The 71144-nt window shown below is 37.4% G+C and overlaps 3 protein-coding genes, 1 long non-coding RNA gene and 1 other non-coding gene across 5 annotated transcripts in view; 2 read left to right on the top strand and 3 right to left on the bottom strand.

Annotated features, from left to right (window-relative positions):
* The first annotated feature begins 10671 nt into the window (after nucleotides 1-10671).
* Nucleotides 10672-23318, top strand: LOC145779083 (uncharacterized). Its single transcript, XM_082590656.1, has 7 exons — nucleotides 10672-11056; nucleotides 15031-15186; nucleotides 16027-16148; nucleotides 17066-17250; nucleotides 18967-19101; nucleotides 19464-19632; nucleotides 22551-23318. Exons 1-7 carry the CDS (start codon nucleotides 10789-10791, stop codon nucleotides 23019-23021), a joined length of 1506 nt encoding a protein of 501 aa, XP_082446782.1. The 5' UTR covers nucleotides 10672-10788; the 3' UTR covers nucleotides 23022-23318.
* A 6194-nt stretch (nucleotides 23319-29512) lies between these two features.
* Nucleotides 29513-31272, bottom strand: LOC145770202 (COP9 signalosome complex subunit 9-like). Its single transcript, XM_082581795.1, has 2 exons — nucleotides 30256-31272; nucleotides 29513-29701 (listed from the first exon to the last, which is right to left on the bottom strand). The coding sequence occupies exons 1-2, from the start codon at nucleotides 30389-30391 to the stop codon at nucleotides 29664-29666; spliced, it is 174 nt and encodes a 57-aa protein (XP_082437921.1). The 5' UTR covers nucleotides 30392-31272; the 3' UTR covers nucleotides 29513-29663.
* A 32299-nt stretch (nucleotides 31273-63571) lies between these two features.
* LOC145778252 (uncharacterized) lies at nucleotides 63572-66201 on the top strand. The gene is made up of 4 exons (XR_014290430.1): nucleotides 63572-63710; nucleotides 63951-64011; nucleotides 65008-65121; nucleotides 65862-66201. It is a non-coding gene; the product is annotated as an uncharacterized LOC145778252 (long non-coding RNA).
* Nucleotides 66202-70297: 4096 nt separating this feature from the next.
* Nucleotides 70298-70403, bottom strand: LOC145785226 (U6 spliceosomal RNA). Its single transcript, XR_014291146.1, has one exon. It is a non-coding gene; the product is annotated as a U6 spliceosomal RNA (small nuclear RNA).
* Nucleotides 70404-71109: 706 nt separating this feature from the next.
* Nucleotides 71110-71144, bottom strand: part of LOC145777424 (uncharacterized) — a 12872-nt gene continuing 12837 nt past the window's right edge. The window contains exon 8 of the mRNA XM_082588795.1: nucleotides 71110-71144. This exon is cut by the window's right edge and continues 1456 nt beyond it. The gene's annotated coding sequence lies outside the window, so the exon portion shown is untranslated.

Raw genomic sequence — 71144 nt, 5'->3', positions numbered from 1 at the left:
ATTGATTGGTTTAATGGGGATTCGTAGTCCCATTGCTTTCATTTTGAGTGATCATACTGATTTTCAATTTATTCCTACAAGACGTTACGTAATGAAAAAATACATAACTAAGGTTGGAAGACATTACGTCATGTCTTTTCAATTCAAAATGAAGTTTAAAATTTATTCTTTTGTTTATAGTCGCAATCCTCCTTCAAAGCCGGATTACAAAGAACAATTTTCGATAAGGGGGGCATCAAGAATATGTTGACATGACTTTTAAGGTTTACGTCAGCTCCGGAGATCAGTAAAATATAAGGTTCTCATTATATCGTAATTGTAAGCCGCGGGAAATTTTTTCTCTAAAAAACAGATTCCCGGGAAGCTAAACATTTTTTCCAGCCCTGGTAGAAAACAAGAGAAATTAAATAATATACCTCTGTCTTGCATGTCTTGCACCAGTGGCGTATAGCCAAGAGAGGGGGGTTTGGGGGTTTCAACCTTTCAAATTGAATTTACGGATGTTAATACATTGTTTACAAGAAAATTTTTAGCCTATGATGTAATTTCTCGTCAAACTGTGCAAGGATGCAAGCCATCTGCAACTGCTGAGATCGCTTGTTCAATCTAGATTAACATCTAAACAGCTATTCGTTATATGATGATGATTATATTATGGGTAGCGGCATGGGTATGCGGCATGGGTATGCTATACTGTCCTGTGGATTACCCATGGAGGATGGTGTAAGACGCTCCTCCCTTCCGCAGTCTGGGGTCGTACCATGGGCACGTATGAGAAACCCCTTGCCCCCCGATCAGGGACACGGAAGTCATGGTAAGCAGGTGACGGATGAGGAGTAAAGGCAGCTGATATGGTTTCAGAACTGGTTTTATTTCTCACGGTGCTAGGCAGAAGATACCGAATAAGGTACAATGGCTAGGACCCTCGTCCTGTAAGGACACTGCCCACACAGAAGGCAACTGCAAACCACTGTGTGCTATCTTTGCAAAGAAAATTATGGTCAGACAAATAAAATTCGTTATATACAAAACTTGAATATATCAGAAATAGCTTAAAGTAACTTCATTGTCTCAAAGCTTTTTGTTTGACACTCATCAAGATGTATGACCTGATTGACCTCTATGACGTTACATTTTCTAAACTTTGGGTTGACTTCAGAGCATAAAAGTTAGTGACTTACCGGAATAAGATCGTTTTTTGAATCAACCAAGGAGAAAATTGATAAATAATAAAACTGTAATAATCTCGCAAAAAAAGCAATCAACCTATGTCTCTAAAACAAAGTTTGCTTAATTTTAAACGAAACTGCATTAAAAGAGCGAGTTTTGCCAATACCAAACATTCAAATATCCCAGTCTGGAATTAGCAACAAGAAAACATAGAGACTTAGCTTTATTTCCGAAAAATGTCGAAGAAAACATAATCTTATCCTTTTGCTATGCCACCGGACAGCACCATTTTAAAGAAATATTCACACCCACAATTTTGTTGAAAATGCTCTCAGAATGCACCAAACTGAAAGTAATTTTTCAAATTTTTCTGGGGGAGGCCCCCCAGACCCCCCGCCACTAAGTGTCACCTTCGGCGAAGTCAACAACCCCTCTTTCACAATTTTTGACTACGCTACTGTCTTGCACTGTCAATATTTTGCCCCCCCAATGTTGAAGGTCTGGCGGCGTCACTGCTTTCACTACCAGGGGCGCCGGAAGCGGGGGGGGCAGGGGGGCGGATGCCCCCCTGCCCTCAATTTTTGTGCAGATGGAGGGGCAGGGGGCAATGGTGCCCTTTTAAAGTCATGTAAGCTACTGCACACTTTGCAATATAACAATTTCTACTATTCGCTTTTAGCCTATAATTACAATCTTTCATTTTTGCCTCAATATAATATATACGGCACAAAATTTTGCAACACAGTACAGGCCTTAAAACTCGTTGTTTTTTTCGGGCAGTTATCGTGGCCTACCGAGAGCTCCTTCTCGGCGGCCAAATCTGCGTGCTTGGAGGCCAAAATAAGGTAAGGTAAGTCTCATACTTGAATCCAAGCATCGGGAGATGAGAATATAAGGTTCTCATTATACTAAACTATCGGCACTAATGAGAGTAGGGTGGCCAGTTCCTTTTTTTTCGGCCGCCTTTACTTTGGCAAATACGCCTAACCAATTTATTACACCCTGGGTAAAGGTGAGCCGTGTTTGTCAACAACCAACATAAGCTGGGAGTCGAACCAGGATTGCATAATTGGAAAGCGAGCGCCTTACCCACTGCACTGTCCCACCGAGCCCAAATTACAAAATAAAAATAACGATAGCATTAGTAAATAGAATTAAACTTGCAATAATGCTAAAATGATCACTTAGCGTTGTTGAAGTCTGGGCCTTGGCGACGTCCTACAATAGAATCGTTGCACCACGCAATAACTGCTTTATCGGGATTGTAATCCAGTACTGCGGACCATCTAACGACACTCGCACGAGTGTCTCCAATGTGGCTGATTTTAAAGAAGTTCGCCACTCCCCTATAATTCTGTTTAGCAACGAAAAACAACGTTCGACATGTGTTGACGATGACGACAAGGTAATAAAATAAGTATTTCAATGATGTGAAGGACATTACTAAAAGAAGCATAATTTTTGCAAAATATGATAAAAAAATGATTTCCCCTTGGATGTCAACTAATCTAGTTCTCCTTTTTGACAACGATTCAATGTCCGACAACATCGAATCGACATAAAAACGACAATATTGCCAGCCAATGTAATTTAGCACTTCGGATTAAGACTTTGTTAACATTACCGCCGGGAATTACAAACAAGACTTACAGCGCTGGTGATCGCAGATGGAGATATTCTTTCGCCATGATTCTATCAATAACAAATATTCCCGCACAATGCAACAGTGGCGATTATGACGCGCTGACCTAATTTGGCGTCACTCTTTGATACTACATATTTTCGACAGTTAATCCACGATCATTCTATTGCGAAATTAAACAACTGGCTAGAAGAGACCGGCGGCCAAACTTGGCCAATTGAGGAGGTAGCACCGGCGGTCATTCAAGCACTACTTAGCGGCCATGGCCGCAGACTGCTTTAAGGCTTGCCGCTTGACAGTAGGTTACATCATTATAACATAGCATGATGCCCTTCTTTGTATACCGGACACTTGTAGACTATCATTACTCAATACATAGTGAGCTGATAGATTAGCATTGTCGCTATATCTTATCTTAAAACTTGAAAAAAAAAGGCCATTTAGTAAACAAAAGTGCCCTTTTTTCGTAATCTTGCCCCCCAGTCAAAAATCGTTCCGGCGCCTCTGTTCACTACCAAAGGTATTTTTAGAAATGAATAAAAACTACACCAGACACCGAAGGACTATCATTTTTCAGATTACTTATGATATTGAAAGCAGGAAAAAATGCACTGTAAGTTTTTACAGTTTGTTTTTATCGTTACACACAAAGTGTTCCCTTGATGACTGATTTATTTTCATTGTTTATGAGAAAATTTTTCCAGTCTTGAATCATTCTTTAGGACTATGCTGGACTATAGAATGAAAATTAAAAACCGTTGTCATTAGCACATTGTGACCGTTCAATCAAGATTTCTGTTGTGGCAACTTCAACAAGTTTTCTTGTCAAGATATTTCAATGTATTTTTGTGTCAAATATTCATGGATGTGTTTAACCTTAGTTTTGAAATACTCAGACCACAGTCATGGTACGGTAGGCCACATCTAGTCGCGCATCGTCAATTTGATCCTCTTGATCTAGATTCTAGAGTTTCCTGGTACAAGACAAAAGAGCGTGTACATAACATAAAGCAGCACCACAATGCATCAGATTAGTGATGCAGTAATTTGCGTCTTTGCAACTAGTATTGCTAAGCCGTGGTTCTTATTTAAGTAAGATACTATCACAGACTTTTTAGTTCATACTCACAATGGTAGGCTACTGGAGTGCTGGTGGTGCTCTTTCATAATGTTTATTGAAAGTCGAGATTATAAAGTGATAATGGTATAATTATGATAAAAATGGAAAAACGTTCACTCGCTGAAACACGTTGATAGTGATGTAACGACAAAATAAACAGTATCATCATTAGCAAATAACTTATCAGAATCATAACTTTAAAAGTAGACTGAGTTTTCAGTACACTTATATTGTTTGTTTAGTAACTTGTAGTTAGTAGTTGCAAGTAGCACAAGCTAGATGTGAGGAAGCAGACAATGCAGTAAAACGGCTGAATTCGTCAGTTTCAAACATTCTTATTTACAGACAACACCCATGAGAAACTAACCAATCAACGAACGCAGAGTTGCCGCAACACTCCCCAAACTTCATCGTCGTTGCTCTGAAGTGTTTCTCCGAGTTGGTGTCTTCACTTACAGCGTCTGCGGCTGCAGCTAGAAATTGTTTTCCGGGAAGTACTTTGAAACTTACATCCTGCAGCAGAACGTTTTTTTAACTTGTTCATCAGAAAAGCTCATTTTTTTCTTTTCTTTAATTTGAATAATTGGATAACACTTTGATAAACAAGTAATTCCTGCCACGTAACAACAATAACACACGTATAGCCTACTATGGACTTGAATATCCAGCAGCTCTTGATAAAATTAAGCTTAATTGCATGTTTGCACAGTCATGGCACAATCGAATTGCAAACAAATACAATCTTATGAAAGAACGTGTTAATAATCTGCAGGATGGAAAACTTTATTTTTTTTGTCATCTTTTCAGCATGACAAGGCATTACTTTGTCATGTCATTGTCATTACATTGTCATGCGTTACTTTGGTGCATTTTTGAAAGCAACGACAGTGTGCTGTTTCTATGACTCGGAATTACTTGTTCTGATATAAATAATTAATTAACAAGAATGAACTAGTTGAGTAGATAGTTCCATGGCATTGCCACTAAGTAAGATGTCATTTTTGGAAATGTAGCTGAGACCTTTTTATGCTAACATAATATGTAACAGCTTATGAAATCGTCCTTTTAACCCATATAAGACATGAAAAATAAAGGTGCTTAAAAATTCGTGAAAGTCACATATCATCTTTAATAGTGTGTAAAGGGATGATAATTGCCAAAAAAAATTTTAAGTTTTGTTGATTTATTGAAATATTTGCAAAAATCGAACGTTGCGAAAACGCATCGTTTGTCACCCCGTCGGCAGTAGATGTTGCGAAAACGCAACGTTTGTCACCACGCATGCTATTGCTGTTGTCGCAATTGACTCGTACAGACTTAAAACTTATATGTAGGCTATGTCTGTCTAATCTCTTGATCTTCCTAGCTATTATCTTCATCCGTTTAGTTGTATGCATATCAGTTTGTGATCTGTCTGCAGTGTTTTTTCTGAAATATTGTAATAATTAGTACACTAAGTCAGCTTGGCAGTTTGCAAGATTTATTGCTGGAAAAACGATTACATTATCATGTACTCACTTACGTAAAAACGTATTCACTCTTTGTGGTAATGTTGAGAGCATTTCAAATGTAAAGGAACATCGCATTTCTTGCAGACGTATACTGTTTGGCTCTGACATTGTCTGCATCTTCGGCGGCTTTTGGGTTCACTTGGAACGATATCATGAGCAATTTGATCAAACCGCATCTCTGCATTGATCGCATTTGTTAGCGATCGTTGTCTTCCTGTTTTTTGCAGAGGGACTCCATATTTTTTAAGCCAGGTTTGTACCAGTGATCTGGTGAAGGTCAGCAAGTCTTGGCTGTAACCACCTTCTCTCGCAAACAGCCAAGCGTTGTTCACACATACATTCAACATGTAGGAGAGGATTGAAAAGTACCATTTCTTGCCTCGAATATTTATCCTGTATTGTGAGACATTTTGATCCACACGATCGACGCCACCCATAAATCGATTGTACAATGTACATGCTAATAAGCTTTGGCATGTTTACGGTTATTTTCTTTTTTTCTGCAGCTGAGTATCGCTCTACTCGATTCATGGGTTGCATTCCATGCTCATTAGAAGCGATCGAAACAATCCCGTTATCGTTCCATCTTGCAACTAGAATATTTGCGTCTTTTTCTAAAAAGTGTTCTTCAGCACCACGAGGCATTTTTCCAAAGACTTTGATGTTGGAAAATGGGCATTTTTCCGTCCTGTTGACAACGGATTGTTCCAGTTGCTTTGTGTCTTCTAGATTCGATTTCTTCCATCAGTCGCAGAGACGTAAAAAAGTTGTCGAAATACAACGAAAACTTTATGTTCGGATTTTTTGACACGATAACATCCATTAGGTCCAAAACAACTTCTCCCCCTAATCCAAAGGAGTTCCTGTATTCGGTCGGTACTGCTCGAAATTTTCCTTGGTATAAATTCAAAGAAAAATAGATCAGCCGTAAGCTGATCACGCGGTAAATTTCCCAGCTGCACATTTCCTTTGTCACCTGAATCTTCATCAGTGATATTTCCATTATCCGGTGGAGCGATAAACACTCTAATTTCCTCAGACGTTTGAACGACAGTGATATCATCATTATCTTCTTCAGAACTTTCTTTGTCAGAGAATCTTTCAAGTTCTTCCAACACTTCATCCAATCTCTTTTTCTTAACAATGGAGACAAAAATAATTATCTACACGTTTGGGAAAACTAGAGTTAGAAAAGTAGAACAACAATGTAATTTGCTTTCGACGACAATCACTAAATAAGGCCAATGGTTAGCACAAAAGATTTCCTGTAACACTGAAAAATTGCTATGATATGGAAGATAAGTCGGGCTTGTGGGGTATTACTTGAAAACCTTCAACAGATCGCTGAAGCACATTGTAGAATTTTAATAATTAATATATAATTCTTAATTTACAAATGAATTCTAACTTGCATAGCGGTTAAATATTTTTGCATGAGGTTTTTGTTATACTGTAATTATGTACGAAACTAATGTAATATGTTATAAAACATTCAAAGACAGATAGCAGATGGATTGAGTTGGGTCAAATTATAGTTTGTAAAGAAAACTTTATTTACAGATTAGCATATTTCATTATCAACAGCAATCAATCCATAATAAAATGCAGAGCGGTCGCACATCGAAAGCTCACGGTATGACAAACGTTGCGAAAACGCATCGTGCAGCGCATCTGTGATGACAAACGTTGCGAAAACGCGACAAAAGTTGCCACTCATTTTGAACACAAAAACACTTCTACGTAAAATACAGCTAGATTTTATATGAGTGAACCAAGCAATACCTAATACATTAAATTAAGATACACACTAAAAAAAATTGTAAATTCGTTATATAAAAATACAACTTACCTAATATTTCTTGCATCCATCATATTCTAAAAATTTGTCGAAATTCAGAACTATGTTAAAACTTCAGTATGGCTAATAAACAGATAAGCTAACTTGTTTCTCACTCTTACAGCACTAAACTAACTAATGAAACTGGACTGAACGCAAAATCTCAAGCAGTTCGACCTAGAAATAGAACAAAGCGTGACCTACTTGTCTGTTGCAAAAACGCAACGTTTGTCTTATATGGGTTAAGGTGAATACATTAGTTCGATTCCTTGGAAGAGTGAATGATCACTTTGTTGAAAGAAACTCATTTTTTTGGGGAAAAATGTAACTTACAACAAACTGTAGCCTTCCACGTAAAAACACTCGTGCGATTGCCGCTAAATAATCAATAATATTAATGTTAATTAATAATTTAATTGCTGAACTATTTTGCTGTGATTACTGTGTTGTAGCTTGTTATTTATTAGTTATAGATCAACCTTCTTAAACCAACAAAGAGCCAAAACCAACACCAACAGACACCTAATACACACAGCAAACAACAGAGAATCTTGAAAACTTTTCATGCAAAAGGTAGTCAATGCTTGGAATCAAATGCGACAATAGAAGAAACTTGTTACTGTTATTTTTTTTTAAATGCATTACAAACGATCAGTCATTTTAAAAATGTGCGATAGTAAAATTTATTTTAGGACTAGTTACTATAAACAGACTTGTAAACTATTCAGGTTTGGGATATTTGGGAATGCAGAAAAAAAATTTGAAGTCTGGGTTGACGTGGTACGTACCTTATGGTTTTTTAGAACAATTTACAATCTGTTAGAAGTCGTTTCTACATTTGTGGAGTAAACAAGGATCATGTTACTGAACACAAAATCAACCTATTACGTATCAAAGTGTTTTTAATCCGATCTGACCAAAACATATAATAAGTAAACAAAATCAGTCAGGTTCGTAAACTTGTATAATTTATTGATAAATCTTTCGCCACCGTAAAATAGGCTTCTTCAGCATCTTATTCAAATATTTGTTCTATTTGAATAAGATACTGAAGAAGCCGCCTCTCCGGTGGCGAAAGCTTTGTCAATAAATTATACAAGTTTCCCAGCCTGACTGATTTTGTTTACATATTATATGTTTTTGTTTGGTTGCATTCTAAATGAAGGATCCTTGTATAACTTTTCAACATCAATAACATCGAGGAACCTGAACAGAGGTTGAGAGATTTCAGCATCTATTTCTTTAATGACCAAAAAAAGTTGGTAGTTTTCCAATATTTCTGAAACTCGTCTTGAGAAAAAGTTTTTTGCTTTGTTCTTTGTGAACACAAAGGTTCGCTAAGCCGTCAAAAAGCTAACAGTTTCTGATTATTCAAGACGCAATGTTTACTTCCAGCTCAGGTATCGTTTCTCTTCATTTACAGCGTCGTTGTGAATTGTAAGTTTCGTTTTTTCATTGCTTCAACATTATCAGCGATAGTTGCTACATAAATGACGTAGTAAACAAAGGGTTCATTCTCAAACAAACAAAAAAAGCGAAAAAAGGAAGTATGGATAGCTTTGTCACAAAAACAAATTCAATCGCAAGGTATCACACCAGTTTAGCAGATATTGATAGAAATAGTTTGTTCAAGACAAAACACATAAACTTTGGTCAAAGATCGTACTGTGGCTAGTAAAAACGTTGGCTGCAGATGTGTTGCAAAATGTGGTAGAACACTAAATTTTCAAACAAAGGTATTGCAGAGCCAGCTTAACAAAGTGCAGATTGCAGAACTGAATCTCAAAAGGAACACTCTAACTTGAATATTTGTTGAATGCATTAACTGTAGTTGATACAACTTGCTAGAAAGCTTTTAATCTATAGCATTCTTTAATAGTTAAAGATTGAAAGAAAATAATTTCATTTAAGCTTATTTGAACCAATATGTGATTTCTTTCACGTCTGACGGTGCGTCTGTAACAATGGCGGATTCAGCTGGAAAGAGGAGGGAGGGCGATTGCCCCTTAAAACACAGAAATTTAGGCCTATTTACAAGGTTGGATAAATTTAGACCCTCACTTCAATTGTGTTTTGTTAGTCGTACCCTCCCCTCTTAAAACTACTTCTTGACTCGCTTTTGGTTTGTAATGCTGGTAAACATCGAGAGCGGAGTAGGTTTCAATATGAAAGAAGTGGGCGACTATTTCCGATCATAATTTGTAGCATTGTTTTGTTTGAAACACCGGTTAAAATTAACAGTATCTGGTGCAATGCACTCTACACACGGATTTTATCACTAAGGCATTTTTGTGACAAAATTTGCAGTAGTTAGGCCTACTCGAGATCCCCGTATAGTTGCATTGGGAACTGAGCAGCATTGCAATGACCAGCAAAGTTATGAAAAATTCGATTAGTTCATCAATTCACTGACGTTACAATGAATATTAAGACGTAAGTAGTTTTCGATGTCGAGTTTAGAAAATTAGGTGATATTTTCAGTGTGCGTTAGTTTGCGTCCTCACATTGTGCTGTTAATGCTCTGTAGAATAGTTTCCCAGTACGCTATTGTATAAAAATTTTACAACCTTTGCATACAGGAAAAATATTAGAGAAAGAGATCGGGCTATGTTCAGAGGTCTCTGCATCAACATGACCACAAAGAAATTCGTAGTAGATCTGGCGCTTTTAAATGATTATTTTCGGCAGTCAGCGCTTTTGTCAGAAGCTCTCCAGCCCGAGAGTATATAGTTTAGTTCGTAGGCCTAGTAGAAAATCGTTACATTAAGCGGACCCGTAATTCTCTATTTCAACTAAAAATGCTGTTCAAATACGAAAGTAGCTGTTTCAAGAAGGTAACTTGAGTCCAGGATGTGAAAAAAATACTTCTTCAGAAGCGTTCCGTTGAACCAGTTCTAAGCTCGACATAGAGACTATGCTACTTTTGAACGTATTCGGTTTATTCAAGTTCTGATCGACAGCATCGGAAATAGAATGATGGACACAAAAAACAAAATTCTGTCAAGAATTTAGAAATTTTTGTACCAAAGTTATAGCCTGCTGCAATCGAAGTTCTATGGCAAGAAGGGGAGCAGAGCAAAGATTACGAGAAACAAGGGGAGATGTCATGTTAAGGCTTCTATTTTCGATTGTACATTGCCTGTCTAATTGTACCGTCCACTGGCCTACTCCAATAACTTGTAGCCTATATACTTTGCCTATAACAACACAGCTAAGTTTTGATAGGCCCCCAATTTTTTTAGGTAAACACCCCTGGATAAAAGGGTATGTTTACAAAATATGTTTTTTTTTAATTCTACACCACATTGAAACAAAAGTCATACTTTCAATCCCGAAATCTTTTTTTTTTACATTTGTTTTGATAATAATGATAAATTCTTCTGTTAAAAACTAATTTATTTGCAGAAAAAATTCCTGTAGGTATACATTATACTTAAGAAAAAAATGAATAAAAACGTAAGCCGGCTAAAAATGTGACAAAGGTTGTTACTGATGAAATGTTAACATCATGAAAAGGGTTCTCTTTCTGGCTACAATACTTAGCTTCTGGTTACCAACCAACAGTGCACAATGCAAGCCAAACCCCACAAATCCTCTATACTCAAAGAACAACTGTTACGACTACTCCGTTACAGCTACTCCATCTTCTAAAAACCCCGGAAAAAGAGAACACTGTAGATTTTCTCATGAAAACTTCCAGAACTTTCCTTTGAATTGCAAGTCGGACACGCTGCATATTTTTATGTTTGAATGCTGTCTGGAGAAACTGAGTAACAGTAAGACAATTTATCACCATACAAGTTTTATAAAATATTATTGACGTACGATTATCATTTGTAAATCGGCAATCAGGCACGCATGTACACACACCATAACTAAAAAATAAATGAATGCAATATTACATCAAAGTTACTATTCGCAAAAAAACTCAACAGACCATTTCATCCTTTTTGAAATTCAGAAGATACTTATTGAAACAGACTTTATTTATAAGTAATACCAATATACTGTATAATAAATATAACATTAAATATTTATAAATACTAAACTTTCCGATAATCTCAATACGGATGAAACGGCAAGCCTTTTTAGTGAAGAGTAACTTTAATTGATGTAATTCCCTTTCCTTGGCTTTGTGCTTAGCAATTAACACGTTTTTAGTATAGATAATAGCCTATTTATTGCTTGAATGGCAATATTATATTGCAGACAATTTAAAAAAAGATTCTAAAGTCTGTTACACTCTAAGCAGTGGTTTAACTTAGGGTGCACCCTGGAAGGCTTGATGAACTTTCAAAGGCTGGCAAAACATCTTAATTATCATACAATTTTAATTTTAATCTATTTTATCAACATACTGTATGCTACAGTGACGTAGGCTACACAAGGAGAGGAAGAGGGAAGTCGAGGATTAATCCTCTCTTCCACATTGAGCTTGATATTTGAAATTGAGTGTGGTTTTACTACTTATTATGGCTTCATTTAAACGCGTCATCCTCTATATTTTTCTTAGTTTTTATGTAAATCGAATTTAGTTCACACGTACCTGTGTTATGATACAGCAATTATAGCCAAGAAATTATCCGTGACGAAACAAAACAGTAAAAAAAATTGTAGCTGGCTTCAAAATTCTAATTTTTTTGCTTGCTCTTTGTTGTTTATAAGTTTAGTACAGCTGCTTGAAGCAAAGCTGTAGGCTGTTGCGGACCCAGCGTTACCACCAGCTTGAATACCCGGCCTGTTTTTTGCTGGTGGCTAGTCTATTTTTAGTAGGCAACAGTTTCCACCGTTTGATGGGATCGCTTCTAGCATGACTAACTTTAATGTTACTTTGAAATGTTTTTAAAGCAAAGTATTGTTCATTTTATGAAAAAATTATTTTATATATTATATTGTATTGAGATTTTAGCAATTTGGTTTTATATGCGCTGCAAAGAAATTTGAAATGCCAATGCATGAAATAAATTATAAGCCTATAAGGAAGAAAACGCCAAGAAAAAAATACGTAAGATTGCGAAAAAAGAGTTTGTTTTAAAATAAACTGACTGCTTTCACTCAGGGGTATTAGATTTTATATCATTATAGGGGTATAAAGATTTTTATCATCTTTGACCCACCTTTTTCTGTTGCAAAGTAAAAGCGAAGCATGCCAATGAGTATTTAGAATGCCTTTTGCTACAAAATGCAATCCGTAACAAAAATGAAAAACGTCTTCGCACTCCACAGGAATGATCGGCCAAATCCTGAATGAACAGTGACATGCATTCATGATTTACATTGCATTACTCACTTTTCGACAAATTTGTAACAAAACAAAAACGTACCTTAATGTTCATAAAGCTTTCTCGGCCATCTTCTAGCCCTAATCATGAGCACAATTACAAGTCTATGTTTTGTGCTCTGCACAGGCCTACTTTCGTTTTTACCGTAAACTAAATGGTTACGTTTAAAATGGTCTCATGATTTTTGTTTCAAAATTCTCCCAATGAACATTTTTTTGCGTACCGTAAACCGGGGCTACATTAAACGCTTTTTGACTTCAAAATGAAGTGCATCAGCGGTTTCTTAACCTATCCGCACTAAATTGCATTATGTTAGGGGGACCAACTAGGTCTCTAAATAGCACAAACAACATTCAGTTTTAATCTCAATCTTAACCGCTTTTTTTGAAAAATTGTCGGTGTTCAAAGTATCCCCGTACTCGGGGTTACTTTGAACAGACGTTGTTAACGTTTGTTCAAATTTGGCTGTACATGAGGTTACTTTAAACACATTGAAAGTTTTTAAAAAACCTTTTTGATATCGGTACTGTAGTATATTGACAATAAGCAACATATTTCACTGAAGAGAACATATTTACACGAACTGGTACACGAATTGGCAATAGCAATTATGATGCTACAGGAAAACAAGAAATATGGCTCAAAACAGTTCATATCAGCATCGGTTTTGTAACTACTTGCCCCACATGTATTCTAAGTCAGGAAATTGAAGAATATTTCTGTTATTGAGAGGAATAGCTTTGGGATGTACTTCAACAACATCATTCCACTCATAGAGCATCTCATCTTTGGTTTGGGGCCATCTCCATCCGTTTCGATTGCACTTTGTCAATGTCGATACCACCGCTCCTTCGCTCTCAACACTTGTCACTTTACCGGGGAAATGTTGCCCTTCGTATTCAACAATTAGCCTATGTACTCTCCAGTTGCAATATCTTTTTTATTAGATCTTTCTGCTTCATTTTCTTCAATATCACCATCAGAAACCGTATCATCATCTGATGAAGCACCATCTTCTATGCTTTCGTCCTCATACGACTCATCGCTTTCCGATTCATCTTCACTGTCCGTACCGGTAACTGCAGTTGCACTTTTAGATGTGCCTGCAAAAATATTTATTCAGAGCAGCAGTGCAACGAAATCGTAGCTTTTTGCAAATGGTAATAAAGTTGTTAATGATGTGCTTCATAGCAGAAATATTTTAGACACCAATACCAGTAGGCCTACTGGTACATAAAATTAAGTTATTTAACCTTTGCAATAAAACTAAAAAAACAGAGGGTTCTAGAAATAAAAGAATGGTTACCAGCAGTATGTGCTCTGGTATGCTCACCTGCTTCTGCTATCTCATCACATGTGATGCTTTTTCCTGGAATGACATTGATCTTCTTTCTTCTCTTCTTTGGTTTGTCCTCATCCACACCTACATCATTCTGAGCACTCCAAGAACTGCATCTGACACTCTGCGAGCTGTGTCGGTACCGATACTGGCATCGCCATTTTCATTCAAATCATAGTCTGGAAGTCGTTCCAACACTTTTTGCGGATAGAAAGGAAGAATACCGCATTTTCGAAATCCACTTTTGATGTTCAAAGTAGCCCCAGAATACTGTTCAAAGTAACCCCATCTAGCATATGACCCAAGCTTTCCAAAACTATTACAAAAAAACTCGATGTGCATATTGATATAACTTGCTTATGACTTACCCTGCAATTGATAAGAAGGTCTTGCCCAAAAGCGTTAAAACCACTCAGACACACAATAAAGTATTCTTACCATGCCAAAACTGATTATTTCCCTCAAAATCGAGGCTGAAAGCAAAATAGTCTCAAAGCAGCAATCTTCTTCTTTTTCGAACAGAAAGGGTTTTCAGAAATAGTTTACCAGACACTATTTACAAATTGACTGCTAAACAGAAAAATAAAATAAGCAAAGATACGTTTTTAGGTAAACATACAATGAACAAACAAAATATAAAAAAATGTTCAAAGTTACCCTGGCGTTCAAAGCAGCCCCGGTTTACGGTACACCAGTGGTATGCTATGTACAAGTAGTAGTGTTGATAATGGTTTCCAAAGGGTAATTTAAAATAGATATTGGCCTGGAATGATTTTAGATGCTCAACAATTTTCCAGGAATCAAGAAACGTGAAGGAATCACTGCAAATTATTCAGAAATAATACATTTGCATTAAATCTTTTTGAAAGACAATCCATACGTTCTGAGAAAATGTGGATTGTTTCTTTCTTCGATGATTTACCTGTAGCCTACATTGTGTTTTTCATTTAACTTTATTTGTACTTAAAGTATTTCTTCTTTTAACAGGTCAAGCTATGGACGTTCTTGTTTGAGGGGACAGAAGTTCTCAATTATACCTGGCTAAATTATCGCTTTCGCTGTACTGTGTACTAGTGTTCACATACAAAATTACTGATTTTTACTTGTTTTTTTTTTTCATAATTGGAAGGAACTTTAACAAACTACCGAGCTATAGAATGCCTGGGTTTGCCTTATAACAAGATTACTACTCTACAAAATCGAACCTTTGCGGGCAATAGTAATCTCAAAAAAATTTACCTTTCAAACAACAAGATTGAAAGAATTGAAACGGAGAGCTTCTATGGTAATTTTATAAGATGCTTTCATGTTGATTTTAGCTTCTTTGTTACTAGTTCTTAGTAATAAAGCTTTTTACTGTCCACGGCAATCGAGTGTAGGCCTACAAGGACAATGGACATGTACATGGACACCTAAACCTTGTTTCGCTCCCTCATCCATCTCGCATCGCATTTGCCGTAGAATCTTTTACCACCACTTATTGTGTACCAAGCCTGTAGATTCGGTCTAATAAGTTTGTAGAGTATAACAGTACCATATAATTTGGGTGGAGAAGTAACTTACATATAGAGAGGTAAGTATACACATCAATATACAAACAACCTGAGTGTTATTATTCTCCTTTTGTATTTTATTTTTATAAATTACTAACTTATTTTTGTATAATTCTCTCGATTGTTTACGATTACATTCTACGATTTATAAGCTTTACGATTGTGGTTACTGTCGTTGATGATACTGTGGTTTGCTGTTACTATTCTAGTAGCAGCACCACACTCAGTAGACTACTGTGGTATACATAAACTTTTGTCATACTGACATATAGTATACACGTTGTTGTAAGAAAATAGATGAATCTCAAGCATATTAGTGTTTTTTTTTACATTGATTCAACGTCTGTAGACGTTGAATCATTGTATAAAACGACTGGTATGCTTTCATTCTGTATAAAACGACAAATACAGTATGCCGGAGAGCTGCACTTGCAGAGAAAGATGTTTTACCCATTTGCTTTTCAACCACGAGACAAAAATTAAAATAAAGTAAGCAGGTTTTAGTTTTAAGTAGAAATGATTTCAAGCTAAAAATGAAACGTTTCAAGTGGCACTAAATAATGAATTTTCAGGCCTAGCATCTTTGACGCATCTTGACTTGAGTCATAACAAACTTACTTCAATCAACGAGCAAGTGTTTAGTCATTGTCCAAACTTGGAGGTTCTTCGTCTTGATGGCAACCACTTGACTTCGGTAAGATAAGCAAACGTATCGTAGCTTTAGATTCTTTGTAGTTGGGATTCTTGTAGTTTTTTTTATACCGAGTACTCCATATATCCGCTTAAATAAGCCTACCACTACTGCAAATATTAATAAGTACAAAGCCTATTTTCTATAAGAAACCTCAAGTCTGGAGTTTAAACGTCGCTAGCTCAGTTGTCACTTGCTCAGTTGTCCCTTGCTCAGTTCACAACTGCTGGCTTGTAAGAAGTCAATTTCTATTGGGTCGATGTAAGCTTTAGGACAAAGTAACGATATCGAAAAAAACGAGGCAATTGTTTGATTTGATTTTTACAAATTTTATTATGAATTTAATTATGAAATATTTGAATGAGCATAAACTACATGGACTACCGTAACTGATCCTACACAGCCTACTGATGCAATATTTCTTTTAATCAATTAAGCTAAGATTTATGAAAAACCCCAGAGACGCTAATCTTTCAAGTAGAACAATAAAGGTTTGTGCCAGAGGGTTCACATAGCTAAAATGACCTGCTGACGGACTTTGGTTCAAGTACAACGCTTTTGACGGAAAATGTGCGCACAAATGGTGTCTTGTTTTTATATGCAACATGCCGAAAAATGGTTCGGCCTCAGCAGTCACGTTTACCTGAATGGTATCGGGCTTCCCTCAATTAATCTGCGGTACTAGCATTTTTTTTGTGGGGAGGGGGGGGCAACACACAAAATGTATTCTTTCGACTGTGTTAAGCAATGGTTAGTTGAGACTTTCGTTTGTATAATTTAACATAAACCGATATATCAAAATCTATTGATAGAATCCAATATGTTTTTCGGCAGCCGATTTGTAGCAAGAATTGACAGCGATATATAATTAATTTCTTCACAAGAATCCCATATATTAACTCACAGAACTCAAAATTCAGGTGCAAAGTTTGTTTTCTCTGCAACATGCTAGCATCTTCTCGTCACTTGAAGATTTGTCGTTGTCAAATAATTTGATACATTCCTGGCCCCTTACCAAGCTAATTAGGCTCACTGACTTAAACTTGAGTCAAAATCGACTTACAAGATGGACGAAGAAAAATTCGAAAACAATGCCAGCAATAAAGTAAGAAATAATAGGCTATTGTTTAAAATAAAGTACCGGTATCTAAAAATCTTTAAGCATGAATAAAAAAATTGATTAAGTGTTAAGGCTGACAAAAATTACCATTTTTCGTCGTATCCAATCGTCTACCGGGCAGCCAAAGGTCTTGATTGTGTTCAAGAATATGCAGAATCCTCACGATGACTTCAGTCAGGGTATTATATGCTTTCATTTAACACATTATTTTAGGTTTACATCAAATATATTTACTATTTTCTAAACCTCTACAACCTCTTTCACCCTGAAAGGGAGATCATCAGAAGGTTCTAATTCCAAAACAATTAAAATTCATATATTTAATATTCAAATAGATTCTATTTGAATAGGAACGTTCTGATGATCTCCCTTTTAGGGTTAAACAGGCTGTAGAGTTTTTAAAAAGTAATACGTTAAATAACTATATTTGATGTAATTTGCTCTGCTTTAGCATTAAGCACTTTTTGTAGTAATAATAGTCTTTATGGCTTTACGTTTAAGTGCCTTACCAGGACACACTCGTCTATTTGTACTTAGTAGTCGTTGAAGCCAAAACCGACGCGCGTATCTCATCTGGTTCTACCACTCTACCTTGAATTGCTTTAAAGTAATGTATTAAAATTAGGTTTTAAAAACATCTATCCAAATCAGACAGCGATTTGTGTAGTAAGTGCAAGTCTTCGTATAGTCTCATTGTCCAATGCGACTCAAAAATATCTGAGGTATTTTAAGTTGTTAGTTTCAAACTGCATAGGCTACGACTTCAATGTAGAAAGCCCACTTACAGCTTCAGTTTGATTAAATCCACCATTGTTTGTTGTTTGTCGTATCCAGGCTTGCGCCCGGTGAGATTTAGATAAAGTAGACGGGAAGGCAAGAAGCCAATCTTCGTGACCACCTTCAGGCATGGTGTCTTGCCAAAGACACAGTCGCATGTTTTAGAGCGGTGTCGAACCGGCGCCGTTTCGAACGTCGTTTCAGGGCTCTCAACAGTCGGCAATTGCGTAGCTTTGCTTTTTTTAAAACTATTAGACATCTTTTATTTATATAAATGATGTTAAGTACCGAGACTACATAAGTCATGAACATGAGTAAAAAAATTCCAAATTGACTTTTTTATCGGCTTAGGTTATGCACTATACTGTAGCTTACGGTTCAGTTCAGTTATTTTGTTTTTGACCATCACAGCAAAATCAATACACGTCCAAAGTTCGTGAAAAAGGTAGAAGCGACAAAACGCGAACGTAAAACGTGCTTGTGACCGAAGTAGCCTAAGTCATTAAATTGAAAAAAAAAGATTGTCACGGTCGCAACACCTTCAGAAAAATTTGAGATAGAAAGGGGAAAAAAATAATGAAATGTTGCATCAAAAATAAAATGTTACAGATATGAAAAGTTTGTGTTACTTACTTAGATTACAAAACATGTGATGTACACCTTCACTTGTACTTGAGTGCATGCTTAGAATTGTACTTGGCCAATAAAAAAAAAATCTAATTTTTATGTAAATTTATATGTTCTTTGCATTGGGTAATGCTGTCGTTAGTTTGGTATGTTTTTCAAGACAATATGATTACTTTGATGAAAGAATTCCATTTGAGCTGCGACGTAGTACTGGCATGGTTACTCGGCCATCGTAATTAGCCTATACGCAATAGGATACATTACCATTGTAAGCACAAGCTACTTTAATATTTTTAGGAGATTGAACTTGGCAAATAATAGCCTTACTGAAATAGAAAGAAATTCGTTTGAAAGTAACAGATGTCTTATCAAACTGGATTTAAGTGATAATGACTTACGGAGTTTGGAAAAAGATTTTGTCGAAAACTTGTGGTAAGATGTATAAAGTTTTCACTTCTTTTTAATTTCCTCTTGTATTTTTTCCACGGTTATAGAGATCTATTCATCTTATGAATGCAGTATTATTACATATATCATTATAATACTATAGCACTAAAAAAATATTTTTTTGATTGATGGCTTTGTAGATTTTTTTTTCATTGAAAATGTCAGACTGCTAAGCCGAAAGCGTGGCAATCATTTTTTGAGGCATCTTTTGAGGCATTTTTTGAGGCATCTTTTTGTTGGGAATAAGCTTGATTACGTTTGATCTTAATTTATGTCTCATCATTAAACCTATACTGAATAGTTTTAATCGAGTGAATTCAAATGCATTCTGCTGTATATTTTTCCAGCTCTTTAACCAGCATCAACTTGAGTGGAAATCAATTACATGAAGCTCACCCAGAATGGTTTGCGGCTATTGCGAGAAACTTTAAATGTCGAAAAGAAGATCTTGCTGATCTGGATATCTCGTTGGAAAGGAACTTTTGGAAATGTGACTGTAACTTTAAAAGAATGAAGGTTTGTTTTAATTTAATTAGTTCAAGGGTGGCACAGGTCATATTTAATGTCTGGCGATGGTTTCGACAGATTTTGGTTTCACTGTAGGTAGTGATGGAACAACTTTCGGTTCCGGCCAAACTCCGACCACGTTTGTCAACTCCAGCTCAGGCCGGAGGTGACCAGCCTCGAGCAGGATGTGTATGTGCAAGCTGTGAGTGTGGCTGTGGTCAAGTTCATTTCTTTTAATAAATATGTTTTTTATAATTGCGGTACTGTAGCAATACAAGAATAGGCTACACATGTTGCTTGTAACATTGGTCAACCCGTAGCTCTTAAGAAAAAAAAATTGTTATAATTTTTGTTCAAAAATGATGCAACCTAGCATAACTAACACAAATTATTTCCCAGTACAGCGTGTTGGAAATTTGCAACATTGAGCTATAAAGGGTCACTTAAAAGTATTTTTTTATTTCGTTTTCTTTAAAAATATTCATTCTTCTCTCCCAAAGTCATGTTGGCGTACTTCACAAAAGTCCTTGTTGCATACATGCAACATAGAGCGCTATGGGAACGTAAAACTGAAAACGGGATCAAAGAAGTCAATCAAAAATCTTCAATATCTTAAATACAATTCTACATTGGGCGGATAGAAAACACAGCCACATTTGAAGCCTGGCCAAAAGTTAATTTCTGAATGGATCCTTTCAAAGGACCCTAAACCGTTGCAATGAGGCACTTTTTAGAGCGCTTGGTAAGAATGGAAAACAACCGCTCAGGTTGAAACATTGAATGAAGTAAATATTACCAAAGGCCGAAGGTTTCAGCCTCCTGCCGGAGTTGCAATTCTTTGGTCGGAACATCCTGCCTCTGGCCAAGATCTTGCATCCGGTGCATCAGTAACTGTAGGTTAGTGAAGGTAAAGCCTACTAGTTGTTTTTATGCAAAACAGTGACCATAACTTTGAGCAATAAGAAGCATCCCAGACAACCACTTCATCTGGTCCAGATCTTTACCAGATCGGGTACGGATCTGACCAGATCTCTACCAGATCTGGTCCAGATAAAGTGGCTGTCTGGGATGCCATTCAAATATTTTACGCTGAAACATTAAAAAGCAAATATTCGCCAAAAAACGTTTCTAATTTAGGCCTATCGTACTCATGAGGTTGACCAGCTTAGTAGATGTTCTGTAGGCCTACAACTAAAAATAGGCCAACGGTAAGAGAAGGTAGGTGGGACAAACACTTTCCCGTATTTTTCTGTTGACGTCAAGATAGGAAAAAAATAAACATTTTTATTTTTTGACATAGAATCTACAGTATTTATAACATTTATAAATATATTTATAACATTTAAATATATTTATAACATTTATAACACTGAAGATGAAGACAGTATAGTTTTCGAAACGTTTGTTTGCTGAACATGAGTTTGGTATCTACATTTTGGGCTTTTTATTTTTTGATTATAATCACATACTTTTTGCACAATTGTGTTACCGTACAAATAAGCATGACTAGATCCCATAAACATAAACGAGAACCATATTGCCTTGATGTGAAACAATAAAGGAAGCAATTCGAAAAGTCTTGAAATAAAGATCAGTCTTTGATCTGTGTTGCATTGCAATAAACGTTCTACACTTTTTGGTTATGTTGAACGTATCTTGAAAATGACGACTTCTAAAAACGGAGTCATAACCTAAAATAGTTTTATTTAATTAATTGGTAATTTTTTCGTTGTAATACTTTTTTTAATTGCTTCATTTGAATACAATGCAATTATTTTGAATGCATAAAAACCTGTTTGAAGTTACACCACTAATGGAATGACCTCGGACACATGACATACTCGAGTATTTGTTCATATAAAACTTGTTACAAAAACTGCAGTTATTTTAATTTGCTACCCTTTTTACCCAATAATTTAGAAAATTATGAAAACTAAAGTTTATTTCCACATTCTATATTTTTCATGTAGCAAATAGATTTCAAAAATATGTCCAAAGTACCACCTTGCTTTATCTGTAGCATAAAAAAAGATAGAATCTAAATGTTTTCCCACTGAATAGTCAGTTTTTAGAATATTCATTTTGCCTCTAATGCTTATAATTTGATGTAGTCTACCGTACTTAAAATTACAGTAGCCTTGCAAACAATAAACAGCAGCCTACCGTATGTTATACTTTCATTCCTTCAAGGGTTTCGCTCACCCCACCTAGCATATGCTTTTTCTCAAATAGCCTACAATGATGTAGCCCACAATGGATTAGAACAGTGGTTTTCAACCAGGGTTACGCCAGTAAGTCTATAGGTTCCGCAAGTTTACATTCAAATCCGAAAGTCTATTTTATTATTATATGCATATTGTTTAAATATAATCAAATATTGATTAGGTTTGCTATTATTAATAAATTTTCTACACTTTAACACGTTCCCCGCGATCCTGAATTTTCGTTGTTTTCTTGTGGTGCAATTACCTTTAACTTTCTGCTTTCCCACCAAATTTCGTTGACATGTATTCTTCGTTTCAAGGAGTTCTTTCAGACAGTTTATTCGTTTGTGCACCGGTGGGTCAAATCACCGTGAACGTGTTAGAGATCATTTTGTTTTGCCAGTATTAGGTTTTTTACAGTTTGTATTTTTATTGTACATAAATAAATCTGAACATGAGTATTTTAATTTAATTAGTCAAACAATGTTTTTTGCATAAGGCAATTAAATTATTGAACAGGGGTTCCTCGAGCTTTTGGAATGTTTGATTGAGTTCTGTTCCACCAAAATGGTTGAAAACCACTGGATTAGAACATAAGCTTTATCTGTTTTACAATTAAAGACTCTCATTTTTATCCTTTTATCTTTAGTTTCGTGCGCTGGTCTTCTGTACGATTTTTTGTTGGTGATAAAAAGGTGGATTAATTTTGTTTAACATTTTTAGGAGTTTTTTAAATATCTTAAAACAAGACCCGATTATCAATCTAAAGACTGGGAGCATCACATCAAGTTCAAATGCATTTCTCATGAAGGGGATCAGGAAATAGAGTTACACAAAGTCGATTTAAACTACTGTCCTAATGAAACCAAAGCACCATATTTGTCAGGAAGATGCAGAGAAAGCAGTGATCCATCTCCATTATCTTCAATTTCACACGAGTCTTCTTCTTTGACTATGATTTTTATTGCTGCAGCTTTTGTTGTATTCTCAATTGTAGCGGTATTCTTTTGCCACCACATCTCTAAACAAAAGCCAAAGGAGGATGCACACGGTATTCATGAAAACATTCCATTGGCCCAACAAAACCGTCTCGATGGTCATCCACAAAGACAACCTATACACTTAAACAGACAATTACCTCCTCTACCTCCAGACGTTGAGGTAGAGGTGATTCAAGGTTATATGAATGCTTGAAGACCTCCCAGTTCATGATGTCTCTATTGAAAAGAAGACTGCTTTCAGCCAAGGGGTAAAGGAAAAATCTTGGGTGATGAATCCAGTTTGCATAAATGCTTGCAGATCTACCAGTAGGCCTACATGATTTCTGTACCGGAAAAAAGACTAAAGTAGGTTATACTTACCGGAAGTAAACGTATTATCTATGCATACAAGGCATGCCTTACTAATCTAATGAAGTCAGAAATGTTTAACCAACAGCGAATTTATGCGTAGAAATTGAAAATGTTAATAACAGAGCCTCTACGCTCTCTTAGTTTCAATATTCGAAACCAGTTAGTCCGCCCCGTTAGCTCAGTGGTTACGCGTCGGGCTCAAGATCACGCGGCGCTGGTTCGACTCTAGGGGTGTGCGCTTGAGCAACGCATTTCAGGACTGCTCTCCATTCAGCGGCACCTAGTGAATGGAATAATTCCCCGTCAACAACACTTCAACAATCGGAAAACTTCACTCTGCCAATCTCGGTAACCGGCCCTGCGTCAAGAGCCTCTACAAGTATGCGAAACTATCAGGAATAACCTATCAAGGCTTTGTCAGTCCGAGGATAAAGATTCAAAACCAAACCAAACCAAACCACTGTTCGTTATCAAAATTTGGCAACTCTGCTGAGGCTCTCAGAGAAGAGCTCAGCATACGTTGATAATACAATTTGCCTATTCGCCGCTCTTTTACAATACTGTGGCGTAAATGGGACCAAGCTGTCCGCCCCGATCGCTCAGTTGGTTATTGCGTGACTTCTGGAACGAAGAAGCTTCAAGATCAAGCGGCGCTGGTTCGACTCTAGAGGTGTGCGCTTGAGCAACGCACGATAAGGACTGCTCTCCATTCAGCGGCATCTAATGGCCCGAATAATTCCCCGGCAAAAACACTTCAACAATCGGAAACTTCACTCTGTCAATCTTGGTGACCGAAACTGCATCAATGATTTCAAAACCTCTACAAGTAGCCTATATGAATACTGCCAGCATTAAGCTCAGCAAAAAGCTTTCTTAGTACGGCACGAAGATAAAGATTCAATCAATCAATCAATCAAGGCATGCGGATTTAAAATTGCATGCAAAACAAAAAACTCTATCTGGGGATATTCCCATTATGAAAGATATAAGCTATTACTGACACTAGTAACGTGTTTGTTCCTTTAGTTTAAACAATGAGTTTTGTCAGACAAATCCACATGTGACACGTAGCCTAATTCTAAATAACTTTCCTTTTTTTCCATAGCGTTGTCAATTTTTACGGTGATGAATTGTTTTATTTGAATCGACAACGTAGCCTACGAGTACAAAATAATTGACAAGGCGAGAACACAATAAACATAGCCAGGTCAAAGACTTTGAACAGGCCTGCCACGTCCACAGCGGCGGGGAGCGGCGTAATTTTGCGATGGCGATGCACTCGGGAGTGATGTCCACCATCTCAGGTCGCGTGGGCTAGGCTAGGGAGTCTAGGTACCTGTGGAAGGAGAGTGTAGATCAAAATTTCTATGTGACCCGTCCGCAACATTTGGAATGACGAAGAGAGACAGGCTTAACTTTCCACAACGCAAAAAGTTAGGCTAACGGAGACCCGTCGTGTGAGGTGAACACAAGTACGTTTAACTCCTATATACGTTCTGCCATAAGCAAAGCGGTTATAGCTTGAGGTCTTCCACGAGGAAGAAAAACTGAGTTATTTAAGGAAAAGTTGGTTCTCGTGAGAGACAAAATTTAAATAAAATCTGGAGCGAAGGCTCAATTAACTGGTGTAAAAAATGGTAAGTTATATAGAAATATATTTTATACTTTACCTTCAGGAGATGTGCAGACGAGCACCGGTGCACTGGCCAGTCACGCCCAGCTGAGACGGGGGAACTAGCGATCGAAACGGAAACATGAAATGACTATAGGCTACGTTAACACATGGCCACCTAAAGATACGGCCTGATTTGTCACATTTTGCAAAAATTTCCAGGTTTTTCTAACTTTGGGCGAACGTTTAAATGAATTTTTCCAAAAATTAGATTTCTACGCTTTCTTTACTCTTTTCCCCAGATGACACAATAAGTTTTAACATCATCACATGTTGAAAAACAAAGAAAATTTGATTTCGAAGATTTTAGTCAGACTGTTAATATTTCAATAACAGTCTGATTTTGCGTTTTTCAACTTACGTTTTCTCATTTACTACTGCTTCCCCAAGGCAACAAAAAAGCTTTATGTCATTAGGAAACCGCAAAAAGTAAAAACATCTCAAAAATGTCAGTTAAACACTAACAGTAGCTGTAATCAAAATCTGCAAAATGTGACAAATCAGGCCGCATCTCCAGGTGGTCATGGTTAACATATGAAAGATAGAATAGTGGGATAAAACATTAGAGGTTGCATCGATTTGATCAGTGGATCGTGTTTATCGATGTGTAAAAAGCAACGAGAGATTGATCCGAGCGGGCAAGAGCAGCATATCAAGACAAGGCAGTGTGTGATATGCCAAAATATTGATTGATGAGAATACAGATCCAGTGCTGGTAATGATAATACGTAATTGATAGATGAAAGCCTATGAGTCCATTCCGCAATATGTAGAGCTAACAAATACTTATTTCATTCACCTTTTCATTTTATTTTTTTATTGTTGATAATATTTTTTTTATTGGGCTGCAGCTTGCTGATAGATTGAAAGTAGCCTACTGTGACGTCACATAATAAATGGCAGGGTTGTAAATTTTGCGGTTTTGCGCGCTCGGATACTTGGTGCAAAGCTTCTGCTATATGGGGGAATTGAGCTCTGATTGCTGGATTCATCTTTTCTATGACGTGCCCCTCCAAGGGTGAGCCCGGCGTCCCAAGCTTTCCAGACACGGAAGGAACTTTCAATTGAGAGGGAATCCACCTATGTTACCCCACAAGCGGAATCGCCCAAGGCGTCAGAGCGCGAGAGTTCGACGGGACATATAGCTCTCCAAGGAGCCTACGACAAACGGGTGTAACAGGACGTCTCTGCAAGGGCGCTTCCTGTCTTCCTTTATGTTTACACATAACTCGTCATGATTCCTATCGGCGGCTCGAAGGGAGTCCGCGCCGTATAGTCGAACGGGCAAGTGACGTCAAGTGACGGGTCAAGTGACGTCACATACGATCATGAGTCCGTTGAAGGACAATGTTAGGAAACTTTAGTCAGCACAAAGCAACATACAAGAACTAGGTGAAAAATATGGAAAGCTTTTTAACTGCAGGCAGTGGCACACCGTTACGACTTTCCTTTTTTTATTACAAACAGTTCCCGAATCAAACCAAACCTGTTTTGGCCGGCAACATCGAAATTTCGTTTAAACGAATTAGCAAAAGCTGCCGATTGGTTTTATTCCCATGAACTATTGGTAACTTTATTATTGCTGTTGTTTTCCAACAAAGAAAAATAAATTGAATTGTCAAATCTTCAGTCTGACCGAAGCCGTCAACCTGTTAATTCTTTCCCAAACCGACATCGCACATCATTTCAGACGCCCAGACCCAACGTTCCCCAAAGACAACAAACAACTTGCTTTTATCATCAAAGGTTTGGCCACGCCACCTTTAAGTGTCAATGGCCTGCATGCTCATGGAACACAGCACGTCCTATCAATCCCCATTCGGTGCAAAATAACAAACAGAAACAATAAAACGAGGTGTCGGCCCTAAGGTAGGTAGCCTACAGCAGAATTCGCCTATAACGTCACCTCTAGGAGATTGCAAAAACTGACGTTTTAGCCGAATTGGCGTTATAGATGAACTACCGCAAACTACTCGTCGTGACTTCGGAAGTATCGGTCTAGTTGTCTGATTGACTTCAAGGCTTCTACTGGGGTTGAAACGGCTTCTACAGGATCGTCGCCATCACCATCGGCCTCCTCTTGTACGACTGAGAAGCCTCATCGCTTCTAGAACATCAACCTTGAAGCCTTTTTTTTTCTTCGAATGCTAAGAGACGCAGTTTTGCAAGCAGGAGCGATAACTGGATTAAAAGACTGACCGTTCGTGGTGAAGGTGATGGCTTAAAGCGACGTTATAAACGAACAAAAGACGTCTGGGGACCTATAAAGGGTGCTGTTACATGCGAATTGACGTTATAGGCAATGCTGTTGTAGCCGAACTACAATGTACGTAAAAATAGGAATTCTGCCGGGACCGAGCGAAATGTGACGTAATAGGCGAAACGACGTTATAAACGAAGCCGTTATAGGCGAATTCTACTTTATATCACACTTAGGGGCAAGTTTCTAAAACAACATGCTTTTTCTTGAAGATCTAAATTCCCAAAGGCTATTTCTTTGCGATACTGGTGCTGCGTTCAACCTACCAAACTCGATTAGACCAAGAGTTAAAGCTAATGGGTGAATATGGTTTACGTAACAAGCGTGAGGTATGGACAGTAAAGTATACTCTGGCCAAAATTCGAAAAGCTGCCAGAGAATTGCTTACCTTAGATGGAAAAAAACAAAATCTTTAGAAGATGATGTATGGGTTAAAATGGTTCACTTGTTAGGAAGGAAAACTTGTTTGACGCAATAATGAATTGCTACACCGTACATGATGAAACATTATTTATACCGCGATAGAATTCATTGTTCATCTATATGATCAAGTGTCGGTGAACATACCCGTATGACATCTATGTTAAACGGGGTTTCTTGCAGTTTCATCATTATAATTCTGTTGGACATAGGCCAATATCCAATCATTGCAGATGCTACACATGTCTTCATTAGATTAAGCTACCACTCCATACACGTGTTGACATACACCTGAATAAATTATCACAAAACCACAACCTTCAATTTTACCATCATTATTCCAGCGTTTTTCACTAATTCCCATGATGTTAATAAGCTACCTATTTCTGACAAAATTTGTTTGGTCTTGAATCTTTATCCTCGGACTGACAAAGCCTTGACAGGTTATTCCTGGTAGTTTTGCATACTGGACGGGTTTTTGAGGCAGGGCCTGTCACCGAGTGAAATTTCCGATTGTTGCCGGGGAATTATTCCATCCATTAGATGCCACTGAATGGAGAGCAGTCCTTAACGTGCGTTGCTCAAGCGCATACCCCGAGAGTCGAACCACCGCCGCTTGATCTTGAAGCTTCTTCGTTCCAGAAGTCACGAGCAAAATTCAAAAATTCTGGATGCTTTTACAAAGAATGACCCTTTCAACAAGGTGGATTTGCTTTTCTGACAGGCACACTGTTAATTTATAGTTTGCGCAAAGCTGTCTATATTAGCCTATATCTTTGGGGAAGAAAGTCTTAGTAACGTTTCTTACAACAGAGGATAAAGTCTTTCAAACAATGTACTGTATATTGAACAGTAATTTGTAGAAATTCAAGCACTAAATTCCAGTAAAAATTTTCAAAGTAAAACCTCATAAGCAGCGCCGTTGAGTGGATATTTTGGACCCGGTACGAATCAGATTCTTGGACCCCAAATGAAGACATTTATCAGAAAAACTAAAGACACTGTATGTATCCAAATACGTTGTGGTCATGTATCCGTACGCCCTAATATTAGCTCGGAGCCGGGTCCAAAAGTACCCTTGTCAACGCTACTGCTCATGAGCATAACATGTAGCCTATGTAAGCCACCATTTCAGCAGCTTGCAATTTTGCAAGCGACTAAATTTACTTAGCCTAAGATTTAGCGCGGCCTGACCAAAAACATTCCAAAATAAGTTTGGCAGTCAAAGTGTAAAAACGGGCAGACTAACTTCGCATCGTTATGGAAGGTGGGATTTCAGGAATACCTGGCAGTGGAAGTTATTATTTTTGACCAGCGAAACAATAAAACACGGATTGTTACGTTAAATCAATTATATCTGACACAAAAGACAGTTTCCATTGCAATTTACGCCTGTAGCAACATTCAAATGCCCCGACTTTACAACGCAAAATAAACCATATTCACAAAGTAAATTAAAAATCGAACAGTTATACAAACAAGCCACAAAATGCGCTTAATCAATCGACAACCGGGCACCTTTGTTAGCCAGGTCATGAGCAACTTTAATGCAAGGTGTTTTGGAAACATGCTTTAGTTTCACTGATACAGGTGTTGAAAGGACATCTTTAATAAAGGGCTTCCACAAGTCTACGTTTTTCACACTTCTACCACAAGGCCTTTGCCATTTAGAACTACACCATTTCATCAGCCACTTATCAAACGCATTTACAACATAAAGTGAGTCTGTGCAAATTAGCAGATCAGTTAGTTGTAGCTCTTTCGCAATTTGTAGGGAAACATGAACAGCAAGGATTTCAGCTCTGTTGCTGGTAATCGGCTTATCAATCAAACGGGAGCTTACATTTAACGGATGGTGAGAGCCCCAGTTGATTCCTATCCCTGCAGAGCGCGGGCCTCCAGGTTCATGTTGGTTCAGACAACACCCGTCAGTATACACCAAAATTCTTTTTTCCTCACCTTCACTAAAAGTCGATTTAGAAATATTCACAGACGTTAGCCATTTTTTCATTGCGGTTATATCAGCAAGGGGAGTTGCTACACACATGGGAAACGTAGAAGAAGAAGATAATCTATTAATTAAAAGTCTGCACTTTAAGTTGAAATGCGAAGTCGTTGAACTGAACATTGTGCTAGTCCAAGTCTTCATCATCACACAAATCTTCAAATTCTGAAATGAAAAACAAGTTCAAAGTTAAGTGAGTTTGGCAACGCCTTAGGAAACCGCAAGGTTATTCGGTGCTGCTAGTCCTTACTGCATTATACAGTACATAAAAAACATCTTTTCCTCTCCATTGGCACTATTAGGCTAACATTAGGAGGGGGTCATTTTAATTTCCTTCTTACCCCTGATTTTAGGATAAAACAAGCTAAGATATTTTTTAATTTTCATCCAAAAACTTTCCCCTGCTCCCAAATTAGACAATAATTTAAAAAAATACCAAAGGTCTTAGAATACCCTTAATCAGGGCAAAAGTTAAATTTAAAAAAATTATGTACCCTACTGATACAGAGGTGCAATGGAAGTTTTATAATCTTGGATGGACAAACAACAACTTCTATTGAAAAATATACATACATTTGAGTGGTTGAAACGAAAGCTTTTAGTTATTTTGAAATGATCACCTTTACAAATAAAGTTCATTGTATAGTATATATATATAATTATATATGATGATTAAATTGCATGAAAAGTAATGCCACATAATTGAGGATATTACTTACTGTTATAAAAATCAGCATGAACTGCTTTTTCATTTGCAGTTAGATCCATCATTTGTGCAGATGAAGATGTTCCCACAGAAGCTTCATCTCCATCATAGTTCCCGTCAGGAAACATTTCATCAGCTACCGGCTTCATGATTTGCTAACATAAGTTTCATAAATTACATTTTATAAAACTGCAATGTAAAGATATTACTTGATAATTGAACACAAAACAGATATCCTACTCTGAATGGACATAAAAAGCATGCTAAGAGATAAAAAGTAGAAATGAATTGGTGGAACAGGTAGTGATGCACAAACTAAACATCATCAATTAAACATTTTGCTAGCCATCTTTCATGGTTTCAGTTATGGCATGTTAAAAATAGGTATATTTGACTCCCACTTTTCTGAAGTATATTGTGCAGGAACTGGTCTAGATAAACACACAAATATACATATTTATGGAATGGAAACAAATTTAGTAATTTCTTGTTATAGCCAACTACTAGTGAAAATGCAAAAACTTGTGATTTTACCAATAGTTTCTGAGCAAAAACACAATGCAATAATATGCATGAGTTTGAACTTCAGGTCAGTTGATTGAAACAAAGTTGTACAAAACACAAATAAATTCGCACAAGGATGGCAACAAAAGACCAAGGAAATACACATTTCAAACTCTATCCCAAGTGAAGGATGGCAACAAAAGACCAAGGAAATAAACATTTCACACTCTACCCCAAGTGAAGGTGAATCACCTCCTTCCATTGATATGCCATCTCATAGGAAAGGAAACTGCTTCAAATGTAGGGAATGGCTGTCCATCTAAACCCAAAATTATACTGAAATCCGGATTGACAAGGTCCAAATGTATAGTCAAAACTCAAGGGAATTTACTATATTATTCTGCAAATATGACACAGAATCACGTAAAATTGGATGATTTTATAGTAAATTTGTCAACCTTTTTTATGCAGTAAACCGATGTATTTATTGTATATGGTTATTCGAATAACTTTATCTGAGGGTTTCGGATTTATAAATCCTATAGAACAGTATACAATGATTCATGCATTTAACTAGGTAGTGTGTGACCAACTAATATTGTCAGTTTTAATGATGCTTTTGGATCTGAAATTAAATTGGTCTATTTCTAAAGTAGTGCATTTTTTCAAAAATTAGTTAAACAACAAATTATGAATTGATTTTTATGATTACCGTAAGTTGTCAACTTATTTGACTGCAATGAAAGTAATGAGAGATTGAATGTAAAAGCAATGGGTTTTAGGTACGGTAGTAATAATATTGCTATTAAAACAATATACAGTTTATGAACATCATATGCTTGTAATATTTGCAGTAGCAATAGTTACCATAAAGGTAGCCATGATCAGCGTCGATTACATGAGACAGGAGCCCCCTCAGGTCTGGCACAGAAGTGGGCTAGATATGTCTGGCCAACTTGGTTTTATTGAAACATAGTGGCTATTCTTACCCTATATTGTAAATACTGTATAGCCTCTTACTAACTGCCCTGTTTCAGTATCAAGCACATTGTAACGTTCATGTTTAGTCGAATTCTACCTTTAGACCTTTGCTGTGTGGCAAATATTTTTTCATTGTGATGGACAGAAACAAACAAGCAAACTGAACTGAGAAATCATTTCAGAAGTTTGAATTTGAACTCAAAACTGTTCAAGCGCAGAATCAGGAGAGTGTGAACCTATCATCAATAATTAATTATGTTACAAGAGATCCAATTCAAAAACTGGCAAAGGAGGCGAACGTGGCCTATGGAACCATGTTCACAGTTCTCAAGAAGGATTTGAAGATGAGCGAGCCCATTCAAACAAATGAAGAAACAGTTGCTAAATGCCAATACCATTGAAAAATGTCTCTCCAGAATTCTGTTCTCATACATTGAAGGAGGAGGCACGCTGCCAAACCTTGTGTTCAGTGATGAAAAGAAATTTGATGTCCAGCATCATTTTAACAGTCAGAATCATCGTGTTTGGTCACGAGATGGTGACGTGGAAGCCCGGGTTGTCACTCAGAGACAAGGGGCGGCATCAGTGATGATGTGGGCCGCAGTCAACAAAGCAGGAAGGAGTCCATTGGTTTTTGTGGACCAAGGAGTGAAATTGAAACAAGAAAACTACCGAAATGATATCCCTGAGAGTCCATTGTTGCCTTGGATGAAGAAACACTTAAAAAAACGTAATTGGTCATTCCAACAAGATTCTGTCCTTTCACATGGAGCTAAGAAAACGCAAAACTGGCTTTCAGCCAATGTGCCATTCTTCATTTCCAAGGAAGAATGGCCTCCTTCACCCCCAGACTTAAACCCTCTAGAGATTGGCATCTGGTCTTACTTGAAGAACAAGGTTTAGACTAAACACAACCAAAGTTTGGAAGCGCAGTCTTCATTTCCAAGGAAGAATGGCCTCCTTCATCCCCAGACTTAAACCCTCTAGACATTGGCATCTGGTCTTACATGAAGAACAAGGTTTCGACTAAACACAACCAAAGTTTGGAAGCGCAGAAGGATAATCTGATAAAAGAAGTACGGTAGCCAAAATACCTCAGAGGTATTCGTGACTCTTGCAAGTCCTTTTCGAAGCGTCTCCGACTTGTTATCGACGCAAATGACAAACCCAATTCAGTAAAACTTGTTTTTCCTTAATATTTATTTATTTGACAATAATATTATATGTTTATTACTCAAAAATTGTCTACCATTTGTTAAATACAGTTGTTTGAAGTTATAACGTTAATTATTGATGACCCTGTACAATGTATGGTACAGTGTAGCCTACATGTACAAGCAAAAAAAACTTTAAGAAAAGCACACTGTTCATTCATTCATTCTATTTACCCTATTTTTTGTGGTGACATTGTTGCTTGATTGACCAACAAATTTAATTCTGAACAAATCACAGAGCTTTAAATTAAACTGAGTTCTTCATAAGCATGTAAGGGTTTTCGCTAGGTACCGTAGGTATGTGTCTTCCAGGGCATTCAGTTAAGCTTTAATTGCGTAATGTTAACTAAAAGATGAATAAAATGATGCACAAAAAACAGGTGGTCCTATTACAAAAGGATAATATTTATTTGGGCTAAAAAAATACAACTCCAAAAACATTCAGAATAAGTGAATGACCTCCTGGAATTATCATACGCCACAAAAATCAACGCTTATGGTTTCATAGTCACTTGAATATAATGTCTCTTTTATTCTATTGTAGGGTCTTCAACAACGAAGAAACGCTGACTTTCATAGTCTCGTAACTCAATGGACTGAATCGAGAGGACTTAACCTTTTCATCTTTTGTTGGGTGAATGGTGAACTAAAATTAAGGAAGTGGCTATTTTTACACACTTGTTGCCATGGTTACAATCAGGTAGTTCCAGAGTTAGGATTAAAATTAAGAAGGGTTAAGGTAAGGGTTAGAGTTAGGAATAAAATTAGGGTTTTGATCTTTGCTCAGCACTAAAAAAATTTCCAAAATATATAGCCTACAAGTTTTTGTTTTTAACAGCTTTAAAATTTTCTCAAATTAGAACAGAATTTCTTATCTGGCAACACTATTGAGGCTATTATTACACTATATAGTGTAAATATAGCCACAGCCTAAAATTAAACCCAGATGTGATATCAGTTTTGACTGAGCAGCAGGGTTGCCAGATTCTGCAGAGCAATATATACCAAATAGTAAAAAAAAATATATATACCAAATATATACCAAACTTATAAAGTTATACCAAGTTTATACCAAAAAGATCTGAAAAACAAAAGTTTTCACAAAAATTACGTTTTGCACACATCAACTAGCTGAATTATGTTTAATTTTTAACTTGGGCAAAGAACGTTTTAGTTTGGGCCAATTTTAATATATATGACTCGAAGATGAATTGATTACCACAGCGATTTCGCATTTTAATATTTAATCAAGTTTCAGAAAACAAAAAAACTAAACGTTGCTGGAGCATTGGTTCCTGTGATGCAGACGAGACTACGCTCATGTGGCTAATGCATAAAACCCACCATGCAATCATCAAGAACCCAACAAAACAGACTTTACTCCGAATAGCACCAAAATGACCGCCTGCCACACTAAATGTCCAGACGCCACAGTGTGCGCACCTATCTGGCAGGCACCTAATTGTCTTCGCCCAGTGGCGTAGCCAGGAATTTTGAAAAGGGGGTTTTGACAGCTGGCGGGCGACCCAGCGACAGGGGGTATGGACCTCCCCTAGAAAATTTTGAAAAATTACTTTAAATTTGGTGCATTCTTAGATCATTTTTAACAAAAATGTGGGTATAAATATTCCTGTAAAATGGTGCTGTCCGGTGGCATAGCAAAAGTATAAGATCATGTTTTTTTTCGGAATTTTTTGGTAATAAAGCTAAGTCTCTATGTTTTCTTGTTGTTAATTCCTGGCGGAGATATTTAAATGTTTTGTATAGGCAAAACTTGCTCTTTTAATGCAGTTTCATTTACAATTCTAAAGGCAACTTTGTCTTAGAGACATAGAGATTGAAAGCATCATTCTCAATATTGTGGCATCATACGCGTGCCAAAGGGGGGTTGTAAGCCCCCCCCCTGTCTACGCCACTGTCTGCGCCTAATAGAGTTGCTCCGAAAAGTTAGGAAATTTTTCACTTTGCCAAAGTATCAACGTCAGGGTAATAAAGAGTCAAGTAATTATGATTCAATAATTACATACGATATAACACAATACATAAGGGTATTGGTAAACATAAATAAAGTTTTAGTCACACATTAACAACACTGTTCAACATTTTGAAACCAAAATTTACATTCCATCATAACATCACAGTAAAAGTCATAAGTCAACAACACTTGCAATGTTGCTCACTGAGAAGAATTCTTTAACACCTTGAGACAACAATACGTTGTAAAACATTACAGTTAGGCAACTCCAGTCCAATGACACTCATACTTTAGAAAACCTTTAGGTCTTTATGGTCATTAGGCTAAATCTCAAATGGTACATCCATTTTAGTGTTTCAACTTAACTTTTTTAAAGAAGAAACAAGTTTTTATTGGTTAACACACTCCAAATTTGTACATTGAAAAAAATACTAGTCAATTGACACAATATTATAAAATATACCAAACTCATAAAATCACCTTTATGTAACCCATGGTCTCAGATTTTGATGAAACTTAGACACTTTGCAGAGCAAGTCATTCTGAGAAAAATGATACCAATCTCAGCAAAATCGGTTCAGCGGTTTTCGGGATATGGCCATTTGAAAATGAGGTGTTTTCGCGTTCGCTCAAGCATGAAATTAGTGAAAAGTTGGTACAACAAATTTTAAACGTAAATAAAACATACACCATTAATGTTACAAACTTCAAATTTTGTGAGAACTTAAGTTTGGTTGAAGTCAACACATTTACAAACTTTCAACAATTTTGGTCATGGTTGAATGATTTTGAAGACTAGTTAACATTGTTGTGGAATTGAAATCAATCAACCGTGACGTAACTTCCAAGCACTATACTGAAAAAGGCCCCTCGTCAATTTTTTCGAGTAATGCATCATTTGAAAGGTCTTGACTTCCCCTATACAGTGAAACAAAGATATCTTTGTGTATTTGAGAAAATCTAGGTGTAGTAAGTCGAAATGTAACATATACACAAAGTGGCTAAATTGATTGTTTTTATAATTGTTCAACAGTGCTTTGCTTCCCTTTTTTCCAATTATGCACAAAATATATACATTAGTAGACATAATAGGTAAGTTGAAAGCTTTGAATATCTTGCTTAGTCAATTAACCATACTAATTACTATGACTACTGAAAATCAAAGCAAAGATTATTGAAATTCAATGTGTAAAATGTTTTACTTGAAATTGGTTTTTAATGATTGTATAGTTTAATGCCAGAAGGAAATAAAACCAAGAATACTAATAGAAAAGTGGCTCTTTTTACCTGGTCCAAAGATGCAATTTAATCAACAAAAAAGGTTATCGTGCTTTGAGAAATTTTAAGAAAAACATAACAATATATCACAAAATTTGTCAGCAAAAGCCAAAGGATAATTATATTGAACTCTCATTGCAGTTTTGAACCATGATAACTTTTGGGCTGCTTTTCAATTTATATTCCCAATTTAAATAATTGGTTAAACTGGATATTAATGTATATATAATATATTCCAAAGCATATGTGTGACAGAAATTAATTATTTATTAGCTGATCTCCAATGAGTTTGAATTTGTTGCTAACATTGCATGGAAAATTGATATTGGTCTTGAGTAGTTGCAAGGGTTGGATTGTCTACAACACACAAAACATGTTCAAAAGGAATCCAACATACGTCTTTGGTTCTTGGCCAATGAAAAGATGGAGACGGTCCATTAGGGTGCAGAAAATTTACAAAGATGTCACCATTTTCTGTGTCAACTACCAAAGTTACTCCAACATAACCACTTTCCATCATACATGGCTGCTACAAAGTTACCTTGATTGATGCTTTTGTTGCTGTACTTGGTATCAAAGTTGAAAGTGTAATTATATGTGAGTTCATTGCTTATTCTTTTGATGCCAATTTTAGACTTGTCAACTGGTTCAAAGTAATGAAATCCTCTGGTTCCTTTTATTGTACTTGCTAGCTTCCACCTTTCTTCCAGACGTTTTCTTTCATTCGTCAAATCTTCCTTGAGAAGTTTGATGAAATGTATTGAAGGCAACTTTTCAGTGCAGTGATCCATCATTTCATCTAAAGTACCAATTTGATGATGTAGAGGTCTTCGTAAACTTTCCATAGCTATGGAATGCTTTACAGTGCCTCCAGTGCCATCGCAAGGTGACTTACCATGACTTGTGGCAAAGAAAAACCATGATGTTTCCAGGCCAAAATCATGTTTGTGCAGGCACAAATGAAATTTTCTTTGCCAACAAGCTAGCAAGTGCAATAAAAGGAACCAAAGGATTTCATTACTTTGAACCAGTTGACAAGTCTAAAATTGGCATCAAAAGAATAAGCAATGAACTCACATATAATTACACTTTCAACTTTGATACCAAGTACAGCAACAAAAGCATCAATCAAGGTAACTTTGTAGCAGCCATGTATGATGGAAAGTGGTTATGTTGGAGTAACTTTGGTAGTTGACACAGAAAATGGTGACATCTTTGTAAATTTTCTGCACCCTAATGGACCGTCTCCATCTTTTCATTGGCCAAGAACCAAAGACGTATGTTGGATTCTTTTTGAACATGTTTTGTGTGTTGTAGACCAGGGCTTCTCAAACTTTTCTGTTCTGCGACCCCATTTTGAAAAATATATTTCTATGCTACCCCATTATGGGGACATCCACGTTAATGACATTAAAACGGGGTTAGTTTTTTTGTCTCAATTTGTTTCGGTTCTTTTTGGCTTACTTTATAATTCTCTTTCTGAAGTAGTAAAACAATATCGAAAGGAGCATGAAAACAACAACAATGAAACATGAAAAAAGCAACGAATGAAAACAAGAAATAACAAACGAATAATCCGACCCTAATTAAGACTATAACAAAACAATACAAATGTACCCAATTCGTTACTTTTGGTCAGCAATGATAGCGTAGCATCAATTGTTACGATTGGTTATATTTTATCGTTCGACATTTCACACCGACGGTTGCGGTCAATTGACATCATGGCAAGACTACAACCTACCGGCACTAGACTAAATTAAACTATTTTATTACGACCCCAAAATTTCATTACGCGACCCCATTTGGGGTCGCGACCCATAGTTTGAGAAGCCCTGTTGTAGACAATCCAACCCTTGCAACTACTCAAGACCAATATCAATTTTCCATGCAATGTTAGCAACAAATTCAAACTCATTGGAGATCAGCTAATAAATAATTAATTTCTGTCACACATATGCTTTGGAATATATTATATATACATTAATATCCAGTTTAACCAATTATTTAAATTGGGAATATAAATTGAAAAGCAGCCCAAAAGTTATCATGGTTCAAAACTGCAATGAGAGTTCAATATAATTATCCTTTGGCTTTTGCTGACAAATTTTGTGATATATCGTTATGTTTTTCTTAAAATTTCTCAAAGCACGATAACCTTTTTTGTTGATTAAATTGCATCTTTGGACCAGGTAAAAAGAGCCACTTTTCTATTAGTATTCTTGGTTTTATTTCCTTCTAGCATTAAACCATACAATCATTAAAAACCAATTTCAAGTGAAACATTTTACACATTGAATTTCAATAATCTTTGCTTTGATTTTCAGTAGTCATAGTAATTAGTATGGTTAATTGACTAAGCAAGATATTCAAAGCTTTCAACTTACCTATTATGTCTACTAATGTATATATTTTGTGCATAATTGGAAAAAAGGGAAGCAAAGCACTGTTGAACAATTATAAAAACAATCAATTTAGCCACTTTGTGTGTATGTTACATTTCGACTTACTACACCTAGATTTTCTCAAATACACAAAGATATCTTTGTTTCACTGTATAGGGGAAGTTAAGACCTTTCATATGATGTATTACTCGAAAAAATTGAAGAGGGGCCTTTTTCAGTATAGTGCTTGGAAGTTACGTCACGGTTGATTGATTTCAATTCCACAACAATATTAACTTGTCTTCAAAATCATTCAACCATGACCAAAATTGTTGAAAGTTTGTAAATGTGTTGACTTCAACCAAACTTAAGTTCTCACAAAATTTGAAGTTTGTAACATTAATGGTGTATGTTTTATTTACGTTTAAAATTTGTTGTACCAACTTTTCACTAATTTCATGCTTGAGCGAACGCAAAAACACCTCATTTTCAAATGGCCATATCCCGAAAACCGCTGAGCCGATTTTTCTGAGATTGGTATCATTTTTCTCAGAATGACTTGCTCTGCAAAGTGTCTAAGTTTCATCAAAATCTGACACCATGGGTTACATTTTCCCTTTTTTCTGGTCAAGTTGACAAAGACTTACCCCACAGCGATTTCGCATTTTAATATTTAATCAAGTTTCAGAAAACAAAAAAACTAAACGTTGCTGGAGCATTGGTTCCTGTGATGCAGACGAGACTACGCTCATGTGGCTAATGCATAAAACCCACCATGCAATCATCAAGAACCCAACAAAACAGACTTTACTCCGAATAGCACCAAAATGACCGCCTGCCACACTAAATGTCCAGACGCCACAGTGTGCGCACCTATCTGGCAGGCACCTAATTGTCTTCGCCCAGTGGCGTAGCCAGGAATTTTGAAAAGGGGGTTTTGACAGCTGGCGGGCGACCCAGCGACAGGGGGTATGGACCTCCCCTAGAAAATTTTGAAAAATTACTTTAAATTTGGTGCATTCTTAGATCATTTTTAACAAAAATGTGGGTATAAATATTCCTGTAAAATGGTGCTGTCCGGTGGCATAGCAAAAGTATAAGATCATGTTTTTTTTCGGAATTTTTTGGTAATAAAGCTAAGTCTCTATGTTTTCTTGTTGTTAATTCCTGGCGGAGATATTTAAATGTTTTGTATAGGCAAAACTTGCTCTTTTAATGCAGTTTCATTTACAATTCTAAAGGCAACTTTGTCTTAGAGACATAGAGATTGAAAGCATCATTCTCAATATTGTGGCATCATACGCGTGCCAAAGGGGGGTTGTAAGCCCCCCCCCTGTCTACGCCACTGTCTGCGCCTAATAGAGTTGCTCCGAAAAGTTAGGAAATTTTTCACTTTGCCAAAGTATCAACGTCAGGGTAATAAAGAGTCAAGTAATTATGATTCAATAATTACATACGATATAACACAATACATAAGGGTATTGGTAAACATAAATAAAGTTTTAGTCACACATTAACAACACTGTTCAACATTTTGAAACCAAAATTTACATTCCATCATAACATCACAGTAAAAGTCATAAGTCAACAACACTTGCAATGTTGCTCACTGAGAAGAATTCTTTAACACCTTGAGACAACAATACGTTGTAAAACATTACAGTTAGGCAACTCCAGTCCAATGACACTCATACTTTAGAAAACCTTTAGGTCTTTATGGTCATTAGGCTAAATCTCAAATGGTACATCCATTTTAGTGTTTCAACTTAACTTTTTTAAAGAAGAAACAAGTTTTTATTGGTTAACACACTCCAAATTTGTACATTGAAAAAAATACTAGTCAATTGACACAATATTATAAAATATACCAAACTCATAAAATCACCTACCAAATGCTACAAAATATACCAAATATATACCAATATACTAAACGAAAATTTCGACTACCAAACATAAAAAAAATATACCAGATTTGTGAAATTTGGTATATAAATATACCAGATGGCAACCTTGCTGAGCAGTGATCACTGATATCAGTGTTGCCAGATTTTTTTAAAAAGAAGAGCCCAAAAATGCGCCAAAGCAACTTAAAAAGTAGCCCAATTTGCCGTCGCGACGTCGACGGTTGAGCAACGAAGGCGCAGGCTTTCTAGGGGGTTTTTGGGCATGCCCCCAAGAGTCATGGATAAAGCAACATCTTTGTCCATCATGCTGATTGTGTAGATACAAAATACATACATTAATACAACATACAATAAGTACAATGTTCAATATTGAATCAAGCATTGTTCAATAGAAAAAAACTTAGACGAGCCAATGCTATACAGACTTCATACAAATTCCTATTTTCAAATTCAAGATGCAAATGGTTCCATAGTAGATGCTAATGCATAGCATAAGCCCGTCAACTCAGATGAACTACCAAGAACCAACACCCAACAAAATTCTATCATCAACTGCTGAAGCTTCATTTTCATATATAGAGCTGTCATGGAGGAGTCAATTTTGGAGATTTTCAAATTCAAGATACAAATGGTTCCATAGTAGATGTTAATGCATAGCATAAGCCCGTCAACTCAGATGAACTACCAAGAACCAACACCCAACAAAATTCTATCATCAACTGCTGAAGCTTCATTTTCATATATAGAGCTGTCATGCTTCCGCATTGATGACCGGAGATCAAACAGCATTTTTCCAATTGTTGCAGTAAAGTTTTGATCCTTACAAACGCTGACAAAAGTTGAAGTCCGATACGATTTCGTAGTTTGGTTTTGATTGCAGAAACTCTCGAAAAGGCTCGCTCAACTACCGTAATGCATTGCTGATTGGTATCGTATAGCCTAATAGGCTACATTGTTAGTGCCAATTGAGCAACTTCTCTAAATTTATACTCCCCTGCAGTATTTCTAAACTCGTACACCTTGGTACAAAAAATACAAGAATCTATCATTGTTTTTTAATCATACAAGGAAGACCAGTTTATATTCAGTAAGTTTCTCCACTGACATTCAATTTTTCCCACTTTAATTTATAACTTAGACACCAATAAAAGCTTCAAAAATTATGGTACGGTACTAAACCATGATCATAACTACCCTACAATTTCCGATATTCGATACAAGTGCAATTTCGCTTTCGCCACTCGCCAGTCAGTCCTTCCATTCTCCCGGATGAAAATGAATACAGCATTGCTGCAACAACAGTCAAAGCTGCTAATGGTCTGCAGTAAAATTAATCCTCATGCCGAATCAAAAAAATAACGTCATTTTTTCCGTAATAAACCGAAACTTTACCAACATTTTCAAAGGCTGGTCGGATTCTACCAATTATTCAGTTCTGCCAACTCAAAATTCATTGTCAAACAACTTAAAATTCTGCCAAATTTAAGCGCCGTCTCGCGCTAAATCAGAGACTGAAAGTAGCCCAAAAAAGCGCAAGTCGCAAACCAACATTTTTTGGCGCCAAGCCCAACTAAAAGTAGCCCAATTGCAGATAAATCGCCCAATCTGACAACACTGCACTGATTCACTGGTCACTGGTGACCAGGGTTACCAGATAAGCAGATACCATGGCTTACTATATTACAAGCCTCCCAGACGCGCAGTGCCACCTAAAAACTGGAGGCGAGTGTTTTAAAATCACATTTAACGTGTAATTGGTACAGACCAATCATTTTATCATTTGCAACCATTTTTACATTTCTGATTGTCGAACCTACTACTTTTACACAGAATAAATGTTGCTAGATATTGAAACAACATAAAACAACTGATTTTGCTATAGGTTGTGTAATGCTTAGAAAGCATGCAAAATTGCAATTTAACCAAATGTCAACAAAAGAAACTTAAAGTTTATCAACATGAAAATGTATGCATTACACTCAATTCAACAATATTCATAAACAAATATGCAGTTATATGCTGTGAGCTTTGAGTTTTCAATTGAGTTTTACATTGCCAATTAATAAATTGTCACTTCTGGCAATATACGAAAGCCACATGCTAGCACAGTGATACTCAACCTGTTTTCTTTTGTGGCCCATTTTTACCAAGCAGAAGTTTCTGTGACCCACTATCCTGTTCACACTGTTGTAGTAGCTTAAAATCAAGGTTCGTATATGGTGCAATACAAGGCATTGATTGCATATCAAAACTACTAAACTAACGCACAAGTGTAAAATTAACTGCACTGAAACAAATGAAACTAAAATTTTCAATGAATCTAGCATTTTTTAAATAGTTCTGCGGCCCATCTCAAAATGTTTCCATGGCTGAGAACCGCTGTGCTAGCACAATCAAAACAATAAAACATATGAGGCCCTACATTGTGGAAGTCAGACAAATTAGCATCAGTTCTGTAGTTTCAAAACTTTTAGCTTTGCCTCCTTGTTGCTACGAGGTGTGTACAAGCGCGAATGATTGTTAAACAAAATATTGCACAAGGTTGCAGCATGCTGTTTACCTGCACACAAGCATAAAAATCTGAGATTTTCAGCAAAAGTTTTCTACCGATGCACTTCAGAAAAAGTTTGGCAAACTGCGCCAGGGCTCAGGTGGTGCATATTTTATTACTGCACAGCAAGTGCTTGAACAAGATGATATTTACAAAACCAAACTTCTTCTTGGCATAAACAAAAACCTGTTAAAAAGTGCTAATGCTGGTGGTCACTCTTGCTTGAAATGTGATTTTTCTATGTCAGAAAACGTTTGCACAGTCTTTGAACATTTGAACAAATTAGAGGGCTCACTGCCTACAGATGTAAGATGACATTGTTGTATATTGCTGGTTATGTTGTGCGAAACAGTAATTTTGATGTTGATGACACCGGTTTTTATTACAAAAAGTACGGTGAATGCATGAAAAAAATAAATCGTGGGGGATTTACAATTCCTGGCGATAACGTCTGCCAGTGGGTGTTTTACAGCTACATACTTTTTCGAGAAGTGGCAAATGTAACTTGCCATAAATCTCTATGTGTTCTTTTGCTTTGTGCAAGTAAACAGCATGCTGCAACCTTGTGCAATATTTTGTTTAACAATCATTCGCGCTTGTACACACCTCGTAGCAACAAGGAGGCAAAGCTAAAAGTTTTGAAACTACAGAACTGATGCTAATTTGTCTGACTTTCACAATGTAGAGCCCCATATGTTTTATTGTTTTGATTGTGCTAGCACAGCGGTTCTCAGCCATGGAAACATTTTGAGATGGGCCGCAGAACTATTTAAAAAATGCTAGATTCATTGAAAATTTTAGTTTCATTTGTTTCACTGTAGTTAATTTTGCACTTGTGCGTTAGTTTAGTAGTTTTGATAGTGGTAACAATGAATGATGCTGCTGTTTTTTACTACAAAGTGGCAATTTTTGTTCTAATTATAAACTCGGTGGCATGTTGCAATCAATGCCTTGTATTGCACCATATACGAACCTTGATTTTAAGCTACTACAACAGTGTGAACAGGATAGTGGGTCACAGAAACTTCTGCTTGGTAAAAATGGGCCACAAAAGAAAACAGGTTGAGTATCACTGTGCTAGCATGTGGCTTTCGTATATTGCCAGAAGTGACAATTTATTAATTGGCAATGTAAAACTCAATTGAAAACTCAAAGCTCACAGCATATAACTGCATATTTGTTTATGAATATTGTTGAATTGAGTGTAATGCATACATTTTCATGTTGATAAACTTTAAGTTTCTTTTGTTGACATTTGGTTAAATTGCAATTTTGCATGCTTTCTAAGCATTACACAACCTATAGCAAAATCAGTTGTTTTATGTTGTTTCAATATCTAGCAACATTTATTCTGTGTAGAAGTAGTAGGTTCGACAGTCAGAAATGTAAAAATGGTTGCAAATGGTAAAACGATTGGTCTGTACCAATTACACGTTAAACGTGATTTTAAAACACTCGCCTCCAGTTTTTAGGTGGCACTGCGCGTCTGGGAGGCTTGTAATATAGTAAGCCATGGCAGATACCCAAGCTATACCGTAGTAAAGCCAAATTCATTATAAAATAAGGCCTAATTTTTTATTTACTTCTATTAAGTCTAAATAAATGCTAACAACTTAATTAAAATATTTTTTTGTAAAAGCCATTTAACGATCAAGCATAACAGAAAATAATTTAACACTGTCAGAGCATAATAACCGGTTCCTTTGCATAATCTGTTTAATAAACAATTACTGTAGTAGCAGAAAAACTAGAAACCATTATCACTTTAATTCATCATCAGTATGCCTTACTTACTGTAGGCTATACTGACTCATTTTCAATACTTGGAGAATAGGCTATAACTTAACCTTTCAAAAAAATGATTAATATATAACTGTTTACTGATAAAATTGGTTCTTTCTATTATTATTACCCTATAATCAGCAGGTCTGTGAAGTTTTTAGATGGTTTACAGAATCAGTTGCTTACACCTTACTATGCTGTTGGTACTATGTACTGACTGCTGATTAAGCTAAGAGACTTCACTAATTAGGCTACGGTACTTGGTAATAGTTCCGAAACCCGATTCAACTCAATAGGGGAAGGTATGGACCCGTGACCATACCTGACCCATGAGCCACCCCCTTCCAAATTCGAATAAAACCTTATAGTAGATTTTTTATCAACTAAATAAGTTGCATTTAGTTCAATAGTATTTCTTGGAAAGTTTTGGACTGAATCTTTTAAAATTTTGCAAGTTAAAGGGTGGGGTGTGATTTTGAGGTGTTTTAGTAAAATTTCTCGTTTGCGTTTGGAGCTTTACAGAAACTTACATACAATCAGAGGTGGGCAGTAGCGCGCTACTTTTGTAGCGGCGCTACTAGCGGCGCTACTTTTTTGGTAAAAGTAGCGGTAGCGGCGCTACATTTTAGTTGGAGTAGCGGCTGCAGTAGCGGCGCTATTTTTATTCCAAAGTAGCGGTAGCGGGAGAGGCGCTACTTTTTTTCAGTCGCACTCCCGCTACCCACTACTTTTTAATTTAAATTGAAAAAAATGTTTGTTTTTTTTGCAATACTGGCGTGGTCAAGCAGCTATATAATCGTCTTGGTTGCAAAGTTTCGGTCTTTTCTAGCTGACGTCAACTTCTTCGGCGAATATCTCCGTGTGATGAAGCCTATATTTTAGACATTCTCCAGGGCGAGTCCAAGGCATATTACGGAGTCTTGCTTCCAACCATCACAATTAGCGGGAAGAAGTTGACCGAGATCAGTGATCTTGTGACCTGTGAGGAGTTGAAAGTGAAAGTCCTTGAAGGGGTGAAGAAACGATTCAACAAGTGCTTATCAACAACATGAAATGCGTTATGGCATCATGTCTTCATCCCTCCTTCAATACCGTACGTCGTGGTTACAAGTTCTGCACTACGTTTCCACAGATGATGCTGACACACTGCGAGAAAAAGTCAAGACAGATGTAATTCGACTGTTGCGGGAGACATCAAGTCAGGTTGATACCGATAAGAGTGACACCAACACCAGTCATGACTCCGAGGATGTATAGTATTTGCGCCACCCCGTGAAATGTCGGTGCAGAAGGAAGCAACAATATTGTGGACGCCTTTTTTCGGACAAGAACAAGTCCCTGAGCTTTTCGAATACCGAGTTAAAACATCTGTTCATTAAATATAACACCCCCATTCCTTCCAGTGCTGCAGTGGAGAGACTTTTCTCTGTTGGAAAAGATGTGCTTATGCGAAAGCGGACAGGACTTGGTGACTCTCATTTTGAAATGCTCGTGTTTTTGAAACATGCGTAACAATAAATTTCCCTTAGAATGTGTTTTCTATAACGACGTTAAAACGACAGCGTAAACAAATGAAAACATTCGTTTTCAAGGTCATTTTTGCGTCACTAGGGACTTGAGTGTTTCCTAGTGTCATTTTAGACAAAAGTAGCGGAAGAAGTAGCGGTAGCGCGCGCTACTTTGGCCCAAGTAGCGGTAGCGGGTAGCGCGCTACTTTAAAAGTAGCGGGTGCCCACCTCTGCATACAATAGCTGTATCATACAGCTAGCATCGAGATATAAAATTCAGAAATTGTAATGGGCTATATAGTGCATGATTTAGTACAGTTCATTTAGACTTTACTTCATTCTAATTAAGTAAAGCTAAGATTGAACTTTGTCACCAACAGTTCTGACCCATGATCCGCCAAAAGTGTTGTCCCTTGAACCATATAGTTCATGGGTTAGCACAATGCCTAAGTGAGGGACAATAAACATGTTTCATTTATTTTTTATTTTAGAAATTATGGTGTATTGTAAGTGGAGTGTAAAGTATTATAAAATGACTAGCGAAGCTGGTGATGCCTCATCAATTGTTTTTGTCCTTCCCCACCACTTGCAGGAACGACAAAACAAACAGTCGACATTAAAAAGTTTTGAACCGACTTTTCGCAGTTTAATATTGCTTAATCTATTTCTGCAAACTGTTAGCAGTGTGCGCATTTGACAGTGCATTTATTGTATCACAAAAGTTTGCTCTAAACATCTTTAAGGTCAAACTTATCAGAGTGGTTCAAGGGTCCATACCCGGTGGTTCAAGGATCCAAACGCGTTTGCACCCTTGAACCACTCTGATCGCCGTCAATGTTGTCAAACATTTTTATTGATCCTGTAATTATATGTGGTTGAATTTTTTACACAATATACTGGAGTGACCACACTATGTTGTGTAGAAGTTTTGTCATCATAGAGTAATTAGTTAACCAACTATAGCTTTTAATGTGAAAAAGTGGCTCATCAGTCCATACCTTATTCTCCTAGAATCACCCTATCCACAGGGGAGGAATAACAAGCACCTTCTCGTGGTCCCTCCCGTCAGTACCATATCTTTAAGAAAAGATATGCGAAACGAAGCTTGTCACACTCGAGCAAACCAGGCCCAGGTTCAGCCCAGGGTGGATAGGGAAACGCCCTTCTCAGGGCGCGGCAGCTCCTCTGTCGAAAAGTACCGACGACCCACCGTACTGCAGCTGAACACCGAGGGCATTACGGCCAGCAAGCTCAGCATCATCGAGTATCTGACCACAAAACATCAGGCCCTCGTTATTCTCCTCCAGGAGACCCACTGCACATCTGTGGATAAGTTGGTAGCCTATTACCCAACTTCACACTCGCAGGCGCAACCATCAGCAGGAAACACGGCCTCGCCACGTTTGTCCATGAGCAACTGAGCTGGACGCTAATAGACCAGTCCAGTGCCCAATCGGAGATAGAGTGGTTATGCATAGACATATCAGGCTATCACATCATCAATGTCTATAAGCCACCACCCTCACGCTTTACACCAACAGCCATCCAAGTGTTCCCCCAACCCAGCCTCTATGCTGGCGATTTTAGTTGCCACCACGTTGACTGGGGCTACAACACCACCAACACCGTGGGAGAAAGCCTGGCCTCATGGTCAGCCAATAATAACCTCACCCTACTGCACGATCCCAAGGGTGCAGCGAGCTTCTTCTCCGCACGCTGGAACACTGGTACAAACCCCGATCTGGCTTTCGCAAGTGATGACCCCGATAATTGCCAACCGGACAGACGTGTGCTAGAGAAGTTCCCCAGGTCCCAACATCGACCCTCGATTATCACGGCTCCAACGCTCATAATGCCTTTCCCGAGGAAGCCTGTTAATCGATGGAACTTCAGAATGGCTAACTGGGAGTACTATAGCCTCCTCACCAATGAAGCCACACAGTATCTCCCATCCCCTCACACCTAGGCTTCTTCCACAACGTGGAAGAAGCCTACCAGGACTTTTGTGATGCGGCGGCATCAGCGGCAAAACAATCCATCTCTCGCGGCCGACGAAAGACCTACATACCGTGCTGGGATAAGGAGTGCGAAAGCCTCTACTCCGACTTCCTCCACGCCCCTCAGGGCAATAACACCAACAGCTCAGCCACAGCTCTGCTGGCAAGGCTGGACTTAAAGAGGAAGGAGCGCTGGACAGAAGCCGTTGAATCAATCGACTTCACGCACTCCAGCCGCATAGCATGGAGTACACTGAACAACCTAACTGGCAGATCACATGCCTCTCGTCAACAATGTCCCTTTTCAGCAAATTCCATCGCCTCACAACTTGTGGAGAACGGGAAATACAAATCGAGAGACCGTGAATCAGATAGATCCGTCTTGCAAGAAATGACGGACCTCTGGAGGGTAACAACCCCAGACGGGGACAACATCTCGGGTGAGTTCACCCCGGAAGAATTTTCCGCCGCCCTCCAGCACATAAAGCCAGGTAAAGCCCCGGGCCCTGACCACCTATGCCCGGAGTTGATACTCCATGCTGCTGCCTCCTTAAAGTCCTGGTTAAAAGACTCCCTTTCCTGCTGTTTGCACCACCTGAGAATTTCCAGAATCTGGAGAAGAGCCCTTGTGGTTGCAGTCCCTAAGCCGAAGAAGCACCCAAGGGACCCGAAGAGTTACCGTCCAATCTCACTGCTCTGCATCCTCTTCAAGATCCTCGAGAGACTCATCTACGCCCGTGTCGAACCAACAATAGATCCGCAGCTCCCCCGTGAACAAGCTGGTTTCCGACACGGACGATCAACCGTAGATCAGGTCACACTTATGACCCAAGACATTGAGGACAGCTTCTCGGCTAAGAAGAAGGCTGGCGCCGTGTTTGTTGAGCTCACGGCTGCCTATGACACCGTATGGCATAGCGGCCTTACCTGCAAGTTACTCTGTCTGCTCCCTGACAGACACATGGTCCATATGATGATGGAACTTGTGCAAAACCGCAGTTTTACCCTTACAACCGGTAGCGGTCGTCGAAGTAGACTACGCCGACTTAAAAACGGCGTCCCACAGGGCTCAGTGTTGGCTCCTCTCCTGTTCAACATATACACCTACGACTTGCCCCCCACCATCTCCAGAAATATGCTTACGCAGACGACCTGGCACTCCTGCACTCAGCAGGAAACTGGCAGTCAGTGGAGAGGAACCTCAGCCAAGACATGTAAACACTATCAGCATACCTCCAGAAATGGAAGCTACAGCTCAGCAAGTCAAAGAGAGTGTCGGCGGCCTTCCACCTTAACAACCGGGAGGCACAGCGTGAGATAAACATCAACCTTGATGGGGAACGCTTGCCCTACTGTGCCGAACCTACATACCTTGGCATAACCCTGGACAGGTCACTCACGTACCGCCGGCATTTGAAGTCACTGCGCAAAAAACTATCTACATGCGTCGCACTTTTGAGGCGAATGGCCGGTTCCGGCTGGGGAGCTGGTGCTAAAACTCTTCGTACAGCTACCCTAGCCCTTGTTCATTCCACCGCTGAGTACTTCGCGCCGGTCTGGTGTCGTAGTTCTCACACCCACCAGATTGATACCGCCATCAACGACGCACTGCGTAGGACTACTGTGACTGGATGCCTGCGTCCCACTCCAACGGACTGCCTACCCATCCTAGCAGGCATCCAACCCGCTGAGCTACGCCGTAAAGGAGCCACGATTTCTCTCGCTCGCCGCGCTTTGGACCCCGACCATCTCCTCCATGCAACACTCAAGAGACCACCACCTATAAAGCAGCGGTTGAAATCAAGACGCCCCTTTGTGCCTGCCGCACAACAACTCCTTAAGAACGCAGAAGAACTTGGTTTAAGTGCGGCACACTGGACGAACCACATGTGGAACACGGAGTGGCAAAATCACACCTCCACGCTCCGTGACTTCATACCCGACGCCGATCCCCGTCCACCAGGGATGTCCCTCGCAAGGCTTGCGTGGGTTAGGCTTATCCGCCTGCGAACTGGCGTTGGCCGCTTTCGTTCGGACATGCACAAGTGGGGCCTGGCTCCTTCATCAGAATGCGAGTGTGGTGCCACGGAACAGACCGCAGACCATGTCATCCACCACTGCCTAACCCACCGGCCTCCACACGGTGCGCATGGTCTGAGAATCTTGGACGACGAGACTGCTGAGTGGCTGAAGATTTCCTGCCCTCCAATCTAGCCTGGAAAGATCGCTCATACGCCATCATCATCATCATCACCCTATCCACAGCTAACACATTGTCTACTCTCTACTTAGTAATTAAAACGGATATATACGTAGTTCAGGCTTTAAGATAAGTAATACCGTCAAATGGGGTAACTACAATAATATTCTTAATGTTTTATGATGTAAAAATTTAAATACCGATTGGAAATCCATAAACTTCTGAATATATGACATTTAGGGTCTTGCCTATCAGCTAAAATAAAAATTTTAATTTTTTTTAAATTTCTTTGTATTTTTTTAAAGCTTCAAAAAATTATCATAGTTTCCTCAATGTTGGGGTAACTATGAGATGTGAATATTTTGCAACAGCTTATCGTTAAATCATCTCACTGGGGCTTCAATGATAAAAAAACGAATTAAAAAATAAATAAATTGTATTTAAAGACAAGAAATTAGAAAATCAAACAAGCACCTTGCAATATCATACCATCATAGAGGATACCATTGAATATGCAAATATGCTATTTTGCACCTATTTAAAAGAACGCAGTGCTGTACAAATTCAACATAGAATATTTACAGAATGTTTAATATTAATATTAATCACAGCAGCAGTACTAGGGCTAGACCTATTTTATTGCAGTCATTGTTATGCAGTCATTGTTACCCCCATTGTCGTAGTTATCCCAGTTGACGGTACTTTTATTTGCAATTTACTTAAAATAATGCTTTCTAAACCGGTCAAAATTTGCAGCCATAAAAAGGGCCAAATAAGGCCAGATTTTCTGGCCTTATTTGCATCAATTTTATTAAGCCAACTGCAATTTAAAAAGGCCAGATTTTTGGAATTTGGCCTAAAAAAAATCCATCTGGCAACCCTTCTGGTGACTGGCTGATGCTGTGGTGAATTGGTGATAATTGCTGACTGATCAGCATCATTAGCCATACCAGCGTTGCCAGATCGCTTTGTAAAAACAGCAAGGAAGTCTAAAAAAAAAGCAATACCAAAATCAATCAAAAATTTTATTTTTTGTCATTAAGGCCTCCAGGACAAAAAAATGATATTTCTAGCTGTAATAGTCGAATTACCACCACGTCATTGAACAAAAAAGGTGGCAAAACTTTGAGAGGTTTATGACAGTGGTTCCCAACCTTTTTCATCCGGTGGACCCTTTTAGTCAATATTCAAATCCAAATTCCCCCTATAAATTTAGTTTGTTAAAAACTCGTTTACATTAATATTTTAATCTAAGTCTTATAAAATAAAATAAAATTTCACTAGCAATAAGCTTTTTAGCCTTTAATATTCCTTTTCATAATAAAATAATTCAATTAATGAAGAACGTTGCTGAAAAGTATTTTATTCAAAGAAAAAGAACAAAAATGACATAAAAAGACCAGCTGAAAGTTTTCATATCTTTATCCTGTATTGCGGGAAAGCGGACTTGAGCGCTATGCATCGGTATACGTCTTCTGACGTACACCTGACCCACGCTGCAGCCGACAGCAATGTCTGTTTCCTGTTGTCTACTCTACTTATGACTTAAATTTGGTACTACCCATTACTCGAAATCGATCACTGGGTAGAGGCAATTATCGTGAAGTTTCTTGCCCAGAGAAACAACAGCAAGTGCGGGTGGCTGGAGTCGAACATGCAGGCTCTCGACTGCAAGCCCAACGAGCTAACCACTCGGCCACCGCAGCCGAAAGTCTCCCTCAGCCATGCAAACATTGATCTAGATTCGTGGAAATAACTTGCTAGTGACAGATTAGTCTGGAGAAAAAGAAGTAGGCTACGGTAGGGAATGCACGGAAATTTTCGAGAAAAAAAACAAGATATAAAAAGCCCATGAAAAACAAAGCATTAGAAAAGCTACAACTACCACGTCCGACACCCTCCATACAATGTGATTTTTACCCACGTCTTTTCCCTCATGGACTGGGCTTCCAAAGCCACATACGACATCACCATCCAAAGCCAAAATCGATTTGAAGACGAAACCAATGCTCGGACACGAGCTGGAGTCAACGATATTCAAAATATAAGAGTCAATGCATTTAACAGTCTGTGTGATGCTTGTGACTTTTTTGTTTCGACAACTCATGAATATGGTGGAAGAGTAGGCTACTGGAAAGAGCACAACGAATATTATATTCTCCACGTCTAATCTGCTTCTCTGTTTTGTTTTCATCTGTAAGATTCATTTGTAAGTTTTGTTTTCATCTGTAAGAGTTGAAAAACCTGATTTGCATAGATAAGTGGACGCAAACGGAAGGATACTTTGAATAGGTTTCTCTGCCACTTTGGGATAGGAATTACACATTAATGGCCAAAATCCAGTAGGCTAATTGATTTTTTTCTCTGAATAAGTTTCTTGCGCAAGAATCCATCTTGAGTTTTAAAAATTCATTCTGCAATTTATCGGGAAGCTCTTCCATCAACAATGTGAATGAATTTGGTAATAAATCAAGCTTATCGTCATAAATTTCAGGAAAATATCGAATTAATTCCAGCTCTAATGCTGTGAGATATTGCAAAATAAATTCTTTTTCCAACTCTGGAAGAACTTGTTCCTTGCCGTCAACATTGTTCTTTCTAATTTCTAACTTTTCTCTTTCAATTATCGAGCTTGCTAGTGAAAGCTTCTAAAGCATCTTTAAAATGCTGAGCGGTACTGGCATCTGCACCTGGAAGGACCATCCAAGCCAGCCTGGTTGAAAGGTAGAGGCCAGACAAAACGTAGTCCCCCCGCGATCAGGACAGCAAAGCCTTCTAGTAGGCCACCTTAAGACAATCTCCTAATGACAGTGACATAAATCAATTACTCTCTTCCATCTTGCCTTGAGCCAGCATGGAAGCAGTGCAGTTTGTAAATTCACATGGTATCAATATGTCAATAGCTCATGGATACAACCCATGTTGATGCGAAATCTGCTTCAAACAGAGATGCCAATCGAATAGCCTATATACCGTGTATTGGTGTTTTTCAATTGCATTTTCAGATTTTTTTTATTTAATGGACCAAACATATCATCATTCAACAATGAAACAAATTCCAATTTTATTTAAAGGTCAAAAAAATAATTTAAGCTCGTCTCTGAGCTCAAACACTAGCTATGGTTATGTTTCCTCTTGAAAGTCATCGAGTATTTGCATGAAAACGAAGTAGGCCTACGTGATGGTTTGCATCCATGTCAGTGCACAGTTGCTTAAATAATAATCGGTAGTCAAGGGCTTTTCCTTAATGCTCTAAAGCTCTGGTCTTGGCCAACTTACTAGGCTTAAAAAGGTTTACAATCCTAAAACTGAATTCCCCCGTGAAAATTGCAAAATTCCCCACTAGTGGGGAATTCCCCCGGTTGGGAACCACTGGTTTATGATATGCCTGAATAGATAGTTTATGTAGTGACAGTGGAATACCGGGACCCTTACTTTACTGATTGTTCTTGCTATGTGGACAGCCGGAGGGTTGCTGCGAAATTCAAAATTTGGCAAAACTGCACAACGTTTTCTTTGCTTTTACATAAATTTGTTCTCATCAAATGAAATGCTATATTTTGCTTGAAATTTTGGGTGCTAAAACATCGGCAGAACCTTACTGCAGCAGTGTAAAGCTACGTAGGGGAAGGTCGGGACCCATGATCATGGTGAGAGCCATAATCCACCCCCGTTTTTTTTTAATATAAAATACTCTTTTTGCATTTTTTGACGTCATTATATTTTTTATGTTTGGATAACTTTCCTACAATCCTTTGGTCAAAATTCTACTAAAAATGAAGGTGCAAAGAGGATTTATAGGTTTTGGGTTAAAAAAGTAAATTTTTTTGGCTGAATGTGTTTGAAGCTGAAGGTGGCTGAAGTTTGTAGTGATAGGTGATGTATTTATGATGAGATTCAGCTGAAAGTTTTTTACATAGCAATGTTAGTTTTTTTTCAGCTGTTGTTTCATTTCTGAACGATCAGGTAGGGAGCCTTGAGTCACCATGTGTTGGGACCTACAAGCCATGACAAGTGCCTGTGATAGTAGATGTTAAAGTGTCATATGACATCATTTTTTTGCTTTCACACCTTTCCATTAGGATATATCACAATTCTGACTTTTGTTTCGTTTGCAACTATTTATGCTATTTCACATGAAAATTCTGACAACTCATCCCAAGGATTCATTTGAAAATTCTCCATCGCTTATTTCAAAATTGAAAGATTGATTTGCTTGATTTGATTGATTTGCTGGCTTGAAGATTGATTTCACAACATAAATAATACAACTATGTTTTAGAATTGTATTTTTTGGCAAAGTGATTTCTTTGCTAAAATACTACATTTTTGGCTTATCGCAATTGTGGCTTATCGCTCCCCACATGTGGGGAGCGATAAGCCGCTTGGCGCCTGTTTATGTTTTTGAGCGTAAATTAAACATTCGCTGAAATAATAACTTGTGCTTTTGCTGTAGAGTAGGTAGCAATACAAGGCATTGCAAAACCAATTTTTAGAGAAAAATATTGAGAAACGTAGAAGATATGCATCTAAAAGAAAAAAGTGGCTCGCAGGTCCCGATCTTCCCCTACCTTTACCACTGTAGCGTGAAGTCTACCGTTGACTTATCATGAATTGAATAGTACAGAATAAACATGATATCACGTATTTCCATACATTTATTTTGGCAATAAACACTTTATAGGCTACACTTGTGGACAGGTCACAAACTCTGCACCTGGGTATGCTGCATATGGTGGTAGACCTTAAGCTGTAGGCCTAGTTACACCAAATTTTGTCATAACACTATGATTGGTTAATTGGTTTTGATTGGTTAAATCTTTATCCTCGGACTGGGAAAGCTTCTTGCAGAGCTTAATCCTGGCAGTTTCGCATACTTGTAGAGGCTTTAAATCACTGACGCAGGCCCGGTCACCGAGATTGACAGAGTGAAGTTTCCGATTGTTGAAGTTTTGTTGCCGGAAATTATTCCATCCATTACATGCCGCTGAATGGAGAGCAGCCCTTAACGTGCGTTGCTCAAGCGCACACCCCGAGAGTCGAACCAGCGCTGCTTGATCTTGAAGCTTCTTCATTCTTGAAATGTTTTCTTCCTCATTCTTCACCAGTTGTCCACCCTCATTTTGAGTGAGCAACCCCCTACTTCTACCATCCCTAAGTTTATGTAGTAGATATCTGGCATTAGTAGTAAATTAGGCAAGACAACAAAAAATTAATGGCTTTCTGCTAAATCACAAGTCAGAAAAGTTTCCACTTTTCACCAGGGTGATTTTTGTAATTGGAACTGCTGAAAGGCAATCTGCACAAATAAAAGAAATAGCCAGTGATGTACGCGCATACAAAAATTATTAACGCCGTCAGCGTAAACGCAAACGTTTAAAGAACCATAAGCCGTATGCGTCTACGTAACTTGTAAAAAAAGTTGACGGCGTCAGCGCATAGGCCTACACTATAGCGTAAACTCATTTTGTTTGCTAGGTGCCAAACATTCACACGGTAGCCTATAAATCACTCGAAACAAACAAGTTTTATTTTGAATTTCCATGAAGGAACACAAGCATCTGAAAGTGTCCATCTGACATTTTGCTTCGTTTTAGTTAGAATATGTTTTTGCCCATTGAAAACATTCTTTTAGCTGCAGCGCTGGAAGGTATTGGCGTGTTGTAGCAAAGAAAAGTATTTTTTACAACAGCTAAGACATTAAAAAGTATGCGTTGACGCTATACGCTAAAAAAAACGCAAAAACTTTACGGCGTAGCCTCAAGCGATAACTATCCAAGAAAATGTGGCCGTAAGCGTTAACGTAAACAAAAAATCTACGCCGTAAGTCTATGGCGTATACATAGGCTACATCTCTGGAAATAGCTTAAGCCTACAGAACTTCGCCATCAAGCCAAGTTTTCTCAAATGTAACTTTTTCATTGCAATTTTTTGGTCCAAAAAAAGTTCTGACAAACCAAGCCTATAAACAAGCAATCCGTAAATAAAAAAAAAGAACTCAAAAAATGCAAGCCCAAACCTGCAGGAAAGCCACGAGGTTGGCAACACAGAGCCATAAATTGTTGAAATGGTGAAAGCTTGAACGTGCGCATACATTTAACAAAGAAAAGCATGAACAGTGTAGAAAAAAATGGTACTGTACTAAAAAGAGAGAATAACATAAGAGAAAGGAATGACATTTAAAGTAGGGATATTTTTTGTTTTGTACCCCACTCCTTTTTTTCACTGCTCAAGCCTTTTGTAGCTGACGTCATGTAAATCATTGCAACAACCCGAGCACATCGGTGGTGGCAATGATCCAAGAATGATGTCTGGATGTCTACATGTATGAGTTTATTGCAGAAAACAAATCTTCAAACCATCAGGACGCATTAACTCAAAAGGTTGCAACCGAAAAATGCCTAACTAACAGAATGTGGTAAACTGAATCAAATCATGATTTCTAAGTAGGCTAACATAAATTCAACTGACACCACAACTGAACTGGCACCAAAAATGCAAACAAAGCGTGGTGAACTGACTGAAAGATGCCACGACTCAATGACTGAAAAAATTGTAATAATGAAATTCAAAGCTACACGCGTTGGTTTAAGAGAAAACCCTGTGTGGCTGGAATGCAGCAGATGCACAACGCTAAAAAGACGTAAAACTACGTGTAGCCTATATGTAGCCTATCAAACTGCCGATTGCAAGAATGCGCTCAAATTATTAGTTATAGCGTCCCAAATTCCTAAGAAGCACACAACTTGATAGCCAGCCTACCGCAAAGCCTAACGCAAAGAATTTTTTTGACACATTTAGGCCTAAGCAGCTGGAGTTTTGAAACAAGTGTATTCTGAATTAATCAGAATCTAACTGGCATATGAGATAATAATTGAAATGACTAATAACAGCAGGACGACTGTAAACGTTTTTTTTAAAGGTTCATTCCCATGTCAAAGGAAAATGTGTTGAAATCACCTTTCCAGAGAACGTCATTTGAAGACACTGAAAATAATCAAAAGTAGCCTATGTTTTTTAATTTGCATCTTTATATTGAAATCAAGAAAATGTTTTTCGAAATTTTTAAATAAAAATACCAGAAAAAAAAAAACTAATTAAAATTTTAGTCGAAGTTTTGTAGAAGTCTTTTACTTCCTCTAAAGCTACCATAGGCTACCATTGTTAGAGGTTGATCAATCTTTTTTATGTTTGAGGTGAACGCCCAGCCCTATGATGATTTGCGGTTGCAGTGTTGCAAGTTTCAAGTCCTCTTTTCGGAGAAATGTTTTCCTTTAAAAAAAAAAAATTTAATTTGTTTTTCAACAACTATAGGCCCGTGCAGTTTTTTTTCAAGATTTTATAGTTTTAAATTCTTTTTTTTATAATTGTAAAAACTCTAAATAGTCAAATTCGTTATGTTTGTCACTTTTTATGGTCGAATTTTTTACAACAAAATGTGTTTTGAGAGCTTGAGAAATTCGCTTAGCCCTTTTCACGCCAACGTTCCCAAAATGGGAACATGGGGTTGAAGTCGCGCACAGCTTCACACAGATCTCATTTAAACATTTTCTGTTTTGGATATTGTTGTTGAATGATTATTGTTTCAGATGCATTTGTTGAAAAAATAGTATTTGCAAAATTGTTCCGTTATGAAAACGATGGATTTAGTCAAAAATCATATTATTTATCGTTCGAAAAAAAGTGTTTCTCGAAATCACAAATCAAGCGTTTTTTCGAAATATTTGCGTTTTTTTATTGAGATTATTACTGATAACTTGTTTCTGCTACCATTTGTTTTGTTATTTAACATTTTTCTTCACATAATTACATTTATACGGTGTTCCTAAAATGGGAAGGTTAGTAACATGTGGTAGGCCACATAAATAACGAGTTTATCTCAAAAACGTTTTCACTGCTTTTACCAAGAGAACATTTTCACAGGTTGATGCTGTGGGATGGCGCAGCGGGTAAGGCGCTCGCTTTTCAATCACGCAATCCTGGTTCGACTCCTGGCTTATGCTGGTTGTTGACAAACACCGCTCACCTCTACCTAAGGTGTAATAAATTGGGGGGGGGCGTAATCAGGGCCGGATTAACCATTAGGCTAATAAGGTTATAGCCTTAGGCCCTGGAAAAATTCGCTCCTCAATTTTTTTGAAGGTTAAATTTTTGTAAGGCTGATAGTGATACAGATCCAGTAGGCTACAGTAGATCTACAGTTTTTGCTTAAAAACGAATGACTGAATTGAGTCAATACATATGAAGAGCCCATTTCCAAAACCACGTAGGCTATAGGCGGGAGTTTTATCTTAATTGAGTTTAGAGCAGGGCTTTTCAAACTGGGGGTCGAGAGCCGTTTTTCGGAAGGTCGCGAGGCGCTTGACCTCTACTTGAGGTTATTAGCCTATATCGTTTAAGCTTTCAGACGTTGCAAGGCTTTAACTATAGGAAAGCATCCGATATTTTTCACCAAGTTCTTGTACGTTGCTTTGTGCAGACTGAAGTTAACCAGAAACAACGCTACGGTAAAAAAGCAAAATTATGTAGAACCCTAATAATCCTAGAAATCCTAAAATATAGATTTCTCAGGATCATTTTCAAGGGCACTGAAAAAACTTAGCGTCGGCTATTTTGTTTGAAAGTTCTTTCAGCAACAGGTGCACGCATTGACAAATTTGATAGTTAAAAATATGCATCACCAACCATCTCACTGAAGTTGATTTATATAAATCCATAAAAGATTGCAATTAATTCAACCGGTGAAAGTGCGAAAACGTAGATTATTCTTATTAGCTAAGCTTGATAGAAAATGCAAATAACAATCGGAGGAAATGTAATTAAAGCCGTAATAACATCGCAAAAAAAAAAAGTTTTTTGTTTCGGAAGTTTACGTTGGAACAGCAAAACTAAACACAACTGGATGTCGGCATGAATCAAATTTGGTTAAATTTTGCATTAAATATGCTTTTGTTGAATACTTTTGAAGGGGGTCGCGAGAATACATTGATTGCTCTGAGAGGGTCGCGGTAGAAAAAAGGTTGAAAATTCCTGGCTTAGAGTGTCATTAGGCAAAGTATTATCATCATAGGTACCTACTATCCATTTCTTTCTTTTCAAAATCTTTTCCATCTGCTTCAAATTTGACAATAAAATTTGTGTTTGTTTCCCAAACCAATTACGCGCCATCATTAGCCATTTTTCTGCTGTTTATATTATTTTGCAGTAAATAATTTCAAATTTTCATGTAAGCCTATGTATTTTATTACTTTTTGTTGCTTGGTTTGCAAAATTAGGCCCTTCTCTAGTAAACAGCCTTAGGCCTACAGTAACCTTAATCCGGCCCTGGGCGTAATTGATGAAGTAAAGTCTGCCGAGAGAAAGGACTTGGCCACACTACTCTCGTTAGTGACGATGGCTTAGTATAATGAGAACCTTATCTTCTCATCCCCCGATGCTTGAATTCAAGTATGGAACTCACATTTACAGGCCTACCACACTCACGGAGACCGGGAGTAGAGTGATTTTGAGGTGGCGATGCACCCAGGAAGAGTTTCACCAGCTTAGGTCACGGGGGCCAGGCTGAGAGTCGAGATGCCTGTAGAAAAAGTGTGTGGATCAAAAATTATGTTTTGGACCCTTTCGCAAACTTTGTCCGGCCCGAAAAGTCCGCTCCGATAGCTCAGTGGTTACGCGCCCGGCTCAAGATCACGCGGCGCTGGTTCGACTCTCGGGTTGTGCGCTTGAGCAATAGGGTGGCTCGTTTTTGAACTTTTTTTTTAAATTCTCTCGAGGTAGTGGGGAAATGGTGCCAATGAGTGAGAAAACAATCATGACAAAATTTGAGATTCGTAACAAATTGTCTTCAGCCTCCTCATGGGGCCCAAAAATCGAAAAATGGGGTCAAAAACGCAATTTTTTTTTTAAATATTTTTATTTTGGGTAGATACAATATTGTTTAGATATATCTAAATAACCTATAAAAAAAAATTGGAGTCATTTGAATGATTCCTTCAGCTTCCTCACAGCTTCTAAAAATTTTTATTTTGCTGAAAATTTTGCATTTTTGTTTGTGGTTACATAACTACAAACTTTGTCAGTGACGTAAATTCAAATAAAAGACGTCACTTTTTCCTACCAAATTAACCCAATTTCATTAAAAAATGACGCAACAGCTCAGGGCAGGCCTATAAAGAGAAATGCAATGACGTTTTATAGCTGGCAAAATGTCTAACGCAATTATGTATCATGTACCCACCCACAAAAATGCGAAATTTTCAGCAAAAGGGAAATTTTCAGAAGCTGTGAGGAAGCTGAAGGAATAGTTCAAATGACTCCAATTTTTTTTCTTAGGCTAATTAGACATATCTAAACAATATTGTATCTACCCAAACTAAAAATATTTAAAAAAAAAATTGCGTTTTTGACCCCATTTTTCGATTTTTGGGCCCCATGAGGAGGCTGAAGACAATTTTTTACAAATCTCAAATTTTGTCATGATTGTTTTCTCACTCATTGGCACCATTTCCCCACTACCCCGAGAGAATTTAAAAAAAAAGTTCAAAAACGAGCCACCCTATTGAGCAACGCATTTCAGAACTGCTCTCCTTTCAGCGGCACCTAGTGAATGGAATAATTTTCCAGTAATAAGACTTCAACAATCGGAAAACTTCACTCGAGCCTCTACAAGTATGCGAAACTACCAGGAATAACCAATCAAGGCTTTTTCAGTCCGAGGATAAAGATTCAAAACCAAACCAAACCAACCAACCAACCAAACTTTAGAATGGCGGAACGGGCCAGAGAGACAGGTTTAGTTTTCAGCAATGTAAAATGTATTGCAGCCCTCAAGTTAATTTACAAATATTTATTTGGCCTTCTGAGCGATTAGAGCTCGAGACCTTTGGCTTACAGGCTACTTTTTTGCTTCTATGAATCACCCTTCAGCAAAAAATCACCCTTTGCTGCAGCTTAAATAACTTACTTTATTTGAGAGCATTATCAAAACAATTTGAACAATTTCAAATACTGCTTCAGACAGATGGCGTAAAGGGGATTTTTACCATTTCCATTTGCCTGCACGAACTTTCTATGCGCAAACATTTTAAACCATAAGTTTCCTTTGTTTCTTTCTGCATCTTTTGAAAAATAAGTGGTTTAAAGTCATTTTAGCGTCGTCTTATTACCAGAGCCGGGTTTAGCCTAAGTGCTGCCCTAGGCAGATAAGAAAAGTGCTGGCCCTCAAAAAAAAATTCTATGGTGCGCTACGATTTATGTTTTCAATTCCTTACAAAAAATTTATTTGCACTGTTTATTTGAGTACATCAATGGATAATGAATGTCATTGTATAATGAACTAATTGTTTAAAATCGCTTCCGGCGGGCTTTTTCTCTTGCAAGCAAATCAATAATTTCTTCAAAGTCTGTAGAAATAAGTAAAGATGAGTTAATACTCAAAAATGTGAGATCACTCATGTGATCATGCTTCTCATCATCGTTTTGTTCCTTCCTCGTATTGAAGGTTGGATACAATGCGCCATTGTTCTCGACCATGAGCTGTGCGTAGCCTACTGCATATCATGCTTTTAGGTCCTTTAAATTTACTAACAGAGAAACAGACCGAACAAAGATTAATAAAAATTGCACAGACAAAGCCTGGTCCTCCATACTAAGCGAGACCGATAACTAAAAGAAACTCTACTATTATAAAATACTCACTATAGAACAGCGAGCATTGTGTTTCGCTAGCCGTAGGCTACTGGTGTAGCCTCCATATTAGCTATCAAGACTTTTCCAAAAACAGTTTTTACATATTTCTAGATGAAAGGAACAACGGCAGTGGTCCTTTTTGTGGCTCTTCTATTCTGTGTTTCGAGTATCAGTAAGTTATTTATCACATTAGTGTTGGTAGGTTGTTAAACTCAGTTTTTTATTTTAGCTCAAAAAAACATGTAGCCTATACAAAATAGAAGTATTTGAAACAAAGTATAAATCGAAATTTCAAAACATTTTCTTTAATTTTTCAGTAAAAATTTCCTGTTTTGTGTTTCGACACAAAAGGAATTTCGTTGTTTGTTTTAAGCTGAAAGAAAGTCAAAACTCACACTAATCTTTGAACACAAAAATGACTCTAAAATTGCACAAAAATCTGAAAATGCAAATCTAACTTTACAGGACTTTTAATAAATGATAGCATCTATATAGGCTACTAGGCAACTATGTGCGAGAAACCCACACTGTAACATCTTAAACACATTGCTTATTCATTTCTTGTGTCTTTATAGCAATAGCAACCTTGACAGCTTATTTAAGGCATTCAGTTCTTCAAGAACTTTGCTCTCTTGGTTCAAGGTCTTCGGTTTGAATTTTTTACATTGTTTTGTCTTTCACTTGTTCTTACTGGGCTACTATTACTTTTTCAGCAATATTACGCTCTTGGTGCGTTTTTGCTGTGTTATAAGCATCGACAACTCACGGGTAGGCTACAAAAGAATTGACACGGCGAGAAGAGCATAATAACCTCAGCCAAGTCAGAAACGTTAAAGTAGGCTACTGGCCTACCACACTCGCGGAGACCGGGAGTAGAGTGATTTTGAGGTGGCGATGCACCCAGGAAGAGTTTCACCAGCTTAGGTCACAGGGGCCAGGCTGGAAGTCGAGATACCTGTTGAAAGAGTGTGTGGATCAAAAATTATGCTTTGGACCCTTTCACAAACTTTAGAATGGCGGAACGGGCCAGAGAGACAGGTTTAAATTTCCGCAATGAAAAACGTATTACGGCCCTCAAGTTAATTTACAAATATTCATTTGGCCTTCTGAACGATTTGAGTTTGAGACCTTTGGCTTATAGGGAACTGTTTTGCTTCCATGACTGCAAAAAAACACCTTTCGCAACAGCTTCAATGCATCATTTGAGAGCAATATCAAAACAATTTGAACAATTTAAAATACTGCTTAAGACAGATGGCGTAAAGGGGATTTTTACCATTTCCATTTGCCTGCACGAACTTTCTATGCGCAAACATCCTAAAACCATAAGTTTCCTTTGTTTCTTTCCGCATTTTGTTTTGAAAAATAAGTGGTTTAAAGTCATTTTAGCGTCGTCATATTACTTGTTTATAGAGATTATAAAAGTAAGCTGAAAACTTGGAGCTTTCAGATTTAAAAAATATTCTTCGGAAAACATCTCTTTGTACGAGCTTAATAAAAAAGTAAGTGTACATTATATAAGTTTCATTTCATTTTGTAATGTTGATATTGATCTGTAGTTTGCTTTCAATGACAAAGTCTAACAGTCTTGAGAAGAAGCGATCTTCCTGGCGTCAGCACTACCTGACTACTCACTATAGCCTACAGGAAAACAGCTAGAATTGTGTTTCGCTAGCCGTACCGGTGTCGCCTCCACATTAGCTGTCAAGACTTTTCCATAAACAGTTTTTACATATTTCTAGATGAAAAGAACAACGGCATTGGTCCTTTTTGTGGCTCTTCTATTCTGTGTTTCGAGTATCAGTAAGTTATTTATCACATTAGTGTTGGTAGGTTGTTAAACTCAGTTTTTTATTTTAGCTCAAAAACATGTATGCAAAATATAAGTGTTTGAAACAAAGTTAATTCGAACTTTCAAAGCATTTTCTTTAATTTTTCAGTAAAAATTTCCTGTTTTGTGTTTCGACACAAAAGGAATTTCGTTGCTTTGTTTTAACCTGAAAGAAAGTCAAAACTCACACTAATCTTTGAAGACAAAAATAATCTTTGATCCTTGTTTAAAATGAGAAATGTTCAAAACAGAAATAAAAACTGACAGAAACGAAACAATAACAACACTGCATAAAAAAATATTTTATTTACACAAAAAACATTTGTTTGTGTTATTTTTCTTTATTTTAACTTTCTGTAGAAATATTTTTTTTCAAAGAAATTTGTTTCATTTTTGTTTCATTTCGGTGAGCAATTTTTCGAACAGTTTGACAACACTGACCAGATAGCTTATAACATCACATGGTCTAGCATTATCTTAAATTAAATTTCACTTATGATTTATTCTAACTTTAGTGATAAAATCCCTTCACTTCCGACGCAGGCCTATAATGCGTTGAACACTCATCAGGGTATGGTGGGTTATGTATCTGTGCAGTGTAGAAAGTTTTGCTTGAGATGACATCATGTATAATATGCCAATTGTTTTTATACATCCTTATAAGAACTTAGAATGACTAAAATAACTGCTTGCTTAGTGCTGTGATGTAGACTCCTTACATTATACTGAAGTTATTTCACAAGCACCTATAGTCTCTACCTCCACATGACAAGTCATTTGCACATAATTAGGAAGCTGTCTCTATAAAGCTATTGAAAAAACGCTATTAGAAAAATAAAGTTCATACATATTTATGAAATAATCAAGGATGACGACGTAATTCTTGACGTAAACAACGATCACGCTGCTAAAAGCAACATTCGATCTATTGCAGACAAAAGGTAATCGTTATTATACGTTTTCTTTAGATGGGCAAGGATGCACACCTAATCCATGCCCAGGAGGTGCGATATGTATCAACAGCTTTTTAAGCCATTCATCAGTACGTTGTTTCATTGAGGTAGATCCCAACGTCGAGGAAGGTAAGTATTTGTTAGACAATTATTCTTACTGCATTAATATTTGCAATAAAATCTCCATATCCATAATTATGTAATCTTGCTATTAATACTGAGAATAGCACTTGGATATTTTGCTATGAAGAATAACCATATTGTTCAGTAACAAAAATATGTCATCTATCGACCTGGGTTGAAGCATTCTAAACGGAAGGTGAACAAAATATCAGCTTCACCAAAAAATTAAAATCATTGAATAGAATCTGCTGCTTATGCCATATTGTTAATTTTCTATTTCATAACAAACAATAAATTAATTTATCTATAATGATATCTTTTAGTACGGCTAAATTGTTTCTTTTTGCCACGGATCCTTTTCCATAAGTTATCAAGTCTGTGGATGTTAAACATCAAAAAATGATCTTAAAAGATGACTGTGTAACGATATTCTTAAATGCTGAATATAGCCTTCTGTACATTTTAATAGGATACTTTTTTCCAAACAATACATTTGTAAAAACTTTTGAACGTTTCTATGACACCACTCGGTGCTTATAGATCTCGCTTTTGTAAAAAAAAATTATTGTTGAAGTCATTGAATGAAAACAAACTAGAAATGTAATATGTTTAAATGTAATCAATAAATGTAAATTAAGTGTAAATAAATGTAATAATTAAATGTAGATGTAAACAAATTACAAATGTAATATGTTTAAATGTAATAATTAATTTAATGTGGTTTATGACAGTTAACTTTTTTGCAGATGAAGAATATCCATAATCTATGCGCCTTTAACACCTCTATTAGAAGCAGCCTTTCGATAATCAATAAAACACTTCTGCACAAAATAAAAGCTAAAAGATTTATTAAAGCGTAATAGTTTTTAAATTCTCAGTTGAAATCAAAAACAAGAAATTTTTGAAATGATTGAACATGTTTAACAACCAATGAGAACTTCACTGAAAGTTTATCGTTTCAGTACGTACAGTAAATAAATACTAAGGTTATATTGGAATCTTTTCAAAGTTGTCTTAAATACTTGTTGTGTCATTGCAATATTGAACTGCGTTTTTATACCTAAGTAAAGTGACTTCTGTGTGAAACTGACTATAATACGTACGCTAGAGTGTTGCAGGAGAAGCTCGTGGTTCGCCAAGTGCTGCCACACTACAACTTAGCTACAATGTAACGTAAAAACATTGATTCGTTAACAGAATAAGAATAAGACTTGATTGATTGAGGAATTATTATTTTCGGACTGAGAAAGCATCTTTGAAAGCTTAACTCTGAAAGTTTCGCATACTTGTAGACTGCAGAGGCTTTCGTTTGTTTCTGAATGTTGAAGTAGTGTTGCTGTCTGTAAATTACATTATCCATCAGGTGGCACTGAATGGAGAGCTGTCCTTGAACTGCGGTGCTCAAGCGCACACCACGAGAGTCAAACCAGCGTCGCTTAATCTTGCAAATTTTTGACTCAAAAATTCTGGTGCCTAATCAACTGAGCTATCGGGGCAGACGATAATGCAGAAGTAGTGGTAATGTAATAAAAACTGCCTAACTCGACAGCTGAAGGGATATCGAAAAAGCCGTCGAGTTAAGTGAAACGTCCAGTTAAACATCTCGCTAATTTTCAACCTACGAAGAGAAAGCCTTCGTATGTTTTGCTTATCAGTTAACGTTATCCATCTGAGCAAGATAGAATAATTATTTATTTATTTATTTATTTGGATTTTGTTTCAGACACAAGTAGAATTGGTCCATAGGATACAAACACACAAAGAAAACGAAATACAACACCACACAGAAATCGAGTAGGCCTAGCAGCTATCGGTACTACACAAATATTAAGCACAAGTTTCAGGCTGGAGAGCACGTTCACGATGCTGGAAGAAAGCAGATTGATGATAACACTCGGAATTCATCAAATGCTGAATCCACGTATTCGATGTGTTAAAGCAGCGATCAGTAAATTTATATATACTTTTACGAAGGAGAGCATGAAACGTCGTAATTTTGTTAGTTACCATCACAGAGCTTATACTTATACGTCTCGGAAGATGAAATGTAATTCTATAGCTGTTATTATACGCTACACGTAGACGATTGATACTGTAAGAAAAATATTTACACCACAGCTGAGATCCATACATTGGCATACAGTAGGATCGAAATAATACGTTTTTGACAGTGGTAGAACACCTGGAGAATCTTGCTCTCAGCATATTGCCAGAGCAGTAAAGTGACCGGAGCTGTCTTTTCATGTCTTCATCATCAGACAGCATGTTGTTAATCACAATGCCCAAGTACTTTACTGTCGTTTCAAAACGAATACATTCATCACCCAGATAAACAAACGGTTGGAAATCAAGTTTTAAGAACTTAGTTTTGAACATAACTCCAACAGTTTTATTACAATTAAATATAATGTCATGCAACATAGCATACTGCTGGCACACATCAATAATTCTTTGCAGGCCCTTAATACTGGGTGCAAAACAACATACATCATCTGCATAAATAATGTGATTAAGGCAGGAATTCCTAACATAGCATCCTACGGCAAGGTTATTCAGCTCACACGACAAATCATTCATGTACAAAGCAAAAAAATATGGACTTAATACACCACCCTGTCTCACCCCATTAGACACATGGAATGGCTGGGAGAATTGACCTCCCCACTTTACTGTCATACATTGATTGGCGTACCAGAATAACAATAGACGTACAAACAATATGGGAACAGACCGTTCAATCAGCTTTGAAAACAGCAAAGAGTGATTCACTCTGTCAAACGCTTTGGACGAGTCTAAAAATACAGAATACACAGGGGTTCCATGCTTAACATACTGAGAAATGGTCTGCTTTAGCAGGTAAACACACATATCTGTGCTATGCTTAGCCTTAAAACCAAATTGGTTGTCAGAACTACTCAACAGTGGCTCGATACAATGAAGAATAAAATACTCAAAAATCTTTGATATGATTGTAGCAATTGCAATTGGTCTATAGTTGGCAGTGCTAGTAATGTCTCCTTTGTTACTTTTTACCATAGGCAAAATCACAGTATACATGAAATTGTTAGGCACAAATCCATGAAAAATACACATATTGAAGAAGAGACTGAGATACAGGAAAATTACAGGATGAGAATAGAGAATATGTTCAGCAGAAATCTTATCATGGCCAGTAGATTTATTTAAACATAGCTTCTTGCACAGCATTTTAACCACATCCACATTACACAAGTACTGATTACAGTCAACATATTTACAGGCATTTGTTATGTTACTTTCAACTAAATTTTTAGCATGGTATTGAGGCTGCACAGAGTTGAGGCTGCACAAATTATAAAAAGAATAAGTCGCTAACGTAGATAGAACACCATCGCGTTTGAAAGCAAAACGCAGTAAGTTTTGATAAAATGAGCGGATTATCTCTGGTTGTTGAATATAACAGCTGTTAGGGTAAGTATGGCGCAAAATATGTGATGTGCAACAAGAAAGTTTTAAACTCACAAAATTCGGTCAAAGGCCACAAATCTATTCACAGCATGACGTTCAGTTGGAAGCCGCAAATTTGCAATTAAATTTCACCACTATGAAGTTCAGATTGATATCGAAATTGTCTATAGTACTTACACAAGATTTCTCTTGTAAACATCAAAACCAATTTATCTCGGCAAGCGGCTATGTCCGCCACGCATTTCCTTGCGTGGATCGGCAAGCGGCCATAGCAGCAAATTTATGTTGTTTAACGTCAAAAAAGCGTCTATGGTAGCACGCATCTTGTAGCCTACTGCTTCGGTGAATTCCCTAAAGCTTCTGTCGTCTTTGAGAAATATTTTGCATCCATGAATCATCACCATGGTGCCGCTTGGTCAGCGAAACTTCACTCTGGTTACAAGCAAATTTGAGAAAATGTTCAAACTGGCTATAAGTTTGTTTTTTACTTCGATTCAAGACCTGGACATGTTGTAGCCATGTAAAAGAAGCTGATTTACTGTATGCTGGCTGAATTGCCGAGCTGAATTGGTTTCATACGACTTCACTTGCCTTGAGAAAGTAAAAAAACGTACAGAAAGTTATTTATTCCACTAGCTTTTGAAGAAATTTTACTCTTTCTATATTGGTTGAAGGCTTGAATTTATATAAAAAGGCTGATTTAATGTGTGAAGTGCATAATGTGCTGTTTGAAGTAGTTTCACATAAGTTTACACGCCCACAATCAAGCCCAAACGCCGGCAAAAATTTTGCAAAAAAAAAAAAAGCCGATTGATCGCCACGATGGCGTAACGCAAGAGCCGATGCAGACTGGTAAAAGGTGATGAATTAGAGAGAACTTAGTGATATCCGGTGCTGAACGTCACGAATATTAGCTAAAAAGAGACAAGCTTCAAAAAGATTTTTTCCACTATAAAGCTAATTGCAAAAACATGTTAATAAAGAAATGCCCTTTATTAGATGATGAATGTTTTCCATAGCAGTTTTCCACATCAAGTACAAAGTTGCATATTGTTTATTCTTATTAAAATAGCCTACAAGTACATCGATAATAGCCTACAATTAACTAATAAACAGCATACAGAAATAGAACTGATAACCTCATAACAAAGTTTGCGAATAAATTACAATTAATGAAATCGTCTAACCCAGGGGTCACCAAATGGCGGCCCGCGGGCCGCATGCGGCCCGCCACGCTGCATCGCTGCGGCCCGCGGAAGGTATCAGCGTACAAGTATAACAAAAAATACTTTTCTTGAGGAGTTAATGAGCACGAAGGCAAAAAATACTTTCCGGGAAGCATATTTTAGCTTTGCATACGATTCCACCGACCGACCAATTAGATTATAGTTTTAGGTGGGGGTTGCTTAAAGTTATTCCAATGCGATGTCCAGCCACACTGCCCCAGTTGTTGATTAAAACGTCTGTTTTTGAATTTCGAAATTGTCTGTGAGCATAGGGTTGCTTATTTTAAGTTTGCAAATGTCATGTAAACACTAGTGTGCGACTGTGCGTTTCACCGTTATTGTGTTTCATGAGCAGTATTCCCTGTATGCAAGTTTTTGTTGGCAAAATAGGTCGGTGTGCCAACTCAATTTATAATAAATTGGCAAAATATTATATATAGATTTAAAGACTTTTTCTGATTGTATTATGAAAATATTTAGCTTAGTACTGCAAAACGTTTTTTTTTTAAAGAAATATGGAACGTTTCACGATTTTGCGTGTCACCCTTGCGCGGGGCCATGCTAATCTTCTCTGTATCGTTCCAATTTTAGTATATGTTCTGCCGAAGCAAGTACTGCAAAATGTTGTTAATCAACAATTCTTGCCATGCTGATAAGCACCGTAAGTGAGAGTTGTCAATAATAAAATAAAGACGTTTTTATTGACTCTCACAAAAAGGATGAAAAACCAACTCATTGCTTTTTTAGAGGGAAGACTGTTCATGAATTACGATAAAATTACGATTTTTTGGTGATTTCCACAAGCGTTTGTTTCATGGTACCTGGTTTCTTTTTCCATGTTATTGGAGCCTATTTTTCGCTGATATGTTTGCAGGTCACTATTGTTGCCTGTATTGCGATGTGTCAAACATTTCCTTTTTATCTGAAAGTCTGAAACTGTTAATTGCAAGATATCTTTTGCGAAGTAAAGTAACAACACCACTCTTGCTTGGCGATGAATATTCTGATGAAACCGCTCGCCTCGCTATAAGTGCACAAAACAAGTGGCCTCGTTTATTAGGCATTGTTAAAAAAGTCAAAAGTGTTGTAAAAGGAGCTTGGCCTGGCAGTAGCGTTGTTCGATTAATTTTGTTGCTGCGGTATTCGAACATAAGTATGAACAACATGTAACGCTGGATACTGGGTACAAAATGCGTTTTTTTCTAGCATAAGAGTCAACCTACCTATCATTTTATTAGTGCGGCCCGCCACAGCTCTCCTTAGTGCCAAAGTGGCCCGCATGCAAAAAAGGTTGGTGACCCCTGGACTCTAACCCATCAGTTCAGTTAGTTATCAAAATTTACGTCAAGATTATAT

Source organism: Aplidium turbinatum, chromosome 1, assembly GCF_918807975.1.
Source record: "Aplidium turbinatum chromosome 1, kaAplTurb1.1, whole genome shotgun sequence".
Lineage (NCBI taxonomy): Eukaryota > Metazoa > Chordata > Ascidiacea > Aplousobranchia > Polyclinidae > Aplidium > Aplidium turbinatum.
Note: the sequence above shows the minus strand (reverse complement) of the source record. Positions and strands in the feature narration are given on the sequence as shown.

Bases quoted from the DNA above. Each gene is read 5' to 3' on its own strand.
- LOC145779083 (XM_082590656.1), top strand. From the start codon at position 10,789: ATGAAAAGGGTTCTCTTTCTGGCTACAATACTTAGCTTCTGGTTACCA. The intron at 11,057-15,030 runs GTAAGACAATTT...CATAATTGGAAG, and splicing joins TCTGGAGAAACTGAGTAACA to GAACTTTAACAAACTACCGA. The intron at 19,633-22,550 runs GTTTGTTTTAAT...TAACATTTTTAG, and splicing joins GTAACTTTAAAAGAATGAAG to GAGTTTTTTAAATATCTTAA.
- LOC145770202 (XM_082581795.1), bottom strand. From the start codon at position 30,391: ATGAAGCCGGTAGCTGATGAAATGTTTCCTGACGGGAACTATGATGGA. The intron at 29,702-30,255 runs GTAAGTAATATC...TTTTCATTTCAG, and splicing joins TCATGCTGATTTTTATAACA to AATTTGAAGATTTGTGTGAT.